Source organism: Squalius cephalus, assembly GCF_949319135.1.
Source record: "Squalius cephalus genome assembly, chromosome: 9".
Classification (NCBI taxonomy): Eukaryota; Metazoa; Chordata; class Actinopteri; order Cypriniformes; family Leuciscidae; genus Squalius; species Squalius cephalus.
Window position 1 is genome coordinate 39,659,195 of NC_137130.1, and position 72,089 is coordinate 39,731,283.

The window sequence follows — 72,089 nt, forward strand, 5'->3', positions numbered from 1 at the left end:
TACACATAGGCCTTGATTTACCAAACGTTGCAAATGTCATGTAGTCTACTGAAGATTGTATCTTTTAGATGCACACAATAGCATGTCCTGTCATTAATCTGCAGGTTTTTATTGATGTAAAATACAGGGCAATGCCAATATGATCATTTTATCAGCAGGGAGCTTTGGGTTGGGATCAGTGTTGGTGTAATGCATTACTAAGTAAATAATTACTGTAATTGAATTACTTTTTCTGTCATTTTATTAGTTATAATGTAAGTGAATTAAATACTGTATAGACTACAGAACAATTATAAAACAAAAGTGGATTCAACATCAATATTTAACGTTTAATGTTGAAATGTATGTTTTTAACGTAACCTTCTCTGTTTAAATACTTTGTACAATTCAAGAATGAATCATGCAGTTTTATATTATGTATTTGAAAGGAATAAAATAGCAACTTCCAGTCAATCCTTGTATTGTTCAACTGGTCGAGGGTGATAAGGGATTTAGAAAGTAATTAGTAATGCAGTACTTTCTAGAGAGAGTAAATAGTTCAGTAATCAAATTACACTGTTGAAAATTAAGGATTAAAGGGAAAACTAAATATAGACTTTTTTTATATAATTTTTTAACAGTTTCTACTTCGGTCTCCAGCTGCAGGGAGACATTTAAAGCTTCTCTTTAGCTGACAACATTTTTCTAAACGATTCTAGTTACAAATTTAGGAAGATGACAATTAGTTATAGAAATATGTGTGATTGATTAAATGTGTTTTTCTTTTTTTATTGACTGAAAGCACTAGTAATTATCCTTCAATATTGAAAGACACCCAGAGCAGGAACTGAACACACGCCCCTCCCTTGTGAACGGTGTTCTTTTGAAGCAGCTTTAGAGGAAACACTCGCACAGAAACACTCACTTTCCCTTCAGACACCAGGCTGTGCTGTATGTTTTGAGGTACGTTCTTACAATTTCAGATCAAATATGAATAAGAAAGTGTTTATTAAGTAATTTTGTTTCATATACAAACTTTTTTTTTTCATGTTGGATATAAATATAAACATACCAAACATAAACTTGTTGAAACTTGTTGAAGCTCAACTGGTAGAATGGAATGCCAAGGTCTGGAGTTTGATTGGCAAGAAATATACAAGCTTGTCAAATGTCAAACTTAAAACCACAGTTAGTCACTTCAGATAAAAGCATCTTCCCAAATGATAAATATAAATGTGCTGTCTTTATTTGAAATCGCTGCTTTCTTCTCTGCTGTGCAACTCAAAAGCTGCAAGACTGTAAAAGATTCTGAGGGATGAAGGGTTTTTATACACAGATCAAACTGAAGCATCCAGAGCTCAGCAGATTACTGTTCACATCGTCAGAGAGTGAAGATACAGATTACTGTTCACATCGCCAGAGAGTGAAGATACAGATTACTGTTCACATCGCCAGAGAGTGAAGATACAGATTACTGTTCACACCGTCAGAGAGTGAAGATACAGATTACTGTTTACACCGTCAGAGAGTGAAGATACAGATTACTGTTCACATCGCCAGAGAGAGTGAAGATACAGATTACTGTTTACACCGTCAGAGAGTGAAGATACAGATTACTGTTCACATCGTCAGAGAGTGAAGATACAGATTACTGTTTACACCGTCAGAGAGTGAAGATACAGATTACTGTTCACATCGCCAGAGAGAGTGAAGATACAGATTACTGTTTACACCGTCAGAGAGTGAAGATACAGATTACTGTTTACACCGTCAGAGAGTGAAGATACAGATTACTGTTCACATCGTCAGAGAGTGAAGATACAGATTACTGTTCACACCGTCAGAGAGTGAAGATACAGATTACTGTTTACACCGTCAGAGAGTGAAGATACAGATTACTGTTCACATCGTCAGAGAGTGAAGATACAGATTACTGTTCACATCGTCAGAGAGTGAAGATACAGATTACTGTTCACACCGTCAGAGAGTGAAGATACAGATTACTGTTCACATCGCCAGAGAGAGTGAAGATACAGATTACTGTTTACACCGTCAGAGAGTGAAGATACAGATTACTGTTTACACCGTCAGAGAGTGAAGATACAGATTACTGTTCACATCGCCAGAGAGAGTGAAGATACAGATTACTGTTTACACCGTCAGAGAGTGAAGATACAGATTACTGTTTACACCGTCAGAGAGTGAAGATACAGATTACTGTTTACACCGTCAGAGAGTGAAGATACAGATTACTGTTTACACCGTCAGAGAGTGAAGATACAGATTACTGTTCACATCGTCAGAGAGTGAAGATACAGATTACTGTTCACATCGTCAGAGAGTGAAGATACAGATTACTGTTCACATCGCCAGAGAGTGAAGATACAGATTACTGTTCACATCGTCAGAGAGTGAAGATACAGATTACTGTTCACATCGTCAGAGAGTGAAGATACAGATTACTGTTCACATCGTCAGAGTCAGAGAGTGAAGATACAGATTACTGTTCACATCGTCAGAGAGTGAAGATACAGATTACTGTTCACATCGTCAGAGAGTGAAGATACAGATTACTGTTCACATCGTCAGAGAGTGAAGATACAGATTACTGTTCACATCGTCAGAGAGTGAAGATACAGATTACTGTTCACATCGTCAGAGTCAGAGAGTGAAGATACAGATTACTGTTCACATCGCCAGAGAGTGAAGATACAGATTACTGTTCACATCGCCAGAGTGAAGATACAGATTACTGTTCACATCGTCAGAGAGTGAAGATACAGATTACTGTTCACATCGTCAGAGTCAGAGAGTGAAGATACAGATTACTGTTCACATCGTCAGAGTCAGAGAGTGAAGATACAGATTACTGTTCACATCGTCAGAGTCAGAGAGTGAAGATACAGATTACTGTTCACATCGTCAGAGTCAGAGAGTGAAGATACAGATTACTGTTCACATCGTCAGAGTCAGAGAGTGAAGATACAGATTACTGTTCACATCGCCAGAGAGAGTGAAGATACAGATTACTGTTCACATCGTCAGAGAGTGAAGATACAGATTACTGTTCACATCGTCAGAGTCAGAGAGTGAAGATACAGATTACTGTTCACATCGCCAGAGTGAAGATACAGATTACTGTTCACGTCGTCAGAGAGTGAAGATACAGATTACTGTTCACATCGTCAGAGAGTGAAGATACAGATTACTGTTCACATCGTCAGAGAGTGAAGATACAGATTACTGTTCACATCGCCAGAGAGTGAAGATACAGATTACTGTTCACATCGTCAGAGAGTGAAGATACAGATTACTGTTCACATCGCCAGAGAGTGAAGATACAGATTACTGTTCACATCGTCAGAGAGTGAAGATACAGATTACTGTTCACATCGTCAGAGTGAAGATACAGATTACTGTTCACATCGTCAGAGAGTGAAGATACAGATTACTGTTCACATCGCCAGAGAGTGAAGATACAGATTACTGTTCACATCGTCAGAGAGTGAAGATACAGATTACTGTTCACATCGTCAGAGAGTGAAGATACAGATTACTGTTCACATCATCAGAGAGTGAAGATACAGATTACTGTTCACATCATCAGAGAGTGAAGATACAGATTACTGTTCACATCGTCAGAGAGTGAAGATACAGATTACTGTTCACATCGTCAGAGAGTGAAGATACAGATTACTGTTCACATCGTCAGAGAGTGAAGATACAGATTACTGTTCACATCGTCAGAGTCAGATAGTGAAGATACAGATTACTGTTCACATCGCCAGATAGTGAAGATACAGATTACTGTTCACATCGTCAGAGAGTGAAGATACAGATTACTGTTCACATCGTCAGAGAGTGAAGATACAGATTACTGTTCACATCGTCAGAGAGTGAAGATACAGATTACTGTTCACATCGTCAGAGAGTGAAGATACAGATTACTGTTCACATCGCCAGAGAGTGAAGATACAGATTACTGTTCACATCGTCAGAGTCAGAGAGTGAAGATACAGATTACTGTTCACATCGTCAGAGAGTGAAGATACAGATTACTGTTCACATCGTCAGAGTCAGATAGTGAAGATACAGATTACTGTTCACATCGCCAGATAGTGAAGATACAGATTACTGTTCACATCGCCAGAGAGTGAAGATACAGATTACTGTTCACATTGTCAGAGAGTGAAGATACAGATTACTGTTCACATCGCCAGAGAGTGAAGATACAGATTACTGTTCATGTCGCCAGAGAGTGAAGATACAGATTACTGTTCACATCGTCAGAGAGTGAAGATACAGATTACTGTTCACACCGTTAGAGAGTGAAGATACAGATTACTGTTTACACCGTCAGAGCCAGAGAGTGAAGATACAGATTACTGTTCACATCGTCAGAGAGTGAAGATACAGATTACTGTTCACATCGTCAGAGAGTGAAGATACAGATTACTGTTCACATCGTCAGAGAGTGAAGATACAGATTACTGTTCACACCGTCAGAGAGTGAAGATACAGATTACTGTTCACATCGTCAGAGAGTGAAGATACAGATTACTGTTCACATCGTCAGAGTCAGAGAGTGAAGATACAGATTACTGTTCACATCGCCAGAGTCAGAGAGTGAAGATACAGATTACTGTTCACATCGTCAGAGAGTGAAGATACAGATTACTGTTCACGCCGTCAGAGAGTGAAGATACAGATTACTGTTCACATCGTCAGAGAGTGAAGATACAGATTACTGTTCACATCGCCAGAGAGTGAAGATACAGATTACTGTTCACATCGTCAGAGAGTGAAGATACAGATTACTGTTCACATCGCCAGAGAGTGAAGATACAGATTACTGTTCACATCGCCAGAGAGTGAAGATACAGATTACTGTTCACATCGTCAGAGAGTGAAGATACAGATTACTGTTCACATCGTCAGAGAGTGAAGATACAGATTACTGTTCACATCGTCAGAGAGTGAAGATACAGATTACTGTTCACATCGTCAGAGAGTGAAGATACAGATTACTGTTCACATCGTCAGAGTCAGAGAGTGAAGATACAGATTACTGTTCACATCGTCAGAGAGTGAAGATACAGATTACTGTTCACATCGTCAGAGAGTGAAGATACAGATTACTGTTCACATCGTCAGAGTCAGAGAGTGAAGATACAGATTACTGTTCACATCGTCAGAGAGTGAAGATACAGATTACTGTTCACATCGTCAGAGAGTGGAGATACAGATTACTGTTCACATCATCAGAGAGTGAAGATACAGATTACTGTTCACATCATCAGAGTCAGATAGTGAAGATACAGATTACTGTTCACATCGCCAGATAGTGAAGATACAGATTACTGTTCACATCGTCAGAGAGTGAAGATACAGATTACTGTTCACATCGTCAGAGAGTGAAGATACAGATTACTGTTCACATCGTCAGAGAGTGAAGATACAGATTACTGTTCACATCGCCAGAGAGTGAAGATACAGATTACTGTTCACATCGTCAGAGTCAGAGAGTGAAGATACAGATTACTGTTCACATCGTCAGAGAGTGAAGATACAGATTACTGTTCACATCGTCAGAGTCAGATAGTGAAGATACAGATTACTGTTCACATCGCCAGATAGTGAAGATACAGATTACTGTTCACATCGCCAGAGAGTGAAGATACAGATTACTGTTCACATTGTCAGAGAGTGAAGATACAGATTACTGTTCACATCGCCAGAGAGTGAAGATACAGATTACTGTTCATGTCGCCAGAGAGTGAAGATACAGATTACTGTTCACATCGTCAGAGTCAGAGAGTGAAGATACAGATTACTGTTCACATCGTCAGAGTCAGAGAGTGAAGATACAGATTACTGTTCACATCGTCAGAGTCAGAGAGTGAAGATACAGATTACTGTTCACATCGTCAGAGAGTGAAGATACAGATTACTGTTCACGCCGTCAGAGAGTGAAGATACAGATTACTGTTCACGCCGTCAGAGAGTGAAGATACAGATTACTGTTCACATCGTCAGAGAGTGAAGATACAGATTACTGTTCACATTGTCAGAGAGTGAAGATACAGATTACTGTTCACATTGTCAGAGAGTGGAGATACAGATTACTGTTCATGTCGTCAGAGAGTGAAGATACAGATTACTGTTCACATTGTCAGAGAGTGAAGATACAGATTACTGTTCACATTGTCAGAGAGTGGAGATACAGATTACTGTTCACATCGTCAGAGTCAGAGAGTGAAGATACAGATTACTGTTCACGTCGCCAGAGAATGAAGATATCAAACCCCTGCCATGCATGCCTATGCATTGACTTGGTTAAAATTGATTAGCAGTGTTAAAGGCAATAACTGTTATAGCTTTAGGATAAAAATATGGTAAGCTGTGGTCATAAACACTGCTATATGTGTGTCTGAGCAGAGTTCTCTAAGCAAATGTGTTTTGGTCTTAGTATCAGTTCTCTATCATTTAAGGAAGTGACTGATGCAGCTGAACTGAGGGATCATGACATTTAATATAAACTTCTGCTAAAGCAGATCATTTGTGGAATGCAAAACTAAAATATACACTCTTTTAGCAATACAAAGGTCAAAGGCTCCATTTACACACATACTGATAAATGTCCATTGAAAGCAGTGTCGGTTCAAATCATCCTAAGAGGCGTTTGGATGCAGAGAAAGTCAAACACATATACAGTCTAAAGACATCTAAGATTTGTTTTCTGCTTCTGCTTCAACTTGAATGAAGATTAAAAAGTGAATACACTACACCAATGAGTTTAATACACAGCAAGCATTAAAAAAAAAAGTACATCAGATTTTTTTTTATCATAATACAATTGATGTGATGTCTGGTTAAATTAGATTTTCATCTTGACCAAAAATAAACAAATAAATAAATAAATAAATAAAAACGGTGTGTGTGCGTGTGTGTGTGTGTGTGTGTGTGTGTGTGAGAGAGAGAGAGAGAGAGAGAATTAACACCAACATTATAACTAAATGTACATTCAGTAATTGCAATAATACATTGATGTAACAAATGTGATACTTTTTTAGCTTTGCAGTGTAAATGTCAAAAGTTAAAAGACAGGTTAATCTCATGAGTAATACATTTTGTCTTACACAGCAGGAGTTGAAGGATGCAGCTGGTCATTTATTTCCTGATGATAGTAACATACACACATGCAGATTATCCTGCATTAAAAACTCTTCTGTCAGAGAAGGGTCTCAGAGATGGTAAGTTTTCACTGTATTGATCTAAAATGATATCTAACAACATTCTTAATTGTGAGTTAGACATGATAGCTACTGTCATCAGGGAAATGCTCAGTGGTTGTTTTCTTTAATATATTATACACTTATCCACTGATTCCTTTCATATATGACCTTTTTCCTCTAAAATCTCAATTTTTAGTAAGAGGAAAACTTATTTCATGTCACCAAAACAGGATGACATCCGTGAATGTTAATCATAAATGTTTCTAGGCTGGCAGTAGTAGGACATAAACACCAGCCACTGGCACATGCAGTGATAAAAGTGTTAAAAACTGGGCTTAAAGGCACAATATGTAATATTTTTGGATTAATATATCCAAAAACCACTAGAACAATCTTATATATTTTGTTGACTTGTGTGCTTGCATTATCCCAAATGTTTCCAACAATGTTTAAATCCAGAGAAATCATTGTTATATAGCTCAACAGGGTTAGTCTTATTGTTTGAATCTCTTTTTTTATTAAGAAATCAGAAAAATACTTTTTTTTTTTTTTTTAAATGGCAAACATAGCATTATCAGAAATAGCTTTATTTGTAGTAACAGTAAAAACGTCTCAGTTATGTGTGTAACCCTCATTCCCTGAGTAGGGAACGGAGACGTTACGTTAGTGACGACGAAATGGGGTTTCGTATAGAAAGGCAATGGAAATGCCTTGCGTCTGCGGGTTTTGCATGCGGGACTTACAGAATACACAAATGATCCGGGAGGGGGCTGCATATGGAGAATCTCTGGGGTGTCCAGCCCGCAGGTGAAATATTTCAACCCCCGGGGTGGCAAGGTGGCTTGCCGAGGGAAAGACACATGCTCAGAGAGGCTTACAGTGGAAATACACATGTGGGGGTCGCCCAGAAGGGGAACCATGCAAATGGAGGCACTTAGCCAAGCGTGAAAGCTGCCGGTGACATAACTCTGGCGCTGACATCAACAGTGCTGGAGGAACTCAGGGCTTATCAGACTCACCTGAGGAGAATATCGAACGTATCCCATCCGTGGAGAGGAATGGCGAGCAAGTGAAGACACCTGAGCAGAATCTAGTACCGGCTGGTTGAAGCGAGTACATGAGAAGAAACTGGCTCCACTTGGAGATTGTAGAATCTCGTGAATGTGTTAGGTGTTGCCCAGCCTGCAGCTCTGCAGATGTCTGTTAGCGAGGCGCCATGCGCTAGAGCCCAAGAGGATGCCACACTCCAGGGGCATGGTCGACCTTGCTGCTGGTATGCCAAAGCAATGGTGTCCACTATCCAGTGAGACAACCTTTGCTTGGAGAGAGCCTTTCCCTTCAGCTTCCCACCATAACAGACAAAGAGCTGGTCTGAGGTCCTGAAACACTGCATTCTGTCTACGTAAGTACGGAGGGCGCGTACTGGACAGAGCAGTGCCAAGGCTGGGTCTGCCTCCTCCGAGGGCAGAGCTTCACCACCTGATCTCGGAAGGGAGTGTTGGGAGCCTTGGGCACATATCCAGGCCGGGGTCTCAGGAGAATTAGCCGGCCCGAATTCCTGGCACGCTTCGTCAACGGAGAATGCCTGCAGGTCCCCTACCCTCTTAATGGAGGCCAGTGCAACCAGGAGCGCTGTCTTCATTGACAGGAACTTAATCTCCACTGATTGCAGAGGCTCAAAGGGAGCACTCCGCAGGGCAGTTAGTACTAGGGATGTCCCGATCCGATCACATGATCGGAAATCGGGCCCGATCACGTGTTTTCAGACTCGATCGGAATCGGACGTTACCTCCCGATCAGGACTCGGATATATATATATTCTCATTATTTTTTAACACATCAATATTTATGCGGTGGCACAGAGTTACGCCGGTTTCACATTGCACGCGTTAGTAAGCAGCGCAGGAGCAGTGTGGTGAGCAGGAGCAGGACACGTGCGTTTTGCTTTCACACTGGCAGCGTTTGACACGCGCGGCTGAACCGCGGGTTGTGTACAGACAGAGTACTCCATAATGGATAAGTTGGCATTGCTTTTTTTCGTTTTCAAATACATTTAAGAGAAAAGACTTGTCAAGAAGCTTATTTTATTAATAATTTCATTTATATAACTTTTGTTTCATCTTTGATTTTATTGTTATGGCAACAAGTTTGATTTTGGACATTTGTTTTCTTTTTAAATTGCTGTTGGTCATTTGATTGACTGTTTAAAACACAATAGATATCATCAATGCACTTTTTGGATAAAACTGCGGTGTATTTTGGCCATGATCAATGTATTGTCACTTTAATTCAGCAAAAGCGGCGCAGCAAAAATAGACTCGGCGCCGAAACGATTGCGGCACTCCTGCTCTGCTCTGCTACGCACTGCCGCGCCGCCTCTGCGCGCGGTGTGAATGCTCTAAAGCCTGGTTTAATCTGGTAACATGGGCGGCGAAAAAAAATACGCACTGCACGCTCTGCTAACAGTGCAGTGTGAAACCGGCGTAAGAGTTAGGAGTGCAGTTCCTAAAAGCACATAACTGGCTTTGCAAACACTGTAGCACTTTTATTTTTTATTTGTTTACATGCCTGCCGGGTATTTTAAGTTGAGGTGCTATTTGTTTATATATTAGACTTTTTTTTATATTTACTGTTGCACTAAAGTCCAAAAGTGAAGAATTTATGTATTACTTGATTGTTCAAGCTACCTCACAGAAGTGCTCTGTTTGTTAACAGAGTTGTTGAATGTTAAAATAAGGTGAATTAAATAAAAAATAAGGAACATCCTGGATCTGTTTTTTCGCTCTTCTTTATTCTTTTTTTATGTATTAAGTATCGGATCGGGACTCGGTATCGGCAGATACTCAAAATCAAATGACTCGGACTCGGACTCGAGGGCAAAAAAACCTGATCGGGACATCCCTAGTTAGTACCACTGAGAGGTCCCAAGAGGGAACGAGAGGAGGGCGAGGAGGATTTAGTCTGCTTGCTCCTCTCAGGAACCTGATGATCAGGTCGTGTTTTCCAACGGACTTACCATCAACTGCGTTGTGATGTGCGGCGACAGCGGCAACATACACTTTCAGGGTGGAGGGAGACAGCCTTCGCTCCAACCCATCTTGCAGGAAGGAAAGCACGTCACTGATCGGGCATCTCCGGGGGTTATCTCGGTGAGAAGAACACCAGTTGACGAAGAGGTTCCATTTCAACGCATAGGCATGTCTCATGGACGATGCTCTAGCGGAAGTGATGGTATCCACAACCGTTGGTGGTAGGGTACTCAAACCTGCCTCGTCCCATCCAGGAGCAACATGGGAGGTTCCAGAGATCAGGACGAGGGTGCCATAGGGTGCCCCGTCCCTGAGAAAGAAGGTCCTTCCTCAGGGGAATTGGCCAGGGAGGTGCTGTCGCAAAGAGTACAAGTTTGGAGAACCAGGTCCGGGTGGGCCAGTGTGGCGCAACCAAAATGACCTGCTCCTCGTCCTCCCTGATCTTGCACAGGGTCTGTGCAAGAAGGCTCATACTTGCGTAGGCCCCGCGGCCAGCTGTGCGCCAGTGCATTCATGTAGAGCGCGCCCTCGGTCAGGGAATAAAACAGGTCGCAGTGGGACGAGTCGTGGGAGGCAAACAGGTCTACCTGTGCGTCCCCGAACTGATCCCAAATCAGCTGAACCGTCTGGGGATGGAGTCTCCATTCTCCAGCGAGAGGCCGAAGCCGAGACAGCTCGTCGGCCGCCTGGTTCAGGTCTCCCGGAATATAAATGGCTCAAAGCGACCTCAGATGCTTCTGACTCCATAGGAGGAGGTGGCGGGCAAGTTGCGACATACGGCGGGAGCGTAGACCACCTTATCGGTTGATGTACGCTACTGTCGCGGTATTGTCTGATCGGACTAGTACGTGCTGACCCTTGAGCAACGCATGGAATTGGTGCAGGGCGAGACGTACTGCCTGCAACTCGAGGTAATTGACATGCCAAAGGCGCTGGGGTCCTGTCCAGGAGCCCGCGGCAGCATGTCCATTGCACATGGCGCCCCACTCTGTGGTGGAGGCATCTTTCGATACAACAACATGCCTGGAAACTCGTTTTAAGGGCACTCCGCCCCGTAGAAAGCTGAGGTTCGTCCACGTGGTGAAGGTCTGATGGCAGGCCGGAGTCACTGGTACTCAGACCGTGCCGTGTTACCATGCCCACCTCGGGACTCGATCGCGAAGCCAGTGCTGAAGCGGTCTCATATGAAGCAATCTAGGCGGCGTTGCTGCGGCTGTGGATGCCATATACCCCAGGAGCCTTTGAAATAGTTTCAGTGGAACCGCACTCTTGCCCTCGAATTGACGGAGGCATGTCAGCAGTGACTGCGCGTGCTCGCTCGTAAGCTGCGCGCACATGGCAATCGAGTTGATTTCCATACCAAGAAAAGCGATCCTCTGCACGGGGCAAAGTTTGCTCTTCTCCCAGTTGACCCGAAGGCCCAGACGAGCTAGGTGCACTAGGTCTCTGTGTTCGCAAACCTGGTCTCGAGAGTGAGCTAGGATCAGCCAGTCATCGTGATAGTTCAGGATGCGAACCCCGTGTTCCCGTAGAGGAACAAGGGCTGCCTCGACGACCTTTGTGAAGACGTGAGGAGACAGGGCTAGCCCGAATGGGAGAACCACATACTGGTATGCCCGCCCCTTGAAAGCAAACCATAGGAACGGTCTGAGTCGAGGTAGAATGGAGACATGGAAGTAGGCGTCCTTCAGGTCGATCGCTGCAAAACAATCATGTGGCTGCACACATTCGAAAATGCATTTAGCCGTTAGCATCTTGAACGGCAGCCTGTGAAGGGAACGGTCCAAGACTCGCAGGTCCAGGAATGGCCGTAACCCACCGGATTTCTTCGGGACAGTCTCGATCGCACCCTTCACCAGTAGGGTGGCAACCTCCGCTCTCATGATAGGGGCATTGCCACCGACCATAGTGAAGCGGACTCCCCTGAAGCGGGGAGGAGACCGTGCGAACTGAATCGCATAGCCAAGCCTGATCGTCCGGGCGACCCAGTGCTCACCCGGGGGTTGAGCAGCGGGGAGTGGAGAACAAAAGATTCTTCCCTGGCCCTCCACCGGGGGAAGGAGTGGTCCTGCTACCACCTCCTGTAAAGAACTGTCAGCCATCCCTGTGTGGCCCGTCTCAGGAGCGCCGCTTAGTGACGCGGCCCAGGTGGAGACTGCTGCTGGGGCTGTGCAGGAGGGGCGGGAGGGCGCCCCTGGCGGTGAGCAGGCTGAGGATTCTGTGCTGACGGCTGGGTGGAGGCAGGAGCGGGCCGTCGTGGCAGAATGTGTTTGATCGTCTCAGTCTGCTTCTGATCGGTTGAGAACTGTTGGACGAAGTCCTCAACCACGCCACCGAAATGGCCGGCCTGGGATATGGGGGTGTCGAGGAACCGGGTCCGCTCGGCTTCCCGCATATCGGCCAGGTTCAGCCACAGATGTCTCTCCTGGACCACGTTGGTGGCCATCACCTGGCCCAGGGAGCATGTGGTCCCGAGCGAGGTCAGTGGCGGCACGCAGCTCATCGAATAGCCCTGGATCAGTCCTACCCTCGTGCATATCCTTGAGCATCTGGGCCTGGTAGACCTGCAGAATGGCCATGGCATGCAGTGAGGCGGCTGCCTGTCCTGCGGCTCTGTAGGACTTCGCCACCAGAGTAGACGAAAACCTACAGGCTTTGGATGGGTGCTTAGGGTCGCCCCGAGAAGAAGCACACTGAGGACACATTTGCATCACAACAGAATGTTCAACCAGGGGAACCCCAGTGTACCCCTTGGCAGCGGCCCCGTTGAGGGGAGGAAAGGCGGAGAAGGCCATCGAGCAGAAGACAGTGGTCCTTTCCAGGACCTCAAGACCTCCTCATGCACATCTAGGAAGAAAGGTATTGGGGTTGGATGCTGACGTTGATCAGCGGCTGCACCCAAAAAACAATCATCCAACCGCGAACGCTGAGGACAGGGTGGAGGGTTCCACTCTAACCCAATGCTCGCGGCGGCCCAGGAAAGCATGGCCGTCAGCTCGAGATCTGACTCGGGCAATGCTGGCATTTATTAAAAACTCACACTGCCAGTGGTGAATAACCCTTTAAAATACAATCTTGTATATTTTAATCATGATGATGCTAAAGAGGTGATATGTGTTTCTGTATCTGTTTCTGTGCATGTGTTCAGTGTCTCAGATGTTGTCTGTCCAAATACAAAGCAAACTGAAGAGTACTGAAATCCCAGAGGTCCGGGGTGGGGTGGACATCAAGATCGGCACTGTACATTATGTCTTATCAAAGTCAGTTTGTTAACAAACAATCAAACCAAATTAACTAATTAAAATGTTCTTAATTTTCACAGATACTAAATGCATTTAATCAAACACAAATACATGAAATTCAGTCAGTAGTTCTTATATTCATCACATGTAATAAACAGTTATTTTAACTTCGAAAATATGACTGCGTCTACATGAATATATTCCATAAATGGTGAACCGGTGTGTTTTTGTCTTTCCAGCATGCGGGTTGTGCAGTGCAGCATGCCAGACCCATCACTGGTGTTTGTAGAGGGAACTGGTGTATCTTTGGAAGTCAGTCAACTCACACTAGCCATCACCGGCAACTGGGCAACACAGTTTGGCATAATGTAAGTGTACCAGTGAATCATGTGAATCAATGGGAAGGGGACAGCAATCAAATCAGTTTCACCTGACGTGACCTTGAAATAAATAACATTTTCTATAAACCTTACTACACAATCTCATGATCTTAGTTGATCAGAAGGACCATACACACAGACATAAGTCAAATAAACCCCAACAAGGGGGATCAAGAACCCAACATAAAGTGGTAATAACCGTTGGTTTATTTATATCCCACTTATTCCACAGCTATTTGACTTATAAGTAAATAATTGGGCAAGAACTACTGATTTGAGTAGAACATTTTTTATTATTTCACTTGTAATAAACTAATAGCTTCCACAAAGAAAATTTCCACACTCTAGCAAACAGCTTTTATCCAAGACGAGAAAACCAGTTAAAACAAGTCGAACATGTAATGAAAAGATAATGTACAGTCATCCTGTGTATTAACCCTTTTCCACACAGTAACCATTTTGGCAAATGAGCATATATGACATTCCCAAAATAAAAATTGCTGCTCATTAGTCATTCTGAATAGACACATAACCAACATATGTGACCCGTGCTGGCAAAATGAGTCTGAATGAGCAAAAAAACAAAGAAAAAAATAAACAAAAAAACATTAGTTATTGTTATTTTCACAAAAACCTTCAAAATGATTGAATCAGACAAATAATTACTGAGCTACACCTGTTTGAAGTCGATAGAGTCAGCAAAGTCCATTTTGAGAAACATCGGGTTTTCTGAAGGTTTCAAAACAAAATCACCCAGCAACCATACCTTAAAATCCCTGGTAATAACACCAAATTTGGCACAAACCCAGTCAAAACCAATATCTATGGGTGCTGGAATGTCTCACAGTGTTGGTAAATTCTTAAAAATATATATTATTTTGGTTTAAAATGCATTGTTGTAATGTGCATTACTGAGATTGTAATGTGTGTAATATTACCAAAATTTGATCAGAAATGCATTATATTACTGCGTTACAGCAAAAAGTAATACTTTTGTAATGCACTGACCCCAAGCTTCTCAGGGTCCTTCAGGGCACGGTTGTGATGACACATACCAAGATTCGGAACAATACGTTGCTATATTCATAAATAATTGCATTTTATTGCAAAAAAAATATCAACAGGCAAAACGGCCAAATTTGATCAACACTGGGTCTTCCAGCAAGACAACAACCCAAAGCACATCCAAGTTGGTCCAGATTTTGTTGAGGGACAAGTGGCCCCTGAAAGCCCAGATCTAAATCCCATTAAGAATCTATGGCAGGAACTCAAGCTTAAGGTCCATGCTCGAAAGTCATGTAATTTGGAAGAGCTGGAGTAATTTGCCAAAGAGGAATGGGAAAGATCCCTCAAGATAGCTGGCAAGTTAAACATATCAAAGTAAAATGTTTTAAATAAGACATTTGGGTAACACTTTAGCTGGCAAGTTAAACATATCAAAGTAAAATGTTTTAAATAAGACATTTGGGTAACACTTTATAATAACGTTCAGTTGTAAGGCATTTATAAGTGGTTAGTTAATGATGAACTAATCATTTACAGAACATTCATAGATGATTAGCAAGTGATATACTAACATTTTATGTATGTTTTGTAAATTCCGTTACAAGTCATTTACTAGTGATTAGTTAATAATTAACTAATATTTTATGAAACATGACTATGCGTTCATAAATGATTAATAAGTGATATGTTCATTATTGTGTGTATATTTTGTAGATTCAGTTAGAAGTCATTTACAATTGATTAGTAAATGATTAACTAATCATATACAAATGTTTAATAAATAATGTATTTTTTGTATGTATGTAGCAATTAGATGGTGCAGAAAGTGCTGTAAATGCCTTGAATACATGTACAGATAATTTGTAACATATTTACGAGTGATGAATAGTTTACACTTTAGATTAGGGGATGCAGAAAGTGTTGTAAATGATTTGTAACACATTCTGCATCCCCTAATCTAAAGTGTAAACTATTCATCACTTGTAAATGTGTTACATATACATTCGTAGATTCGATTCGTTGATCTTATGCCATATTGATTCTTGAAGTGGTAATCTATGAATGATGTGTAAGACATTTACAAGTGATGAATAGTGTACACTTTAGATTAGGGGATGCAGAAAGGGTTGTAAATGATTTATTCATGCGTTTACACATCTATAACAGGTGTTGAACACTGTAGTGTGTAGTGTAGTGTAGTGTGTACTGCAGTGTAAGTGCTGACTGGTGAGAGTATAGACAGCTGTCTTCTGTAGTGTAGTGTGTAGTGTGCACTGCAGTGTAAGTGCTGACTGGTGAGGGTATAGACAGCTGTCTTCTGTAGTGTAGTGTGTAGTGTGCACTGCAGTGTAAGTGCTGACTGGTGAGGGTATAGACAGCTGTCTTCTGTAGTGTGTAGTGTAGTGTAGTGTGGTGTAGTGTGTAGTGTAGTGTGTACTGCAGTGTAAGTGCTGACTGGTGAGAGTATAGACAGCTGTCTTCTGTAGTGTAGTGTGTAGTGTGCACTGCAGTGTAAGTGCTGACTGGTGAGGGTATAAACAGCTGTCTTCTGTAGTGTAGTGTACTGTAGTGTGTAGTGTAGTGTGCACTGCAGTGTAAGTGCTGACTGGTGAGGGTATAGACAGCCGTCTTCTATAGTGTGTAGTGTAGTGTGTAGTGTAGTGTGCACTGCAGTGTAAGTGCTGACTGGTGAGGGTATAGACAGCTGTCTTCTCTGAAACACATGGAGTCTTTAACCACTGTGCACCTGATGTGAGCAAAACATAAAAAAAAAAAGTAACATAATTTATTAAACATTTATGAAACGCATAGTCATGTTTTGTAAATGATCAGTTAATTATTAACTAATCAAATGTAAATGACTTCTAACTGAATCTACAAAACATACATAAAATAATGAACATATCACTAATTAATCATTTATGAATGCATAGTCATGTTTTGTAAATGATTAGTTAATTATTAACTAATCACTTGTAAATGACTTGTTACAGAATTTACAAAACATACATAAAATATTAGTATATCATTTGCTAATCATTTATGAATGTTCTGTAAATGATTAGTTCATCATTAACCAACCACTTATAAATGACTTACAACTGAACGTTATTATAAAGTGTTACCCATTTGGAATGTAAAGGAGTTGATTGTTTATAAGATATGTCACATGATTGTCTTTTGTTCTATGATTGCAGCCATGATGGCGGCTCATTTGATCTGGCTGTGTACAATATCCACATCTACACCCTCCTGCAGTTAGCGGATGATGCTGGCCGTCTCTCCATCACCACTGTTCAGTGCAGTGCTAATATAGGAGGTGTGAATATTCAGTTCCATGGAGGAGCTAGGTAAGTATTAACAAAACATAAAAGACTGATGATACCTGAAGATACACACAACAATTGTAAATATCTCTTAAGACTAACACTAATAGAGCATTTCTATTCTGCAGCATTTTTTTCAAGCCATTTGTAAGTGGTTTCAGTGGAAAAATATCAGAAATGATACATGAGAAGGTTTGTCATTTTATCAAAACAAATTAACACTATTATCTGCTGCTGATGATATTTCTCATTATGTCTTGTATTGTCATTGTCATTATTATTATTTATTTATTTTTTTAGATTTGCCCGGCAATTCAACAAGCAATAAATGGATTAGAGACAACTCTACAGTTAATACCTGGTACTGGCACAAAAATATCTGAAAATGATATATTATATATATAGATCACATAGATTTATAGTTAAAAGAAGACATATTATGCATAAAGAAAACTATTTTTAAGACCAATAATTTTTTTTTTTTTTGCATCGTGGCATTATTTTCCATAATCATTAAGATAAATGTGATTAATTGTTATTAAAAAATCATTAAAAAGGCCTAATTTTCTTGAATTTCTGTGAACATTTTTGTGAGATTCACCCTACTGTGGGTTACTTCGGCCGTATTATTGAGCTATTGCTACTCAATGACATTAATGTTGTTGACGTGATTGTAAATACAAAATCCTTGGAAAACTACTTAGAAAACTACAGCATGCATTACATTCCTCTTCATTAGATGACTACAGTAATCACGCTCAAATTAATTCTTTCTAGTTAACATACCTGTGGGTCAGTACATATCTCTGAGCATCCCTCTCACATCCTCCCCGGCTGTGACAGCACAAAGCTTTGAGTTAGATATTAAGGTAAGGATTTTTAATTCAGCATTTATAATAATAATTAAAGCCAGGCATACAAATGATTTCAGCATTTCTTTCGTTAAATACCAACTCTCACTGTACGAGTAAATCGCATTAGATGTAAAGCCAAAGCTCACGATCTATACGGTCCAATTGTGGAGCTGAGACTTAAAATATCTATTTCGTGTCGCCATGGTTTAACTTCTGTTTTCAGGCAGGCGCAGTGAAGGGAAAAGGCAGGAGTTTAGGGCAATCGGTTCGTAGCTCTGCTTCAACTGTGCGATACCCTCACAAGAGGAGACCAAAAGTTCTAACATCAGTAATTATCCCGAGCATCTGATTGCTGGTTGGGAGAGGTTAATCGCCTCTTGTTTCCCGCTGTACACTGCACGACAAAGCTGAAATTCGGCCAGACTCAAAAAAAGAGTCATACAACTCAGGAATCGGCTCAGATTCAGACGAAAATTGCAGTGTTTGCCCAGCTTAACATTTTATTGCCATAAATTAAATGCATACAGTTACAACAGGGGTGTCCAATCCTGCTCATGGAGGGCCACTTTCCAGCTGATCAAGGTCTGCAGAGTCACTAGAGACTTCCAGGCATGAGTGTTGAGCTAAACTCTCCAGGAGCAGGATTGGCTTCTCTGAGCTGTCCAACCATCCCTGAGCCCCAACTATTATTAGGTTTCTCTTTCTGAATATATTTAGAATTCAAATAGATTTCTCGATTTGTAAACAGTGTTGTGGATTTTATTTATTCGCTTTGGAATTTTTACCGTAACCTGCCAATGACGTTTGGTTGTTGTTCCTGTGACAGGGTGAGTTTTACAGCCGCAGTTCTCCGTCTGAACCGCCTTTCTCTGCACTGGAGTTTGACGTGCCGTATGCAGAAAACTACATGCTTTCAGTGGCTGCCTCTAAGTTCTTAGTGAATTCAGCAGCGTATGCATTACTCAGCTCTGGGGCTCTTCAAATCAACATCACAGATGACATGGTGAGGAAGTACAAAAAAATAAATACTTTTACCATCTCCAATGAATGAAACTATACAGCATTTGTGTTGGAAGAGTTCTGTATCTTACACTCATTATAGACTTACAAGGAATCATGCCCTCTTAAAATAGATTTAAAATATAGATTTAGCTATTAAGTCACTCATTCTTCTCATTTAATGTAGATACCAAAGATTTCTCCAATCCATCTGAACACCAGTCAGTTTGGTGACTTCATTCCACAGGTCAGTGTATGTACAGGTCGTGACTTTGTAAGGGAAAAAAAAAAATATTTAGAAAATATCTTATGTTTAATGTCAACCAGTAAATAACTAGAGAATATGACTAAGTTTGCATATACTGATGTACAGTAACACCAGTCACGAATCTCATGTGTATTTACAGGTCTAAAATGTGTCTGCTCCATGTTCTATAGTTTTCAAGTAAAATCAAGTTGTTATCAAGATGAATAATGTGCTCTGTTTACAAATTATTTGTTCAGCTACGCACATTGTATCCCAACATGGAGATGCAGGTGCTGTTATACGCCAGCGAGACGCCACTATTCTCCTTCAGTTCAGGGGTGATAGACATTCATGTGCCGGCTGCAGCAAAGTTCTCCGCTGTTAAACCTGATGGTACGCTGGTGCCTCTCTTCAGACTGGATGTGGTGAGTTTGGATACACAAATTATGCACAAAAACATTGTATAAAAAAGGGAAGAGGAACTCTCACACTTTAACAGGAAAAGGCTAATATCAAAATTGCACAAAACATGTTGGCAAGACCAGGGTCGTCACTAGTGGGGTGAAAGGTGGTGACAGGGGCCCCACAAAATTCAGCAGTTATACTATATAGGCCCCTGTTGTATGAATAATTCTAATTTATATTAGTTGAATGCCTGAGATTTAAATGAAAACCACAAAAACATGCAATTTGGTTAAATATTTTTCCCAAATATCTGCTTCTCTTACCTCCCTAAAAATGGTTTAGTCTGATCTAAAGTATTTATTAATTATTCAGTCAGTGACAAACATCAGATGGACACAATAAAATTGTAAGTCCCACCCCAGCTCGTGAACAGAACCAATCAGAGTTGAAGCGGCAGTGCCTGAAGTTAAAGATGAACTTGGTGGAAGAGCAGGAGACTGACTGACTGAATGAAAGATGTCGGGGAAAAGAAAACATAAATCAGCTTTACTAGAAACACCATGAAAGAAGGAGAGGGAGGCCAGGAGTGTTGTTGTATCCCAGTCGATCAAGACGTTCTTAAAGACAGGTTGTATTGTTATTTTGCTGGGAATAAGAAAATTGTCGTCTATAGCCTGCCGAGTACTGTCACTCTTCATTATCGGTGCGCACCACAATCCACCGAATGATTACGTGGTCAAAATGTTGTCTACAGATCCAGGTTCTTCAACCCAGCAAATGCATGAAAGTAGGCCAACATCAGTTAGTGAAGGTCAAAGTGAAGAAGCTGAAAGTAGCGCCAGTCAGGACAGTCACAGACAGCCCAAACTCAGCAAGCGCAGGCAGAAATGAAGGCGAGAGTGAAGGAGATTGTTTGACAGCTGATCCAGGATTATGGCCAGAGAGGTTCACAGATCATGAGCGTGAGGTGATCGTTAGAAAGCTAGCCACTGCCAGTCAGACAGACCTGAAAGCTATTATGCCCAAGGATTCAGAAGGAAAGAAATTTCCAGAGTATCTCCAGTCTAGTAAGTCAGCAAATGGACGAGAAAAACAGAAGAGAGACTGGCTGACGTACAGTCCAAGCATGGATTCATTATATTGTGTGCAATGCATGCTCTTTTCACAGGATAACCTCAAAAATCTGACATTTTCTATGATAGAAGCAAAAGGAATAGATAGCAGCTTGCACAACAAATACAACTGGGAGTTGAAAAAAAACAACAAAGCAATTCTTGAAAGATGTCACACTTTTTTTGCATCAAGAAACTTAGCATTCAGAGGAACCAGAGACAATTTAGTTGATGTTCGCAATGGTAACTTTCTTGGCACATTAGAGCTGTGTGCTCGTTATGATCCTCTGCTCAGTGATCATTTGCAAAAAGTGTCAGAGAGGAGGACAGTTACAAGAATGACACATTACCTTAGCCCAGAATCACAAAATTAATTCATTGAGATCTGTGGAGAAAAGGTCTCGAAAGAAATATTGAAGGAAAGAGAGCATGCAATTTATTATTCTGTGATCTGTGATGCAACTCCTGACATTTCTCATATGGAGCAGAATGTGATTCTGGTAAGATATGTAGCAAAGAAAGAGAAAGAGAACGATCAGTTGGAGATAATTGAGCGTTTTTTTACACCTCAAGGCTTTCAATGGTAAGATTGGCCGGGAAATATCAGAAATGAAATTGAAGACTTTGGAGGAGCATTGCATTGATATTTCAGATTGCAGGGGACAAAGATTTGACAATGGGGCAAATATGTCCGGCAAAGTTGAAGGGGTTCAGGCTGAAATGAAGAAAATAAACCCTATTGCCACATATTCACCCTGTGCCACACACTCTCTGAATCCTGTAGGTGTACAAGCAGAGTCATGTCCTGAGGTGTCCACATTTTTTGGCTGTTTGAACCGCTTATACAATCTCTTTAGTGCAAGTCCAGAGCGGTGGGCAATCCTTAAAAGTCAGACTGGCTGCTCCCTTCAGTGCTTGTCAGAGACCAGGAGTGCACATATAGCTGCAGTTAAACCTGTTGCAAACCACTTGCCATCAATTATAGAAGTCTGGACACCATCTGTGCTAAGTGCAGTTTAACAAATGAAGCTAGGTCAGAGGCCAGTGGTCTAAAACAGTACTTCATGTCCTTCAAAGCTACAGTTCTTCTCACGGTATGGAAGAAAATCCTGCAGTCCATTGAAGACAGAAACCCAATTCTACAATCAGGGAAAATTTCAATGGAAGTTGGAAGTACAACATACAGGCACTGAAAGAAGAGATGGGAGTTTTGCAAAACTCATGGGATAATCTTTTTGCAGAAGCCTCCCTCATTGCAGAAGCTATGGATGTGCCCAGGGGGTTTCCAGTCCGCCACAAGAGAAGGAGAAAGAAGTTTGGAGATGAGAGTCAGAGTTCAGAGGATGCAAACCAACAGGAGACAGAACAAATTTGGTTTCGGAACAATGTGTTCCTTGTCACATTGGATAATATAATCTCTGCCTTGGATACCCACTTCCAAACCACTGCAAAGATAATATGAAGAGTTTTCTGCAATCTTAAAGTTAAAAGATTTAGAAGATGATCAGATTCACCCAGCTTGCCACTCATTAGTGAGCGAATATACAGAGGATCTTACAGCAGGCTTTGAGAATGAAGTGAGGCATCTTAAGTCTGTGTATAATGCCAGTCAGTCAGTCTCCTCTCGACCTGCTGAATTCAGTCTACATGATGAAAAAAAGAGCATTTATGGGGCCACATCAATATTTTTTCAGGGGGCCCCGAATCCTCTAGCTACGGCCCTGGGCAAGACCTTCTATAAGCTGTAAAGTCGAAACTGCAAACAGTGATATAGAACCATGTGTTCACCAAATTGATCAATTAATCAAAAAGGAAACAGCAATTCAGCTTAGCATTAACTTCAGTGTTCTTCTCTCACTCCACCTGCAGGACGGCAGCTTCAGTGGAAGTGCTCGGATTGACAAAAACCTGATTGGAGCTTTCCAAATGAAAAAGTGAGTTTCACTGATATTTGTCCAGTTAAAGACACAGTTAAATGAGCTCCATTTTTAGTTGTGTTTTCATTTCAATCATGCATTGCAGTGTTTGGTAACGCTTTAGATTATAGCCCGAAAAGGAAAGTACTGTATAAGTAAAACGAATTTACAACGTACCTTTCTGTAATTATAACGTCTCTATAAAGTACGTAAGTGTAGGTATAAGGGAACAATGTGTAAAGTTTGTGGAATAAAGGGGTAACAACCTGGAAAATTAACAAATTATTTCTACTGTAATTATTTTAGAACTAAGGGGCACTTGTTCTTCTATTATGGTACAACAACCTTACATTTGGGAGCAATTTATTAAGAACATACTGCGTAGCTTTTTGTTATAATAGTGTACTGATAGATAAAGGCTTTTTTTATAGCAAAAGTGCACATATTAAGTTTTGGCTTCTGTGTTTCAAGGCAAGTAAAACTAAACCTATTTCAACTTTTGCTTAAATACTGGGTAAATATACTCTTGTTTCATGTAGTTACAGGATAAGTGTGACATTGCGGGCTGTAAATTAAAGTGGTGTTTGTTACCCTCTTGTTCCATGTAGTTACTGGGTAAGTACAATAAAAACACGTACAGTACTTTCCGGGCTGTAATCTAAAGCGTTACCCAGTTTTGTTTGTTTTTTGTTTTTTATTAAGTTCCCTGAGGTCCACTTATAATGTTACTAGTATCAAACACACTTACATTTTAGAAATAATTGGCCATTTTCTACCCTATTTTTGTATGAAATAAATATTATACATCATCTTTTGCCCTGAATGCTGCATGAAGTTTAACGCTGACTCTCGGATCATCTGAGATTGGTGATTTTAAGGTGAGACCAGACAGTGATGATTCATGTCAAATATTCACTTTAGAAGATCAGCATAATAAGATGTTTTATCTTTTGTCTAATCGTTCAATGTACAGATTGACACACTCGAGCAAATGTCAGTGATGGCAGTGAAGATGTTTGTACTTCCAAAACTAAATGGTAAAAAATCTCTTAATGATATATATTGCATTTATTACAAACTTGTAACCAAAAAATCAACTTCTGAAAACTATATACTTTGCAAAACTGTTTTTTAGAAAGTCTGGTAACTGATAATTAACGCCTTTTTCCACTTTGCATTTTAGCGGTCCTGAAGGCTGGTTTTCCCTTACCCACACTGAAAGGCTTTAGTTTGACCAATTCTCAATTGCTTATAAAAAATGTGAGTTCTATTAAATGTTAAACTATTGAATGTTTGTATTCTGAAATGTATGGGGTTTGGATTTTGTTTGATATTGCAAAATAGGAAAACACAGTGAGACAGTCTGAATCTGTTTGTGGCTTTTTCAGGGCTTTGTGGCCATTTTTACTGATGTCCAGGACTCCCTGACGGGCCTCTGAGCTCCACACATGACCTGCACAAAATAACTAATAACTGTACAACTGCAGAATTGTTTTCATTGTAAGAATTATATAATCATTACTTGAAATGTCCATTTATACACGTTGATAAAATTTGACCATGTTATTTTTCCACATAATATTATGTACAAACTTTTTTGCCACCCATCCATGCAAAATACTCTACAGGCTATTTTCTACAGTTTACAGTGGAAAAAGAAAGAAACAAATACATAGTTCCTTCATTGGAGTTAATTTGCGTAAATAATCTGGCTTGCATGGAAGGCTGGCTGATGTCTTTTAGCTATGAGCTAGAGTTTGTGTGAAAGCTTATTAAAAAATATATAATCATAAGCAATCCAACATTCATGTTATTTCAAAGATTTCGGAGCCTTTTAGATATGACCAAGGCGCTATATATATATAGTTTGTACATCAGTCCGATAATGATATATATACTGTGTGTGTGTGTAGTGCTCCTGAAAAGAAGTATATAAAGTTATAGAAAGAACAACGCTAATGAGTATTTCCCATGAGTGAAGCACATCACGGGTGCGCCCCCTAACAAAGCGTGAGATGACGTCAGCACGCAGGTAGGCCTAACTTTAAGGTGAGTCAGCGAAAGTGGCCCTCCAAAAGCAGAATTGGACACCTCTGTTTTAACAAGAGCCTGGAAGAGAGCCGGCGTGTTGGACAGGCCAAAGGGCAGTCCTTGGTATTCAAAGTGCCTTGTGGGAGTGTAAAAGGGCCGCTATTATGCTCATTTAGAGGGTCATAATTTTGTTCAGGGGTCTACTAGAATACATTTACATGATTTAACGTTAACAAAACAAAATTTTATTGCAATATACATTGTTGCAGTACCTGTTTTCACTTTGAGTTTCGGTTTCTTAAAAAAACCCGCCTTCCAAAAAGCCCAGTCTGCTCTCATTGGTCAGCCAGCTCCAGTCTGTTGTCGTTGGTCCCTGCTTAGAGCGTGTTTCGGAAATGTAACGTCCCTTACCATAACCTTAGAGTCCAGAGGTGCTCAAATACTGCTCATGCTAATTATGGTATATAAGTTTGAGTCTGATAATGACAGAAGAACAAACTGATCGACCCAAACCACCTTCCCAAGCATGACTTGTGCAGGACATTTGAGTGACCATACTCTGCTTCTGGCCCTTTCTCCAGCTGTCTTTCGACGACTATCTCAATAGAAGTGCCAGCATGTCCTGAGGGTTAGACCGTGGCATCAAGAAGGAAAGTCCTTGGTTTAGTGAGGTCCACAAGCTGTAGTCTCATGAAACACAGAAATGTAAGGATGCTGCAAGTAATTCTAGTCATTTTGGCCATCCACATCCATTCAACCACACACTCTCTCTCAGAAACTCTGCTCTCTAAAGACTGTCAAAAAATTCAAACATGCAAAATGATCCATATAAATTTTGAATAAAATATGTGTATATAGATTGCACTGACAATGGCTTCAAAAAGGGAACTCATTCATCAGTAGATCAATGTTACACATGGTTATTCATGTCTCAATGGTTTGTAGTGCATCAATAACCTTCTGATGGTGGTGTTGCAAATCACACAGTTCCTCTCTACTAGAAGTGTCCTCAAATGTCATCTCTCTGAAAAAGAACAAGCCACACAACTCTTCATAGAGTTTCTTCACAACCTCGCAGCTGACTCAACTTCTGATGATAACACCTGTCAAACATTCATTATCCCCAGTGGAATATCCGTCTGATACCGTATCTACACCATTCACATCAGAAAAAAAATATCATCAGACACAATATACATATCTAATGTCTACAGTGGATATTTGCTGGACCTCATGCTGTAGTTTATCAGGGTTTCTGTCAGAAATAATGTAAAGTTAATAACACATCATCTTTACAATCAGAGATTAGAAACTCGATGAGATCAGTGAATCAGACCACATATTATCAGAAGCCAATATCAACATTTTCTTAACCATAGTAAATGTGCCTGATAAACATAGTTATGGCAGCCAGAAGAAATCATACAAAAAAAGTCAAGGGTCAAAAGCTCAACTGAAGGACACAATGCACAAACTTTTTTGAAGCCTCTTCAATAGGCTCGAAGGGAGCCAAAGTCAGGCCTTCAAGCACAAAGGCCAAATCCCAAGCCAATGCTCTAGTGCGCAGTGAAGGCCTCAGTCTCAGAGTGCCATGAAGAAAACGAGAAATGAGAGGATCTCTCCCTAATGATGCCCTCAGGGGCCAGGCCCACAGTTTCCACAACTACGGGCGAGGGTGATAAATTGTGCACCCTGCATGGGACAATAGGTCCCTCCTGATCGGAATCTCCATCGGAGAGCCATCTAGAAGGGACACCAGGTCTGAGAACCAAACTCGGGCCGGCCAGTACAGGGCTACTAATAGTAGACGGGCCCCGTACCCGGTGAACCCTCTCCAGAACTCCCGGGAGCAGAGATATCGGAGGAAAAGCATACAAGTGTAGCCAGGGGAGCTGGATGCGTGAGGGAGAACCACATGGGACAGTGAGTCGTCTCTGAAGATGCAAATAGATCTACTTGTACTTGACCGAATTTCTCCCATAGGAGCTTCACTGCCTTGGGGTGAAGGCTCCATTCCCCAGGCCTCAGCCTCAACTTTATATATACTGCCCTGAGAGACATTAATTACAGCCATCTGCTCAGACTGAGCTAAAATCAACCAGTCTTCGATATAATTCAACATGCAAATGCCCTGGAGTCTCAGTGGAGCCAGAGCTGCATCCACGCATTTCGTGAAAGTGCAGGATGATAAACCTAGGCTGAAGTGAAGCACCCGATATTGGTAGGCTTCGCCCCTGAAAGCGAACCTAAGGAACTTCCTGTGATGAGGATGGATGGCTACATGAAAGTACGCATCCTTCAACTGAATCTGTGACACGATCTGTTTGATTGTAAGCATTTTGAACTTAAGTTTCTGAACCCTGCGGTTTAGTTGATGCAGGTCTAGAATAGGACACAGCCCTCCATCCTTCTTTGGAACAATGAAGTAACGGCTGTAAAACCCTGACTCCCTGCTGGGAAGAGGAAGCCTTCCTATAGCCTCCTTTCACAGAAGATTCTGTACTTTTTGCTCCATAACCAGAGCCTGCTCGGGGTCCACCACCGTAGGGAGGACCACTAGAAATCTGTGCGGTCGAGAACCAAACTTTATTCTGTAACTCTTTTCTATTGTGAGCAGGACCCAATGAGATATATTTGGCAATATTTTCCAAACTGCCAGAAAATCTGCTAAGAGGACCAGCCTCTCAAGACTGGCCTCTGGTATTGGTCGAACAGCCACCTCAGTGCCCTGAAGCGGCGAACCGGCAGGGAACAACCGAACTGGCAGCACAGCAGACCTAGAGGGCGGCGAAGAGAAACGGGCACCGTGTAATGAGGTGGAATCTGTTTCTGCCCGGAGGGGACTGCCCTCAGAAGTCTGATGACCTCTGCGTCAAGACTACTTCTTAGTCAAAGCCTTCTTCGAGATGATGACAGTCCCCAGATCTTGTCTATCTTTTGAAGGTTTCAACTGCGACCGCCAACCAGACCTCCCTGATTGTGGAGGAGTCCAAGTCGCTTTGCTTTTGTTGCACTCTGTGGGACCATCAGCGAGGACGAAATTTTTTAAATGTCGCTGCTTGTTTCTCCGCCTCCTGAAACCTCTCGACAACATTATTTACTGAATTGCTGAAGAGGGCAGAAGGCGAGAGCGGAGCGTCCATACGAGACAAATCTGTAGCGTGACGGAATTCTCGAATTGCATCACCGGTTACTTCCTCACTTTCATCTAGGTCCCTTAGCATGTCAGCCTGATATGCTTGCAATATAGACACTGTATGCAAGCATGCTGCGGCCAAATACGTTTTACCCACCAGCGTCAATGTAGCTTTGAGAGGCTTGGTGGGTAGGGACTTTAGTGATAATACAGACTCAGGAGAGAGATAGCTCGCAAGCATCTCTTCAGCCCGAGGCATCGTCACATAAACATTCTGTTTCAGAACTGTGATATTACTATAGTTTGAGGTTTGAGGGCTGAAAACACGATATGAGACTGGTTTCTTCTACGATTTCAACACCTCAGTGTAGAGATCGGGAAAAAACGTCAGTCCCCATTGAGGAGGCTGTGATCTGGATGGTAAGAAACGTTTATCCAGCAGGTTTTTCTTTTGTTCTTCCTGTTTTTTGGCTGGCCAATCGATATTTAGCTACAGCACGAGTCACAACCTCCATAAGCTCCTCATAAGCAGGAGTATGAGGTGGTAAATCCTCAATATCCCCTGCATCAATGCTTACAACATCCAGATCCTCAGAACTGGATAATTGTAGCACTGGTGCCGAGACCCGGGACCCGAACCATGAGGAACGAGAGCCGAAGCGTCCTCCTCAAAGAATGATTGGCGGGAGTGGAGAGTCCTCACGGACAGCTTCTCACAATGGCAATGCTCACTGTCAGCCCCCTCGAGAACTGACTGGGCATGATCCATTTCCAAACAAGCAACACAAAGATTGTGTGTATCTCCACCCGTAAGGAAACAAGGGCAGGGAAAGCACACTTCTTAAACTGCTGCTTGTTCACCATAATATATATATATATATATATATATATATTGTTTATTGTTTATTATTTAGATCCCCATTAGCTACTCCATTAAGCAGCAGCTATTCTTCCTGGGGTCTTAACAATTCTTAACAAAATATTAACATCAAAGCTGTACAACAATGAAGACAAAATACAGAAGTGCACACAACATCATCTAAATCGTCTAACTCGCACACGCACACACACACACACACACACACACACACACAGCACACACACACACACACAGCACAACACATAAAGACTAAACATAACAACATAACAATATAACAATATAAGCTCTTCTATGTACAAAATATTACCACTCTCTGGGTATAATATAAAATATAAAAATCACATTTCAATTGCCATAGCTCATTATACAGTCATTATTAATTACATAATTACAGTTACTAAATTAAAGTAAATTAAAATTAAAGTAAATAAATACAGTCTCAATCTTTTGGAAAAACTAACATTGTGACTCTCTGAGACCAAAAACAACGGGAGCGAGTTCCATGCCACCATTGCTCTATAACATGATGTTCTTTGAAATTGATTTGTTCGACAGGCAGGTAACAAGAAACGCCCTTCACTTGATTGGCGAGTGGAATAAGTATGAATGTCACTGAAGAAAGTCAATCTTTTATAAATAATTTCAGGTGCTTTTGTAATAATTATATTTTTTTAAGAATTTAATAAGAGAATAATTAATTATGCTTCTTACATGAAGCCATGCTAACTGATTGTGCATGTCCCTAATACTTGTTCTGAAAGAACAGTTTAGAACAAGCCGAGATGCTTTATTTTGTGCAATCTGTAATCTGTTTACAGTTTTTCTCAATTGTTACACACAGATGCTGGTACTTGAGACACAGTAACCACAACATGTAACTCATTCACCAACCCCCTGAACCAATTCTGCTAAACTACAAGCACAATTCCTGCTTTACACTCAAATTGCAGTTCTAAAACACACCTTTTTCAAAACACTACACACAATTCTCTGCTTTTGGCACAATTTTCATGCAGAAAATCTCTTGTTTTCACAAGGAACACACTGCCATTCAAATATGCACACTGACTCTTCACATGGGCAAACACCCGTCACACAGTTTTACAATTAGCAATCAGAGCTTTAGCATAAAAGGTGACTGGTGAGCTCTTCAACAGGTGAGCTCTTCAACAGGTGAGCTCTTCAATGAGCAATGGATGCCAACATTTTTTTTTTTTTTTTTTTTTACTGTAACTGTATACAGTCAATTCTTCTGTTGTTTTGTATGTAGACCACTGTATGTACAACTTTGTGTTGGTTGGGATGTACACTGTGTACATTGTTTTTGTGAGAAAAATAAAATATATTTGTTACCGTGTATTTGTGTTCTGAGTATAAAAACAATATTCTCAAATATTTTACAACACACTTATGTATGTACTGTCTGTAGTAAGTGTAACACTGAACAAAAAAAGGCCTAAGTCATTATGATGACTGGAGAAGAAGTGTTTTCCATTCATCATAGTGTTTTACACTGAGCACATCAGTGTTCAACTGGTTCTTATAAATGTCTATTCATATGATGGTTTGTGTGTGTCATTTGAAAACAAAATACCATTTTGAGAAGAAATAACATTGTTTTGAATGTAAAGTTTCATTTTGCTGGAGAATTGAGGGGTTTTGCCCATTGTGTGTGTGTTTTTTTGGATTTGTGTGTAGAGTTTTGAGAATATGAGGCATGCTTTCAGAAAATGTGTGTAAACAATCGAGAAAAACTGTAAATTATTCTAAAAATCTTATTCTTATTCTATAAATTATATATATATATATATATATATATATATATAATGAAATGGCAATGCCAATACAACACTAAATAGACAGAAACAGTATCACAGACAGAGCTTGCTGAGGACACAGAAGCTAGTGCGGGGCCGTTCCCACAGGGTCTTGATGCAGTTTGAAAGGGAACTCAAAATGAGGTAATCGGTCACATAAAAAATGTTAAGTTAAGAAATTAAAAGTTTAAGTTAGCAGAACTGGCAGATTTTTTTTTTTAGCATATCAATTGTTGAATGAGTACAACAATATATAACATATAACTGTATATCTGTTCTCAAACCAAACTCATGCTCCACTGATAGAAACCCCCTAAAAAACACCACATAACAGAAACTCTTCTAAATTAGCATAGCAAATCATTAAACACTACTACATCTCCCACTTAACATTAATCTTGCACAATTCTGAGTAATAGAAATCCCAGCCCAGTTTCAGTTATATATAAGTTTGTCTAAATTCAAAGAAACAAGTTCATAAAACTTTAAACAATTAAACAATTCAGATTACTTACAGTGTGTTACTTACAAGTTTTGTAAACTCAGAAGAAAAATAAAGTTCTAAATACATATAAAATATAACTAATTTGTTTAATTTAAATTTTACCCTTCTCAAATCAATTAATTATTTTGAGCATTAGGGTTTACAGTGAAACTTTTTGCATTTACTGTTGTAGAATCAGCAGGAATGAGTCTTTATGAGGGTTTATAGACTTGATAAATCTGTTTTGCACACGTCACTCAAACACAGAACCAGGAAGCAGGAAGAGTTCGTGAAAGAGAAACTAAAGTGCAGTTGAGCTGTTGTGTGTTTGTGTCTCAGTATTCATGCAGTAAAATGGCAGAAGCCAGAATTTCTCAGGATGAGTTCCTGTGTTCAGTGTGTCTGGATCTCCTGAAGGATCCAGTGGCCATTCCCTGTGGACACAGTTACTGTAAGATCTGTATTACAGGCTGCTGGGATCAGGAGGATCAGATGAGAGTCTACAGCTGCCCTCAGTGCAGACAGACCTTCAGTCCAAGACCTGCTTTAGCTAAAAACACCATGCTGGCTGAACTGGTGGAGAAACTGAAGAAGACTAAACTTCCTGCTGACTGTTACGCTGGAGCTGGAGATGTGCAGTGTGACATCTGTACTGGAAGAAAATACAAAGCCGTCAAGTCCTGTCTGGTGTGTCTGGAGTCTTACTGTCAAACTCATTTTGACCGTCATGAGGAATATTTCTCCCGTAAGCCACATAAAGTGACGGATGCCACTGGACGACTGCAGGAGATGATCTGCCAAACACATGATAAACTCCTTGAGGTTTTCTGTCGCACTGACCAGAAGTTTATATGTGTGCTGTGTACGATGGACGATCATAAAAACCACGACACTGTATCAGCTGCAGCACAGAGGACAGAGAAACAGGTATGAAACTACACACCAATTAAATAATGCTGACACTATTTATATTGGCACCATATGATCAGAAAACATCATTCACACTGCAGACGTCACAGAAGTGAACAGAAGCTGCAAGTGGACTTTCCCTGCTGAGTGTATTTGTGCTCCACATTTAACTTAACAGAAAATATGGTGATAATAAACATTTATCAACACAAACTTTTGTAAAACAAGCTTTAAATAAGCAACATAAAATAATGGAAAAATGTTTAACCGTTGTTTGACAAAATACATCTCTGTCAAGAATAACGCAAGTTAAATGCAGCGACAGGCGAAAAGAGTTTCTGTTCAGTAAATCTGACTCAGTCCATTTGAACTATATAGAGCCGCAGGTCTGTTATTCAGCAGAAACACTGTCATTGTGAATCTTTACATCTGAGTCAGTTTCACTTATATGATACTTATGCTTGCTGTGTTAAACAGGCCTCATGCTTCATGTAAATTCATACAATGGTGGTAAAACTGATCAATCATCCCTTCAGGAGTTTGAACCTCCAGCCATTGGTTATTACAGTTTTTCTCGATTGCTTAAACACATTTCTTGAAACTATGCCTCGTATTCTCAAAACTATAAACACAAATCCATAACGTCTCACCCAATTCCCCAAACATCATATTTTCAGGTCAAAATGAAGCTCTACACTCAAAACCATTCACTCTTGCTGGAAAACCAAACTTTGCCCTCAGACAGGACACACAAGCCCTCAAAATCACACACACTACAACATAGTCTAACACACTGGTGCAATAATTTCAAAACAACATTTCCAAAACTGGTAAGTTATGTTGCTTGTGGTCCCCCCCCCTCACAAACCTTTTCACATGATGAACACAAAAGACACAACCAGTGGATACATTGGCACATTTTTATTCATACACAGAAAACACACACACACACAAAAACATTTTTTTTTCCTGTTTTACTATTTTTTTTTACTTTTTTTTTTTTACTCTCTCCTCTAATTTTTTTTTTATATTTACTTACAGTAAGATGTGTGTGACCAACATATGACAGTAAAAGAGCACACACAAACCATATTCTAATATGGAATTCGAATTGTATTGGAATGGTAAAGAGTGTTGGGATGTAACCGGAGGGCCTCCATTCAAGGATACAATATGATGAACACGTCTAAGAATGTTCCACATATGGTTGAAATACCATCATCGGCCTAGAAAGATAACATTCTGGGAGTCAAGACTATAAAGGAGAAAGGATGCCCTCCTTCACTGTCACACTCTGCAGCCACACAGTGTGACTGTACGACTGCTGGCCTTTTCTTGCAAGAAAATAAACCTCATCAAAGACTATTGGAAATGTTTGTCTCTTATTCAGTGATAGAATTTTGTTTGCCATCACACCTCCCTGAAGGTTCTCGAGGCGACGGTAAAGTGACTCAAATTTGGCCTTACTCGTAGCCAAGCCTCCCTCATAGTCATACCATTGATAAAGACATGGGCAACTAGAGTGGCTTGAATTTCATCTGAGACTGCTTGTCTTCTTGTCCTTGCCCTTCCTCCTCCTCATTCTTATCCCTCCTCCTTCATGTCTTTCTGGATCCATTGTTCCAAAACGCAATAAACTGATTTGGGCCCTTTTACAGATGGTACCCAACCAGAATGCCTATTACCGCCGCGCCAGCCGCCGCGGCGAAATCACCGCGGCGAAAATAAACCAGCCGCATTTCAAAGTCGTTCCCGAAATGACCGCCAGGTGGCGCAAAGGGACATTGTGCAAAACAGCAGCAATAGCCGTATTTTAAAATGTAAGTGGGTTAAATATAAAACCCTAAGCCTGATAGGCATATTTTTCATATATATAAATAGGCCTATTATGCTACAACAGAATAGAACCAAAGATAGAATCAATTTTAGAACTGAAAAAAATAGAATCAAAAGTTAAAAATAGAGACGATATTAGGAGCAATGACGCTGAATATTTTTACTATTCTATTGAGGAATTAGATAAATGAAGAGCTCTCGTGAGCGATACAATTGCATAGTAATTTATAGTGATTTCAAAAGCAGTCCTTAAAAAAATAATACATGGAGTAGTGTGGTATAATTTTTCAGAGATTACGCGGAACGGGTTTTAGTTAAGATCCTGGTTCCAATGCCCTTAATGTATAGGCTAGGCTACTGCTTTAAAAAAATGTCACAACGCGTTTTGAGATTGTTTTGAATTAAACATTGAAGTTTAAAATGTAGTGTTTTGGCACACCAGGCCGAGTGGCGTTACGCATTGTTCAAAAATCACGTTTTATTCTGACATGTTGAATTGGCGTTAGAATTTTTTTTTAGATTTATTAGATTTAGATTTTAGATTTCGTTAGATTTATTTTTCTCATAACAGCTAAAATAACTTAATATATGCCTTGTCTTAATATGACCTACTTAATATAGGCAATAGGCATATACTAGCCTATATAATAGCCTAAATTAGCAAAACTTGGCCACTAAATATTTAATTTTCAATTATTTTAATTATCACAATTAAAGTTTTAATTTTATTAAATTGAACAAGCGCAACAATCAGCATTTAATCAAATATTCTAAAAGATGTATTATTAATAATAATGTTATTTCAACATAATATTTTGTTTTTTTGACATAATATGTGTGCGTGCAACAAGCAGGATGTGTATTTGTAAAACAAATATGATACTAAATGAGATTATTTAATGGCTACAACAGTATAGTAGGCCTATAGACTCTATTTGTACAAATTGCTGCACATTAATTTAATTAAATAAAACCTTGTAACGAATTCACACTGTATGGTAGACTGTGTACAGTTGAGACACCTTAAATAACTTGCGTTCGCAGCAAGCACAAGTTGTGATTTTTTGTGTCAGCTGGGAAGGAAATATATACCAGACCTCTTGGAACTTTAATTGAATACATAGCGTTGGTGAAGCATACTCAAATTACATCCCTACAAATTTATTAGGCCCTACTGAAAATAAATGTATCGAATTTAAGCAAAGTAGCCTAAATATTAAGACTGTAAGCCCTTTGCTTTTTACTTAGCCTATAAAGGACTCTTGTAGCCGACTTTGTGTTAATTTAATTTGTAGAGGATTTTTTTAACTCAAACATTAACACTGAAATAAATTAAACTAAATTATTGTAAATTTTTTGGCACACGACGACGAGTGGCGCTATGCATTGTTCCAAAGCCAGGTTTTTTTCTGGCATGTTGAATTAGTGTTCGACAAACGCGGCGGCGCGTTCATTTGAATGAAGAGCGCTTCTCGCTCGTGTGAGCGAACACACTCTGGAACGTTAGGCCATGTCGCAACGAGTGAATCGTGGCCGAGTGGTTGAACTTACGTTACGATCATTTAGATGACACGGTTTCGAATCCCGAACTAACTTGAATTACTGATATTTTTATATTAGCCTATTAATGCATTTTATAGTCTATTGTTGATGCAGAGAGATTTGTCTAGTTCTAAAACATAGTTTTTTGCTTATAGCCTATTTACAAAATAAAATCACCATGCATTTCCATTTTACACTAAGGAACAAATAGCCTATTATACAATGACTTTACTTCTGTAACCTATAATGATTCCAATCGTAATTTCAAAAGCAGTTCTGTTGGAAAAAAAAAAAAAAAAAAAAATATATATATATATATATATATATATATATATGTTGAGCATCCGAGTGCGCAATTCACCCTCACTCGCGTGCAGGAAAAACAAACGAAAACTGTTCAGTGCTGTTTATCCTCTTGGCAGGATTTTTATTTAGCAAGCTTCACTTGAACATAACATCAGTTCAGTTTTCTCAACTTAGAAGCATGTGACGTAAAACGTAACGTCATCACGTACATAACCATATACCTCCAAATAAAACAATACAGGTAGTCAATACCGTAATACAATGTATAAGGGTGCAATACGTTTAACACCCCCACTCACTCTTAGCTCATTGTATTTTCAGAACAACAAATTAGACATCAAAAAAAAAAATTTCTCCTTTACATAAATTTAGTGTATATACAAAACATTTTTTACACTTTTATGTTCCAAACATGTCCCGACTAAACCGCTTTAACTTCTGCTTGGTGGCTGGCTTTGTCATTATGTCAGCAACCATTGTCTCTGTAGGACAATATTCCAAGATAACCTTGCCATCATTTACAATTTCTCTTATGAAATGGTATTTGATATCAATGTGCTTGCACCTTTGCCTACAAATTGGGTTTCTGGCTAGTGCGATGGTACCTTGGTTGTCTTCGTACACCTTTGTTTGTGCATATTTGTATGTGTCCATACCCTTAAGCAACTGCTCTAGGTAGATACATTCCTGCATGGCTGATGCTAAAGACATGTATTCTGCTTCACAAGTAGATAATGCTACTGTCGGTTGTTTTCTGGTTTTCCATGAGATCAAAGAACTTTCTTCACTCAGATTAACACAGTACCCTGAAGTACTACGTCTGTCTTTCGTATCAGATGCCCAGTCAGCGTCACTATACACTCTCAGACCTAGCCTCTCTGTCTCATTTCTCCTGAAGCATAATTGCTGTTCTGCTGTACCTTTAAGGTACCTGAACACATGTTTTACTGTGTTCCAGTGCTGTTCTGTTGGTTCAGCAAAATACTGAGATAGTTTACTGACGACAAAACTCAAATCTGGTCTTGTGCAAGTGGACAAGTATATCAAACTTCCTACTGCCTCCCTGAACTTCTTTGGTTCTTTCATTTTTTCAGCATTTTCTGTAAAATCAAGCTTTGGTTCACATGGAGTTTCCCTAGATTTACAGTTCTGCATGTCGAAACGATCTAGTATTCTTCTCACATATCTTTCCTGTGACATTTTGACTAGACCCTCTGCTTGTTCAAAATCTATGCCCAGGAAATGTTTCAACCTTCCCATGTCTTTCATTTTGAACCTTTGTGTAAGCATTTCTTTTACACTTTCCAGAACACTTTCACTGTTAGCAGCTAGGATTAAATCATCAACCCATACTATCAGGATTACTTTGTCATCTGGCTTTTCTTTAGTGTACACGCAATTGTCAGCTGGGTTCTGTGTAAAACCGTTCTCTGTCAAACATACATGTAACACAGCATTCCAGTTTCTGCCAGATTGCTTAAGGCCATAGAGAGATTTCTTTAGCATGCATACTAATTTTCCATCTTTTTCAGATTTTTGCTCATAACCCTCCGGTTGTTCCATATAGATTTCATGATCTATAGGTGCATGCAAGTAAGCGGTCTCAACGTCCATTTGGTGCAAGATCAGGTTCTCTTGTGCTGCTTTCTGCAAAACTACTCGCACACTTGTCATGTCAGCTGTGGGTGAGAATGTCTCATCATAGTCAGTCCCTTGTTTCTGACTGTATCCTTTCGCCACAAATCTTGCCTTGTATTTTTCAGATCCGTCAATGTCTCTTTTAAGTGCGTAAACCCATCTTCCTCCGACTGGTTGTTTTCCTGGTGGTAATTTAGTGAGGGTGAAGGTCTTGTTCTCCTCCAATGATCGCATTTCTTTGTCCATAGCATCCTTCCATTGCTTGGATTTCGTTGATGTTATGGCATCCTGATAGGTTTGAGGTATATCACATACTGCTCTGTAGCAAAAATCTATGCATGTTTGCAGTTTGTCTTCAGCATCCTCAGTTTCAAAATCCTGTAGATAAGCTGGCTTCTTCCTTGTTCTTGGGGGGTTCTTTCTGGTCTCGGATTCTGTAGCTCTACCTGACTGATTGGGAGCAGCCTGTTCAGGCAAAGTCTCTGAAACATCATTTTGAACACCATTATCTGGTTCATCCTCCACATTATCGGCAGCACTGACTTCACTGCTGAAGATATTTGGATCCATGTTTTCATATCTTGTGTGTGTCTCAGATGTTTGTTTTTCTCTTTCACTGGTTGTCTGTGTTGTGAACTTCACCAATCTGTGTTTTTGGACTTTTCCGGTGTTAGGATAGTACACTAGATAGGCTGGGCTGTTCTTGTCGTAGCCTATAAAAACACCTTGTTCGCATCTTGAGTCCAGTTTGCTTTTCTCTTGTTTGTACGCAAAACAGATTGATCCGAATTTCTGCATTTTTGAAACATCTGGCTTTTTGCCTGTGAATAACTCGTATGGTGTTTTCTTTGTACGTCTACTGTAACACCTATTTCTCACGTAGGCTGATGTTTGCATTGCGTAGTTCCACAACTCGTCTGGTAGCTCACTCTCAATCAGCAAGCATCTGCTCATATCAAAGAGTGTTCTCCATCCTCTCTCCGCTGTGCCATTCTGATGTGGCGAATAAGGTGCAGATGTTTCATGTCTAATCTTATTCCTTGTCAACAGCGTTTGGAAATCTCGACTCATGAATTCAGTGCCGTTATCTGAACGAATGCACTTGATTTCTCCAAAAGGTGCAATGTCAGCTAAAAACTTTTCAGTAGCTTGTATTGTGTCACCTTTAGTTTTCAAGAAGTACACAAACATAGTACCTGAATAGTCATCGGTGAACGACTGTGCATATCTGTGTCCTTCTTTGCTCTGTGTTGGCATGGGACCTGCCAGATCCGTGTGAATCAGTTCAAGAGGTTTCTTTGCCTTTCTGTCTGGCTCCCTGTTTCTTGTCTGCGTGAATTTTCCTTTTGTACACACTTCACATAACTGTTCCTGTCTCATTTTGTATCCTTTTATCTCCATGCCTCTTACTACACCTTGTAGCTTCTGTACATCTTCATGGTTACAATGTCCCAAAATTTCATGCCAGGTTTGTAAATCATGACACACTTTGCACTGGTCAACGCCCTCTTCTAGTGTTGGCAAATAGTACAAGTTTCCACTTTCATGGATATCAAACCTGCTTCCGTTTTTGGTAATCAAGTGGCTGTCTCCTCTTTTGAAAATGACTGTTGCTCTTCCATTTGTTGCTCTAGCTACCGAGAAAATGTCATGTGGGTATGAAGGCATGTATAGTGCGTCCCGAAGCTGTGCAGTGTGCTGTTTTCCAGCGTCATCTATTAGATAAATCACTGCCGTCCCTCTTTGTTGCGCCATTCCACTGCACTTCGTTCCGTCGGCTAATTCCACTGAATGGTTCTCTGGTTGAAATGAGCTATCAAAACTTCTGAATTTTGTGATGTCGCTCACAATATGAGATGTCGCTCCAGCGTCTACCATGATGCCTTTCATCTTCACTTTGTTCTGTGGTTTTTCTGAGTGTTCAGCTTTGAAGAGATGATCTTGGTCATTATCGTGTTTGTCTGTAACCTTTCTGACGCCATCTTGGTCGCCCTTTTTCTTGCACAGGAACTCTGCGTGTGTACTATTTTTACAATGATTGCACCACACTCTCTTGTAACATTTTCTTGCTTTGTGTCCCTTTATTCCACATTTGTAACATGTCACATTTGTGTCTTCCTCTTTTCTTTCTTTAGTGTGGTACCTGACAGGACCTTTTCCTTGTCTTGTCTGTGTCTTCATCACATTATCTGTGGATTCAGTTCCTTTCATTTTTTCCGCCTCTTCATAAATCCGCAGTCTTCTCTTAAAATCTGTGAACGTAACGTCGTCCTCATTCTGTGTTATGTGGATGGCTAGCGGCTTGAAAAAATCTGGTAATCCACGGAGAATCATTGCTATGGTTAATCCATCACTCATGGCTTCACCTGCATCTCTCAGTGCTGTGATGATGTTTTCTGCTCTTATCAAGTAGTCAGTAACACTCTCGTTGTCTGCCATGCGTAGCTGAGTTAAGGATGTGTACATATTTATAATCCGTGGCTTGCTTTTCCCTGAATAATGCTCTTTCAGTATTTTAAGGGCTTTCCTGCCATCGTCAGCAGCTTCATGTCTTATCAGTGATAGGCTTTTATCATCTATCAGTCTTACAAGTTCAGCATAACAATCAGCATTCTTCCGTCTGTCTTCGGCTAGTTGTTCTGCGTTAGCATCAGTGGGCTCGTGCAAAATAGTCTCTTTTAACTTTAGAGTGTGTAGACAGCTTAAGAATCTCGTTTCCCAAAGATCATATTTATCTTCGGATCCATCAAACAAAGATTGTGTTGCTAGGACTCCTACCGCTCTGTTTACCACTCTGTTTGCCATTTTCGCCGACTTTTCTTCTTATGTCACTTCAGTTTTAGCTTCATCGCTAGCTTCATAGAACGCGTAATACGTCGCGTCTGTCTTACTCACGCTCGTTTGTTTCCGTGCCTGGGCCCATAACCTGTTGAGCATCCGAGTGCGCAATTCACCCTCACTCGCGTGCAGGAAAAACAAACGAAAACTGTTCAGTGCTGTTTATCCTCTTGGCAGGATTTTTATTTAGCAAGCTTCACTTGAACATAACATCAGTTCAGTTTTCTCAACTTAGAAGCATGTGACGTAAAACGTAACGTCATCACGTACATAACCATATACCTCCAAATAAAACAATACAGGTAGTCAATACCGTAATACAATGTATAAGGGTGCAATACGTTTAACAATATATATATATATATATATATATATATATATATGACGTTTAAACGACAAACAATAAAATCAGAACCAGTATTTGCGTTCATGGTTCCAGTGGCAGTAATGCATCCACGGCTTTTCAAAATGTCACAAAGCGTATTGAGATTGTTTTGAATGAAATATTGAAGTTTATAATGAAGTGTTTTGGCAAACCACGACGAGTGGCAAACACTTTGTTTTGTTTTGCAAACTCAGCTAGCCTGTGGGGGGTTTGGAGAAGGCAATAGTTGCTTTATCGTGGGGGTGCAGGACAGAGGTGTTAATGTTCCGTCTTTCATATGGAGAGTGTCGGAGCCAGCCTGATGAGCAGGCAAAGGCAAAGTTATTTTAAGGATTCATCTCAAAATCTCCAAAAGTCCATAGCCTATGTACAGTAGGCCTTATATCTTATTAAATTATATATTGTAGTTTTATTGATTGTATTTAAAGGTTTTCCACACACAATTTCAATTTAGCAGATACAGAGCTCTTTAATTCGCGACCACCTCGTTTTATTGTGAGGTGAATTCAGCAAGGCATGTTGTATCTTTGAAGGAACAAAAGCTATTTGTTACAGTTTTTTCTTTCGTGATTTGTGTGGATGACACACAGCGACATATACAGTATTATCAGCTGTATGGTGTTTTTTTTACGCTGAAATGCTTAATTTCGAGAGAGACCCGCCGCGCGCAGTGAGGGAGACCAAACTTACTAAAAAACTATCCAGAGCGAGAGAGACAAAGAAAAACGCCTGTTCTTAATTTATGTTGCTTTGAACTTTTTTCGTTTTGTACCGTTTTAATTTTTTAATTTAGCTGCAATTTCTTTGACAATAGAAATTTTAAATGTTGCAAGAATAAGATTGTGTTTCTTATTTTGCATCACAAAGGGAATAAACTCTATCGATGCAACCCTGTTTAAATAAATAAACTGTTCGACACTTTATTCATACCTTGAAATGTGCGATGGGTTTTCAAACTTAATTAATTTTCTTTTTCTTTTACATTTTCATTGTTTATTTTTTAATTGAAAGCAATACTGTATTGAAAGTATTTTTCTGATTTGTTCGATCTGTTTTGAAAAATGTCTTCCGTTGCTATGGCCGGGTATCACTGTCAGTCATCTCAATCTCGTGAATGATTCACACACAAATTTCTTTTTAGCAGATTCAAGACGAGCTTCATCATCTTAATTTTCTGGTGCAATCGGCTGACAGTCTTCCTTCATCAGATATGTCGTCTTTGCAGCGGCTCAACTGGAATGTAGCAAATTTATGTTGTAAATTGATAATTAAACAAGATGATTGACTTTAATAAACAGATGCATATTTAAGCATCAAGAATGGAAAAACACAAACACTGTCGGCTACACTGAGATTCGATCTCAGATCGTTTGAAGCTCCGAGAGGCTATTGTTAATGCATTGACCACAGAGCTATCGTCTGAATAGCCTAGGTCTACTATTTTCTCTGTTTTAAAAGTTTGTTATATTCTTTTTTTATTTGCTTATGTTTTTTAACATTGGCAATTTACTGTCTCGAAAAAAATTATAAAAAAAGTGTTTTTACAAGAAAACACTTTTTTTTTTTGCTGTTTATTTATTATTATTATTATTATTATTATTATTATTATTATTATTATTATTATTATTATTATTATTATTATTATTATTATTATTATGCAGATGTTAATTCAGCCATTCTGTTGGATAAAAAATGTCCCTAATGTAAAATGGAAATTAATGGTAATTTTATTTTATAAATATAAAATATTTAATATAGGCTATAGGAGAAAAAAACAATATGGTGTAGCAATATTTTAGAACTATCAAATCTCTCTGCATTAATAATAAAAAAGTAGCCTATGTTTGTTCGGGATTAGAACCCGTGTCATCTGAATTATTGAAACGTAAGTTATAGCCTACCACTCGGCCACGAATTTGTTTTGTTTTAGTTTGTTTGAAATGTATTTTTACATATTTTGCTTTCCTTAATGTTAACCAATTCTGCTGTAGCATAATAGGCCTATATTTTTTCCCTAAAAGTTTGTTTTATTCTCTGCTTTGTTTGTTTATATTTTTACATATTCAATCAGTCTCATTTTTGTTCAAATAATGAAAAACGGTTTTTTTTTTTACAAGATCTTGCGCCATGTTTTTTTTTTTTTTTTTTAATAAACAGATAGGAAACTTACCTTTTAAAATGCCGCAGTTGCTGCTGTTTTGCCCTGTCACTTGCGGCACCCGGTATAGTAATTTCGCGAACGACTTTGAAATTCGACTGGTTTATTTTTGCTGCGGCAGTAATAGGCATTGTGGTTGATTATTTATTAAAGAATTCAATAATCATAACAACATGTAAGCCTATTTAATTCTGAATATAACAAAGAATGCTTAAACCGACTAACATCGGTTAGTAACTGCAAGTCCTGAAAATGTTTTAATTTTACGGTAAATTATTTTAATTTATTTCACTGTTATGTTTCAGTTAATAAATCTACAAACACATTAAAATAACACAAAGTAAATGACAAGTAACCTATTGACATAGCCTTTCTAAATTATAGAAAAACTGGGCACACAATGTTAACGTGTGTCTACTTTGTTTAAATTAAATGAATTTGAATTCGTTTAACCACAATATTTATCTTGAATTTATCTGTGGCCTCAGCTCAGATTACTGCCGCGGCAGATTACGTCATAAAGAGAATAAACTGACACTTTTCAAAGTCTGTGATTACAGCGCCACTCAGCGGTAAAAGGCAGCAAATACACATCCCAATTTTGCCGCCGCGGGAACGGCGGCGGTAAAAGTCTCATTCTGGTTGGGCACCATCTGTATATATCTATTGAAGGTTCTGATTGATGTGTGTTAAATTTTGACTCTTAGTGTTTCCACTTGGGTAATTGTGTGCTAACTGAGCTGAAGCTGTGCTGACTTGAGTGAACAATTTTGAATGCTTGTGCTTTCTAAATGACAACATGGTCTAAGCAATGAGAAATGAAGGGATTTGTGTGTAGAGTTTTGCAGTGACAGTTCAACAAATCTGACTCATGTGTCAAAACAGGGAATAGTGTTTATAGTTTAGTGAAATGGGTGTGCTTTTTGATAAATGGCGTTATGGTTTTGAAATTTTAGTTCAAAAGCCTGGTTATAGTGTTTAAGCAATCAAGAAAAACTGTAATTCTACTGTTACTGGATTCAACTCTTCACATGATGATATAGTGCCAGTATAAAGTGCCATCTGTGTTATTGGTTTGTGCTGCAGAAGCAGCTGAAGGAGACACAGAGGTCGTTCCAGCAGAGGATCCAGCAGAGAGAGAAAGATCTTCAGCAGCTGAGAGAGGCTGTAGAGTCTCATAAGGTGAGTCTGGAGAAGAAGAGAAGTTTGAGAAGTCTCAGTCAGGACTCACTGAAGCTCACTGTGTGATTGTGATGTGTGTCCTAACAGCGCTCTGCACACACAGCAGTGGAGGACAGTGAGAGGATCTTCACTGAGCTCATCCGCTCCATTGAGAGAAGCCGCTCTGAGGCGACACAGCGGATCAGAGATCAGGAAAAGACTGCAGTGAGTCGAGCTGAAGAACGACTGGAGCGACTGGAGCAGGAGATCAATGATCTGAGGAGGAGAGACGCTGAGCTGGAGCAGCTTTCACACACACCTGATCACATACATTTCCTGCAGGTAACAGAGATCCAGAAGAACAGGACAATATATTTTTTGTTATTTAAAGAGTGAGTTACTAATATGCGCCTATAGGCGGGTCCACAACGCGAGAACACTTTGTCCCGTAGATGGTTTGCTTGCGCACTTTAACCTCGCGCACGAGCAGATCCGATTCCTCGCTAGAGAAGCATTCAGTTTTTCCGCTTGCAAATTCCTCCATATAAACAGCGAATCTGCCATGGTGCGAATGCAAATGGCTTTTAAAGGGAATGAGAGATGAGACTGATTGGTTTATTACACATCAGGGGCGGTTCTAAGGTCAGTGGATATTTGGGGCTTTAGCCCAAACTAAAAGGCTTATTGTATTAGTAAAATAATTTAAACTGTTAGCAAATAATATTTTATTTTTAAGTATGCATACATTCTCTCTACAATGAATCAAGGAAATGATAGCATATTTTCATTCAAAAAGGTAAAATTTTATATAAAAAAAAGTAATTTTTTCACCGGATACTGACCGTAGTTGAACATTTCTATGGTAAAACAGTTGTCAAATATTAAATGTTTAAATACTTACATTTTACCAGGCATTCGTTCACTGTTAAGACCCTTCTGTGAACGGTAAGCCCTGCCTTCTTTAATCATTCTGACATTGATGAGCTAGACCGCTGAACTTTGTCATCCTGACAACAAACAGAGTGGTGCGTAACGGAGTGCATCAGACCAGCATCAAGAATATCAAATACATTGCAGTGAATCTCTTAGTTGCACCTTAAGTTTATTGCCAATAATAAATTACAGGTTTGCGAAAGTGTAGAGCTCATGCAAAACACATCTTCAGTACAGCGACTCTTGGCCGATGCGTTCAACAGACATGTCTGTGATTGGCTACAATGCTCAACGCTGCAAAAGCACGTTCTAAGTACCTTTAATGCAAAGGGAAAAATATAAATAAAACTGTAATCTTATGCACTTTTCATGATTAGGTAATCGCGGCAGCTGTAATCTTATTTAAATTTGTTTTTCTGATTGATTGTTTGCTCTATGAGAAAGACAAGGCAAGAAAATATTTGGGCCTTAAGCCCCCTTAGCCCCGCCCCTGTTGCACATTACGCCCAAAACACACCCATTACTCATTAAGAGAATAGGGACGACCCTTTTAGACCATGCACCGGGAGTGCCGACCATTTTTCCCGTCGTTAAACTAGGAAAAGTGGATTCAGACACGCTCTAAGTGCACTTGCGCCGTGTGCTTTAGACCATGAGCTTAGATCGTTAAAATAGGGCCCATAATGTATTGGAGTTAAATGATGACGGAGTTGATCAAACGATAAAAGCTTGATCATCAAGGTATTCTTTTTGTAACGGATCTTTAAGAAATGTAATAGCGTCTCCCACTCTACAAATCAATTCTCTAACTGCAGAAATTAAAGTAAGCAAAAGTAGCAGTGCACCGGTGATGACTTGAGCTCATCAATCCACAGTAACCAGGGTCTGAAATAGCACTATTGTGGCACTGACCACACAAAACATACAGTAGTGGCCAAAAGTGATGTGTGGAGTTTTTTTTTTTTAAATAATCCTACAAGTTTGCTTAAACCATCAAATTATGAGGATTTTTTTTTTATGAGGATTTATATATTTTTTAATATTTTAAAATATGAGGGATGATCAAAACACTAAACTTAGTGAAGGTGTTTATCTGACAAAATTATTTCAAGTCAATTCATCTTTATTTGTTATAGTGCTTTTTACAATACAGGTTGTTTCAAAGACGCTTTACATTGATTACAGGAAAATAATGCAACAAAGTTAGTTTTGGCTGTACAGCAGATCTAGAAGAAAATAGTGTCATTGTCCAGCTTAAGTGAGTTCAGTGTTGATTAATTTCCAGTGTAAAAATCATTAGTTATCTATTTAGTTAATTTATCTATACAGCCGCTCTGGAGAAAACAGTGATGTCATCGTCCAGCTCAGTTCAGTTCTCAGACAACGGTGTCAATGCAGGCAGATCAATAATATTGATGAATATTAAGTGACAAAAAAGGCAAACTACAGCTACAGGTTTTAGAAAAACTAAAAAGCTCAGAGGAAAAAAATAATCATACATTGACTGCAACATAGTCAGTTGTTAATACACTGAACAAAATTATAAAAGTAGCACTTTTGTGTTTGCCCCCATTTTTCATGAGCTGAACTCAAAGATCTAAGACTTTTTCTAAGTACACAAAAGGCCTATTTCTCTCAAATATTGTTCACAAATCTGTCTAAATCTGTGTTCTTCTTTGTCGAGATAATCCATCCACCTCACAGGAGTGGCATATCAAGATGCTGATTAGACAGCACGATTATTGCACAGGTGTGCCTTAGGGCTGGCCACAATAAAAGGCCTTCTGATTATTGCTTCTATTGAGATTTCTAGTTGATCATTTCTCTCTCCTCATCACTCGCTGCCCGATCACTAATAAAAAACCTCACTCTGTATTCACTCCATGTCAAAATTAATTCAGTGTGCTTTTAAATAAAGCCAATCTCTAGACACATGATGTATTCAACGAAAAATAAATGGATAATGTTTAGAATAAAATGAGGAATGTTATATTATTTCATTTTATAATACAACAGTATTGTTTCTTTACTTTCAATAATGCAACAGTAGCCTATTATTTTTTCAATAAACCTTAAAGGGCTTTATTAAAAGTTAAATTACCCCAAATCCAAGCATGTATAAAATTATTGTTTAGTATTTACATTTCATAGTAAATTAAATTAACAAAGACAAAAATATCACATATTAATGCCTTTTCATCACACAAATATGAATTTAGCAAACTTTGCCCTTAAATTATGTAAATAAAACAAAGGCTTTAATGACATTCCCATTAAAGAATGTCATTAAACTTTTTAGAGTCCAATTTACACAATATAATACAGTTAATATGGAGATTAATTATTTGTGACCCTGGACCACAAAACCAGTCACATGGGTCAATTTTTTTAAATTGAGATGTATACATCATCTGAAAGCTGAATAAATAAGCTTTCCTTTGATGCATGGGTTGTTAGGATAGGACAATATTTGACCGAGATACAATTATTTGAAAATCTGGAATAAAAAAAATCGAAACATTGAGAAAATCGCCTTTAAAGTTGCCCATGTATGTTCGCGATAGTGATGCATTCACTCACAAAAATAAATGTTATATATATTCATGGTCGGAAATTTACAAAATATCTTCATGGAACATGATCTTTACTTAATAGCCTAATGATTTTTGACATAAAAGAACGATAATCTGACGATAATTTTGACCCATACAAATATACCCGTGCGACTTGTGACTGGTTTTGTGATCCAGGGTCAATATAGCAATATAGCTAAGATGGAGATTGATGCATTTGATCAGGATAATAATATTATTATTTAACATATTTAATGTGAGAGAGATGTTGGTATATTACTGACCTCTCGATTTTATTTCCACATCTAAATGAATCAATTTCGTGTTTTCTGGAAAAAAAAAAATGTTTTAATTACATTTATTTTTTAAATATATAATTTCAAAACACACTAAATTTGGAATTATGATTTCAGTATTTCTAATTAAAATCATGTATTTCTCAAGCTAATATTGAGCTTAAATTGATTTCCTAGGAAGTTCACACATAGTGTAAAAGGCAAACGCTAGAACTTGTGTCTCTAATGTCACATAATGAACATGAGAAGAATGAAGCTGATGCTGTGAAAGTGCTGGATTGAGGAGAGTTACTAAAGATCAACAAGAGCCGCACAAATCTGACAGTAGAGCAGGTTATTGATGAAGTGTGGAGGTGATGAGCTTTGATTTCTGTTTTCTCTAGAGTTTCCAGTCTCTCTCAGCTCCTCCTGAATCTACAGACGTAAATGACAATCTCTTCAGTTCTCTCTCCTCTTTTGATGGCGTGAGAGAATCTGTCCGTCAGCTGAGAGACAAACTGGAGGATTTCTGCAAAGAGGAGCTGAAGAAGATCTCTGACAGAGGTAAAGTCCTGGAGATTCTGCTCTCAGAAATGATCCTCCATCATCTCAGATCATGTAGAAGATCATATTAGAAATGTCTTAGGAACGGATGCAGGGATCATTTTCTCTTGACATGATAATCACACTCTTCATGTCTGTTGATCTCCACAGTCACTTTCTCCAACATTGTTCCCAGGACCAGGAACGACTTCCTACAATGTAAGTCACTGAGAAAACAAACAGAAAAACTCACTGAGTGTGTTCATGTTCTTCCTGGAGAAGTGAAAGAAAACATGACAGAAGTGTTTTAGAGTTGATCATGTAAATGATGATTTGCTCAGGATATCTGGTAAACTGTACTGAGACACTGATGATATATTGAACATGAAGAGTTCAGATACATTAAAAGATCAGACAGATTCATAATTCCTGATTCTGATGTGTTTTATCTCCATCAGATTCCCATCAGCTCACTCTGGATCTGAACACAGTGAATAAATACCTCCGTCTGTCTGAGAAGAACAGAGTGATTACTTGCACTTACCCAAAGCTTCAGTCGTATCCTGATCATCCAGACAGATTTGATGGATATAATCCTCAGGTGTTGTGTAGAGAGAGTGTGTGTGGACGCTGTTACTGGGAGATTGAGTGGAGTGGGATTAATGTGTGTATATCAGTGTCATATAAGAGCATCAGCAGGAAGGGATCGGGTAATGAGTGTGTGTTTGGATGTAATGATCAGTCCTGGAGTTTGTCCTGCTCTTCCTCCAGTTACTCATTCAGACACAATAACATAGAGACTGAACTCCCTGTAAAGCCCATCAGCAGTAGAACAGGAGTGTGTGTGGATCACAGTACAACAGGAGTGTGTGTGGATCACAGTAGAACAGGAGTGTGTGTGGATCACAGTAGAATAGGAGTGTATGTGGATCACAGTGCAGGAACTCTGTCCTTCTACAGCGTCTCTGACACGATGAGCCTCATCCACACAGTCCAGACCACATTCACTCAACCGCTCTATCCTGGGTTTAGGGTTGGTATCCGATCATCAGTGAAACTGTGTTGAAGAATCAGGATAGATTGTAGAGAGATTCTACCCATAATGCTTTGAGCTGCATGATAAATCATAAACGCTGAGATGTTATATAGAGTCTCTTACTTTCTCTTTATTACATTAATACTACAGCTGAGCTTCTGTCAGTGAAATAACATGTTCAGATTATGGTTGAGTAAGTGCTGAGCTTGAAGATGATATAATATTCCCTGCTAAACTCAATAAAAATATTGTTTTGTCTCATCATCTCTTATGTGTGCCTTGTGTATATGTATGTGTGTGTGTATATGTATATGCGCTTATGTATTGTTTTATGGTGCATATTTTTAAACACCTTTTACCTATTTTTGATTATTATCAGGTTAGTAAGGTTAAAGTCAAATCTGTCCTAAATCATAAGCATCTTAATGTTCATACTTACAGTAAATAGGTCACAGAAGACTTCTCCGTGTTCAGTTCAGCTCAATCTCTGAGACTTTTGGCAGGTGAACTTTTTAGTTTCAATGAAATATATTTGTATTAACTACAGGTTAAATAGTTTACATACAAAGTGCTAATATATAAAAAGAAAAGAAAAGAAAGTCAAAGACAAATCGTTCACAAGCTTTGTCTGCAGGAAATTTCTTCTTTAAAGGTGCATACCGCAACCTACTGTACAAGAGTGTGTATCACCACGTCACTTTTATTATTCAGTCTAGTGCATTTTAAAAAGGTGAAATACCTCCTGGTCTCTCTTACCCCTTCTTCCTCCCCTTCTGTTCCCAAAACCCCTTTTAGATCCCACACCTGTCCTGTTTCTCTTACTTTGTCATGTAAGTTTCTTCTGTCAGATTCATATATGGAACAGTGCATGATGACATGATCTTTATCTCCACAGTTAGCACACTTATTACTATTTATTTCCCTAGAAACAGCCAACAAACTATGTAATCCTGTGTGATCTAACCTGAGTCTTGTTATTATTATTTCCTCTCTTCTGTTCTTTTCTTTATAGATCTTTATTTTAACTGATTTTTGAATTTTATAATATCTCCTTCCTTTCAAATCTTCATCCCACTTTTCCTGCCGAATCTCCATACCTTTATTCTTAACCAGGGCTTTCCCTTCTCCTTTTCCTAATGTAATTGATATTGTAATTTCTATTTTTGCAAGTCAGCACCCTCATTTCCTTTCAGTCCCTCATGAGCTGGCACCCAAAAAAACTGCACATCAATATCATATCTATGGATCCTAAACCATTTTTGAAAGAGTTCTATGATAAGATCATCTCTATCCCTTTTCCTCGACTGGATGCTTCCCAAAACAGCGACTGAATCAGAGCAAATTACCACCCTATCCGGTTGAACCTCTTCAACCCATTGTAACCCCACACTGAAAAAAGTGTCTCATTAGATCAAAGTAAAAATTTTGCGTCAACTTGTTACATCTAATTACTTTTTGTCAACTTAAAATTTTTACTTTGAAAAGAATTAACTATCCATTACTTAGCCAAAGCAAAAAGTATCTTTGAATCAAATAAAGTTTTTAAGTTTAATGAAATCTCAAATTATACTTGGTCTCAATGTTTTCTCTTTGTATTAACTTAAATTATTATACTTTACATCTAACCAAATATCCAACCAAATACAATTTAAAATATTAATGTAATATAAAGACATTTATTTACTTTCAGAATGTGTAATTTTATCATCTAAGATGAATGACTTCAAGCATCAAACTTTTGACAATTTATTTTGTCATAATACAATTTTTTTTTACAATGTGTACAGTATCATACAAATACACACTGTCCAACAATGTAAACACATAATACACTTGACAATTTTTGTCATAAAACATTTCTACAATGTATATAGTATTGTTTTAGTATCCATATACATATAGACACACTGGATACAATGTAAATTCACCATAAGAATCAGTTATGGTTTCGAAGAGAAACATGCAATCTTTCCATGAACAGTCACTTAGAACTGACTACACAATCAAACCTTAAGAATTCTTCTGAAGTTAAAACAAGTTTGACCCAAAAACTGGTTTAAAATGGGCAGTTTAAAACCAAACACTTTTAATAAAACACCTACCAAATTACCCAATGGTAGAAAGAAGAAAAAATATATTTTCACCTTCATGGAATAGTTTACCCAAAAATGAAACTTCTCTCATAATTGTCATAAAATGTCTCTGAACCAAATTTAATTAAAGTTAAATACTTGAATAGCTTAAGGATAAGTAAACAACGTAAGAATTTCCATTTTGGGGTAAACTATTTAACTAACCCTAGATAAAATCAGGTTTAGTAAACAGTAGTACAGTTAACTTTGTATAAAAGGCTTTATACAGTCCAACATCTTCAAAGAAATTTACCATCAGCAGAACATTGTAGCTGGTCAAAGGAAACAAATTTACTCCTGCAGCTTTGAAGAGAGTTTCTGCACCCTTCGGCTCTTCTGCTTACTCTCTATGTCCATGATTATTTTCTGAAAGGCCTCAAAGGTATATTTGAGTCCTTCAGGATATTTTAAGTTCAGTGCATAAATGAGTCCAAACATCATGGCACAGGCACATGCAACAGAGGGCAACTCATTTAGTACTTCCACTCCGTCAATGACAATGGAAATGTCCAGTGCACGACTAAGAGCATCTCTTCAAAAAATGCCATAGTGGTCTTTTCAAATTCTCTCTCCGCTTCCTCCCTCTGGTCAGCCTAAAACCATACAAGAACAGAGAGTAATTGAGGGACTGTGGAAGAAAAAAAAAAACACCCCTTCATCTGAAAATTTATTACAAAATTTAGTTAGCTGTCCTACTATGTAGAGCCCAAACGTCTGTTGCTAACTTTCATTAAAATATCTATTTGTGTTCAGCGTAAAAATAAAATTTGTACGGTTTATTACAAGAGTAGAGTAAGTGATGACAACATTTTCATTTTTGGGTGAAGACGTACTTTTACACTCTCTTTGGCTTTGAAAATGCTTTTAAACACTTGTACAATCAAACGCTCCCATGTGTTGACCATTGTAGACAATCAGACATATTTGTTGAGTGCAGTACCACAATGGCCAATCAGAGGCATTTATCAATCTACTCAACAGTGTTCAAAATGCATTTTTGGGTGAACCAATCCCTATTAAAGGAGTAGTTCACAATCAAAATTCTGTCATCATTTACACGCCCTCTTGTCATTTCAAACCTGTATGAATTACTGTCCTCTGCAGAATTTTGAACAATGTTGGTAACAGAACAGCACAGCCCCCATTCACTATTATTGTATGGACACAAAACCAAAGCAAGTGAATGGGGGGCTCTTTACAACATTCTTCAAAATATATTCTTTTGTGTTCTGTGGAAGAAAGTCACACAGGCTGATGTGTAAATGATAACACAATTACTTGAACAACTTTAAAGCGATATGTCACGGTGTGACAAATGAGGGCGGAACTAAAGTTCGCCGCAATTGTGTCCCCTCCGGTATAATAACAAGGAAACACTACCCCCCGTGTAAGTGTATATCTGTTGCCCTGCCAACCGGGATGAGGAAATTGACACCAGGTGTGGGAAATTAATCTAGAGCCATGACGAAGCCATGTGGGCATTGAGAAGGATATAAAAAGCCAGTGAAGAGAGACTGTTGTGTGGTTCTCTCCCATGAGAAGTCGTTCTATTTGAGTGTTGCAGAGAAGAATTGTGGTGTGCAAAGGGAAGTGCTGCTGGAGGGGACTCGAGGAGTGTGGAAGAGTTGTGAAAACACACCGTTTGCCTGGAAGGGAGAGAGATAAGTAATCGACCATCGTATCTCGTACCTGCATGTTTGCAACACTGAATTTGAGGTGGATTGGAGTGCTTTGATTGTGCTATCTAAACGTCACTGAGTGAATTATACTGATTCATGTTCGATCTCTTACCCTCTTCCCCCGTGTTGGAACGGTGATGTGAATCCTGTCTATGTCTGTGGAGGAAAACCCTGAAACATCTTTTTCCCAACATTGAAGCTCGTTGCTTGTGGCACGGAGACCCCTGGGTGAGTGCTGGCCTTATCTGCACTTATTTGAAGTGGATTGCAGTGCCTAAATTGACGTTTCCCCCCTCACGTTGCATGTTTGGAGTGAAATTGCCGTGTGTGGAAGATTTATTCTCTCGCCGTGCACTCCCCTCGTGCCATGCTGGTCTACTGTCAGTAACTGGAGCTTAATAATGTCGATCGGTTCCATCTGTTGAGGACTAGAAGGAACAGCATCTGTAAGTCAAACTAACCTTTCTGTTTTGAAGTAGTGGTTCTGACTGTCTTAGAAGAAGCTCCGCTCAGCCTGTTGACTTGGAGTCTGCTGCAGCCCTAAGCCCACCTGTACGGTGTGAAGTTATCTGCCCCCTGCAACACACGTGAGAATTGTATACTGCTGTTGAAGTTGATTCTGTTTGTCTTCGTAGAAGCTCCACTCAGCCTGTTGATTTTGAGTCTGCTGCAGCCCTAAGCCCACCTGCACGGTGTGAAGTTATCTGTCTCCCGCAACACATATGAGAACTGTATACTGCTGTTGAAGTTGATTCTGTCTGTTCTAGAGAAGCTCCGCTCAGCCTGCGACTTTGAGTCTGCTACGGCCCCAAGTCCATCTGCATGGTGTGAAGTTATCTGTCCCCTGCAACACACGTGAGAACTGTATACTGCTGTCGAAGTTGATTCTGTCTGTCCAGGAGAAGCTCCGCTCGGCCTGCGACTTTGAGTCTGCTATAGCCCCAGGCCCATCTGTATGGTGTGAAGTTATCTGTTCCCGGCAACACACGTGAGAACTGTATACTGCTGTTGAAGTTGATTCTGTCTGTTCTAGAGAAGCTCCACTCAGCCTGCGACTTGAATCTGCTATAGCCCCAGGCCCATCTGCATGGTGTGGAGTTATCTGTCCCCTGCAACACATGTAAGAACTGTATACTGTGGTGAAGTTGATTTTGTCTGTCTTAGAGCAGCTCTGCTCAGCTGCGACTTTGAGTCTGCTACAACCCCAAGTCCATCTGCATGGTGTGACGTTAGCTGTCCCCTGCAAAGCACGTGAGTTGTATATTGCTGTTGAAGTATATTGCTGTTGAAGTTGATTCTGTCTGTCCAGGAGAAGCTCCGCTCGGCCTGCGCCTTTGAGTCTGCTATAGCCCCCGGCCCATCTGCATGGTGTGAAGTCCCCGGCAACACACGTGAGGCCTATATACTGCTGTTGAAGCTGACTCTGTCTGTCCTAACTGTCTGTCCTAGAGAAGCTCCGTTCAGCCCGCTGACTCGAGTCTGCTGCAGCCCCAGAGTCCCAACTGTCTACTCGCCTGTGGAAACTCACCTGTCCGTCGTAGGCCTCTGTGAACCTTGCATCAGTGTGGGAAGAGGACCAGCCCCGACTGTATACCCACCTGTGGAAACTCACCTGTCCGTCGTTGGTCCCTGTGAACTCTGCATCGGTGTGAGAAGAGGAAGAGCCCTGACCATCTACTCACTGGTGGAAACTCTCCTGCCCATCGCATCCCATTGTGAACCCTGCATCAGTGTGGGAAGAGGACCAGCCCTGACTATATACTCACCTGTGGAAACTCACCTGTCCGTCGTTGGTCCCTGTGAACTCTGCCTCGGTGTGAGAAGAGGAAGAGCCCTGACCATCTACTCACCTGTGGAAACTCACCTGCCTACCGCATCCCATTGTGAACCCTACAGCGGCGTGGGAAGAGGAAGGGCCCCGACTGTCTACTCACCTGTGGAAACTCACCTGTCTGTCGTAGGTCCCTGTGAACCCTGCATCAGTGTGGGAAGAGGAACAGCCCCGACCGCATACTCACCTGTGGAAACTCACCTGTCTGTCGTAGGTCCCTGTGAACCCTGCATCAGTGTGGGAAGAGGAACAGCCCCGACTGTCTACTCACCTGTGGAAACCCACCTGTCCGTCGTAGGTCCCTGCGGACCCTGCATCAGTGTGGGAAGAGGAACAGCCCCGACTGCATACTCATCTGTGGAAATCCATCGATCCATCACAGGCCATTGCGAACCTTGTACCGGCGTGGGAGTGGGCCCCGGAGACTGCTGCATTGCCTCGATTCCGGGGAAGAAGAGGAAAGGAAGATTTTAGCTTAGGTTATTCAAATTACTTTTAACTTTAATAAAAAGAACTGTTATTCCCTTGAATTCTGTTTCCGTCTCGTCTCTGACACGTTCCTCAGGGTGGTCCTGGTTCAGGGGTGGCGCAGTCCGGCTTGGCCCATCCCGACCTGTGACATATGTCACTACCAAATCAAAATTTCTCCACGTTTATGTCACAGGTCGGGGTGGACTTCCCTCCCCTTCACAACGTACCACCTCGAGGAGTTACCCAGAGACACGACAGACCAGACAAGATATGGATCAAAAACATAGGTAACACTTTATTTTGATAGTCCGTTTGTTGAGACTTTACTAGTTATTAGTAGCCATTCAGTAGCTTGTCAACAGTGCATCAGTTGACATTCAACAACACTGTTTCAACAGACAAGTAACATGTTCAACTGACTGCCTATAGACTAAGGTACAATTCACGTGTTAATCTACAGATTTTACAAAAAATTGCCTGTTGACTGTCAATATTATTTTGCAACAGGTTATTAACCAATTGGCGACTAACTTTCAATTGTCAACTAACTTTCTGTAGATTGAGTACCAACAACTCAAGATCAATCTGTCAGTTAAAAGTCAACAGTCATGTCAGCATATGAAGTATATGATACTGTATATCCTACTCAAGGGGTCTCATATGCATCAAATTTATGATTATTTAAGCTGATTTAAAAATATTTTAACCATTTGTAGATAATCTGTTGATAGTCAACTAAAGATTACATGTAGTTGCTTATTTGTTGCTTGTCAACAAAGAAATTGTTTATAATCCGTAGACTATTAATAGACATTCTCAACTATGCATTAGTAGATATATTTTAGGACTATCTAATTAAAGTGAAAAAGAGTGTATATCAGTAGAAAGTCTATAACCTATCAACAGATTAATAAATTGTTTATGATCAGTTGACTATTAATAGACATTATCCACTAAGTATTAGTAGATATATTTTAGGACTATCTAATTAAAGTGAAAGACAGTTGATATCAGTAGAAAGTCTATAACCTATCAACAGATTGCATACCTAACCTGACTGAAGAAGAACAAACACTATGGCCAGCACATCAGAGAGAAAAAAAAAATCACTTTTATTAAAAAAAAAATAAAAAAAATAGTACAACCCATTATTTAATAGGATATCACGATCACATCTGAACCATCTGATTATGTGAAAAAAATTATATTGAGCATTCCAAATGAGAAAACTCTCAATAGTCTACAATCTAGCAGCTACATCATTTCAAATGCCCGAGGCCAAGATAAAAAGTTATAAACAACAAATAAAAATAATTATTAATTAATACATTTAGCCTTTCATGACAGTAAGTTTTACAGAAAATCGCATTTATTAAATGCAGTTTAACGTTATAACAGTTACTCATTTAAGAAATAATCTCTGTTCCTGCTGCAAACTCGCTTCGGAGGATTAACAGACAAGACTATAGTTTAAACCCTTAACAAAACCTTCTTTAATCGTTTAACCATTTTGTAACATTTAGTTTATTTAACGTTACGGTGAGACACAAAAGGCGTTTTCTCCTATAGAACCATAATACACCAAAACACAATATAAATTAACAAAATACATAATTTTTATTAGCTAACGTAACGTTAGATGTAATCCAAATCTTTATAATCCATACGCAAGCAAGAAACAGATCCAAATTCAGCCCTTCATCCACATCCAGCGATCTTCATCTCATCAAATTCGTGATGAATTTAAATTAAAAAATTGCGCCCTCAAGAAGCGTTACGACATGTTTTACGGCAGTGATATCAAACGCTCATTGGCTCTCGCCTGCTTCGTCACAGATTGCAGCATGCCGTGTTTCAGTTGAAACAACATTGAAATGCAGAAGCGCGTGCGCGCGCGCCGTCTTCACGCAGAGGGAAGCTGGGTTAACATTTTCATGGATTAATAACTTAAATTCTGCTCTGTCCCTTATACAAAACTATTATATACTGCCAGAGAGGACTGCAACACATCGTCATTTGAGCGACTTTTGGTACCGATTTACATTTTCGCAATAAATTATTATGATTACACATCTGTTTTTCTTCATAATTTTAGCCTGCATAGTTTTAAGAAATGGTTGTGGGTAGGTTTAGGGGCAGGAGTAGGATTAATGTTAGTGGCTCAAAATATATTTTAATGCTATTAATATAACTGGCATTTCCCTACACATCTCTGTCCATAAAGTGTTTTATTCTTTTTATATTCTGTATAAAATGAGTAATTTATATTTAGGTTTGGGAGTAGGGTTAAGGGAACTTACATTTATCTATAAAACAGTATAAGGGAAATGATACAGATATCTTTATGATTCGTAAACGTTTTGTAGCTGTGAATTCGTAATAATTCTACGTTGCAGACATAAATTACAACAGAAATGTTTAACTCTCTCTTTTCCAGCACTTTAGACACAGTTGCGCTTAAAGAAGATTAAAGAAAATAGTCCAACGCCGTGGTACAACGAGCACACTCGGGCCCTTAAGAGAGCAGCCAGAAAAATGGAGCGCAACTGGAAGAAAACAAAACTAGAGGTATTTCGCATTTCATGGAAAGAGAGCTCAATTACTTACAGAGAGGCTTTAAAAGCTGCTAGATCTGCTTATTTTTCAACCCTATTAGAAGAAAATAAACATAATCCTAGGTATTTATTTGAAACGGTGGCTAAACTAACGAAAAATAAAGCTTCAAGCACCGAAGTTTCCAAGCAACACAGCAGTAATGACTTTATGAACTTCTTCACTTATAAGATTGATAATATCAGGGACAAAATTATAACTATGCAACCGTCTACTACAGTATCACATCAGGCAGTGCATTGTAGTCTCCCTGAGGAAAAATTTGATTCATTCGTTGCTATAGGAGAGGAAGAATTTACTAAACTCATTAAATCATCTAAATCTACAACATGTATGTTAGACCCTATACCGACTAAGCTACTGAAAGAAATACTTCCAGAGGTCATAGATCCTCTTCTTAATATCATTAATTCGTCTTTGTCTCTAGGATACGTACCAAAAAACTTTAAGCTGGCTATGATTAAACCGCTTGTTAAAAAAACGCAACTTGATCCTACAGAATTAGTCAATTACAGGCCGATCTCGAATCTACCTTTTCTGTCAAAGATATTAGAAAAGGCAGTGTCTTCACAACTGTGTTCCTTTCTTGAAAGAAATGATATCTGCGAGGATTTCCAGTCAGGATTTAGACCGTACCATAGTACCGAAACAGCTCTCGTTAGAGTCACAAATGATTTGCTCTTATCATCCGATCGTGGTTGTATCTCTCTATTAGTGTTACTCGATCTTAGTGCTGCATTTGACACCATTGACCACAACGTTCTTTTAAATAGATTAGAACATTATGTTGGCATTACGGGAAATGCACTAGCATGGTTTAAATCATACTTATCTGACCGTTATCAGTTTGTAGCAGTAAATGATGAGATGTCTCATCGATCACAAGTTCAGTATGGCGTACCACAAGGCTCAGTACTAGGACCGTTGCTGTTCACTCTGTACATGCTACCATTAGGAGATATCATTAGGAAACATGGCATTAGCTTTCACTGTTATGCCGATGATACTCAGCTCTATATTTCTTCAAAACCTAACGAAACTTATCAATTCACAAAATTAACGGAATGCATAGCGGATATAAAAAATTGGATGACTTGGAATTTCCTACTTCTAAATTCTGAAAATACAGAGTTTCTAATTATTGGACAAAAAACTTCCTCACGTAATAATCTAGAATACTGTCTAACACTTGATGGCTGCTCTGTTAAGTCTTCGTTGTCGGTTAGGAACCTGGGTGTGCTCTTTGATACCAATCTTTCATTTGAAAGTCACGTGTCTAGTATCTGTAAAACCGCATTTTTCCATCTTAAAAATATATCTAAATTACGCCAAATGCTCTCATTGACAAATGCGGAACAATTAGTTCATGCGTTCATGACCTCAAGGCTAGATTATTGTTATGCTCTACTGGGTGGTTGCCCTGCACGCTTAATAAACAAACTACAGCTGGTTCAAAACGCAGCAGCTCGAGTTCTTACCAGAACCAGGAAGTATGACCATATTAGCCCAGTTCTGTCAAAACTGCACTGGCTCCCTATTAAACATCGCATCAATTTTAAAATATTGCTGATCACTTACAAAGCACTAAATGGTTTAGCTCCGCAGTACTTGAGCGAGCTCTTAACGCATTATAGTCCGTCACGTCTATTGCGATCTCAAAATTCCGGCCAGTTGATAATACCTAGAATATCAAAATCGACTGCTGGCGGTAGATCCTTTTCCTGTTTAGCACCAAAACTCTGGAACAGTCTTCCTACCATTGTCCGGGAAGCAGACACACTCTGTCAGTTCAAAGCCAGATTAAAGACACATCTCTTTGACCTAGCTTTCACATAATACATTATAGACTTCTATAATTTAATGTTAGGCTGCATATATTAGGTCAGCCGGAACCGGGAACACTTCCCAAAAATCCTGATGTACTCGTTACATCATGAGAAGAATGGCATCTACGCTAATTTTAGTGTCTGTGTTTATCCCGAGGTTTTCCTGCAGCCTGCCGGATCCAGGCCGTATCCAGATCTGACGAAGGACCTGCGCCTGGACCGATGACAACGCAGTGCTAAAGTGCCAACTAGTCTCTCCCTATGGAGGATCCCACTACCACTCTACAGATAAGGCGTTGTCGGGAAATTTTGTTTCGCGTTCCTACCCCAAAGCAACAAAATAAAATAAAATTCTTTATCAAAATCTATAAGGAAAGACAAGTACTTTGTTTAGGCTTGGCTTGTAGGGAATTCCAACCCTGCGTATATTCAAACGCACATAACTATAGAACCCATTCTAAATGCGCATGTGAACGCCATCAGCGTTTCTCACATCTTCGCGTTTAAAGTCTGTGTAGAGAGAACGGTGTCGTCTTAGCGGCCCCTAATTTAATAACAAATGATCATTGCGACGGAAGCAAATAAATCAAAACTAACTTTAGATGGAAAAACTTAACTCTGCTGTAAAGCCGAAACAATCTCTGTTACCTTAAATTATACGCTTATCTCTGTAAAGCTGCTTTGGAACAATCTACATTGTTAAAAGCGCTATATAAATGAAGATGACTTGACTTGACTTGACATGTCTGTATCATGCGTTTCAGCATCAATCCAAACGTACAAAAAAAAGTATGTTTTCAATCTGTTGATAAGTTATAGACTTTCTACTGATATAAACTGTTTTTCACTTTAATTAGTCCTAAAATGTACCTACTAACACTTAGTGGATAATGTCTATTAATAGTCTACTGATTATAAACAATTTATTTGTTGACAAGCAACAGATCTAATCTTTAGTTGACTATCAACAGATTATCTACAAATGGTTAAAACATTTTTAAAAACATTTTTAAATAAGCTAAAATAATAATAAATTTGATGCATATGAGACCCCTTGAGTAGGATATACAGTATCATATACTTCATATGCTGACATGACTGTTGACATTTAACTGACAGATTGATCTTGAGTTGTTGGTACTCAATCTACAGAAAGTTAGTTGACAATTGAAAGTTAGTCGCCAATTGGTTAATAACCTGTTGCAAAATAATATTGACAGTCAACAGGCAATTTTTTTGTAAAATCTGTAGATTAACACGTGAATTGTACCTTATAGTCTATAGGCAGTCAGTTGAACGTATGTTACTTGTCTGTTGAAACAGTGTTGTTGAATGTTAACTGATGCACTGTTGACAAGCTACTGAATGGCTATTAATAACTAGTAAAGTCTCAACAAACAGACTATCAAAATAAAGTGTTACCAAAACATATTTTATTTAGTTAATAACAAGTCCAATCTCCACTTAAATCCAGCAAGTCGCGTGGGTAGTTCACCCAACAGTTCCTCTCGACCAGAGGTAAACGATGGAGCAAGCACTGATGGGGTTTCGCACAGTGGTTCCTCTCCAGCCGGACGTAAGTAATGGGGCGGATACTGGTAGGGGTTTCGCACAGCAACTCCTCTTCGGCTGGGGGTAAGTAATGGCTCGGACACTGGCAGGGGTTTGCACAGCAACTCCTCTTCGGCTGGAGGCAAGTAATGGCTCAGGCACTGGCAGGGATTTGCACAGCAACTCCTCTTCGACTGGGGGTAAGTAATGGCTCGGACACTGGCAGGGGTTTGCACAGCAACTCCTCTTCGGCTGGAGGCAAGTAATGGCTCAGGCACTGGCAAGGATTTGCACAGCAACTCCTCTTCGACTGGAGGTAAGTAATGGCTCAGGCACTGGCTGGGATTTGCACAGCAACTCCTCTTCGGCTGGAGGTAATGGCTCAGGCACTGGCAGGGATTTACACCGCGACTCCTCCTCGGCTGGGGGTAAGTACTGGAGCACGTGCTAGTGGGAAATTGACAGCAAAGGAAGGGGATTACTCATATCACAGGACAGCATCAATTATTTGAGCGTCGCCTCTCTTTGGGATAGAGGGGAGGATCGGGCAGGGGAAGCGTCAGCCGCGCTCCAGCACTTCGTCGCAGATGACCACCGAGGAACTCTCTCGTTCCCTCCACGGGACACACTCACTAGCTGGGGGCAGCTCCCCCTCCACAACCGTCGAGTCACAACAACAGTCGCTCTCTTCCCCACAGAACGGTGTTGGCCACTTCCACTAACAGGGCAATCCTCAGAGCAGCGATGGCAGTATTCAATAGCAGGGGGGCGGTTTCTCTGTGTTCACAGAACAATCATGGCAAATAGAAAGCTTGGCATTCAACAACAGAATCTTCTTACCCCAGAGCAGCGATGGCAGTTTTCAATAGCAGAGGGCAGTTTCTTTATGTTCACAGAACCACAGAGGTGAAGACAGGTTTCAATCGGCAACAGCTGTGTCACAGAGCAGCGATGGCAATATTCGATGACAGAGGGCAGTCTCTCTATGTTCACAGAACCACAGAAGTGGATGCAGATTTCAATCATCAACAGCTGAGCCTTCTCTCCACAGGACAACGACAACAGCATTCAATAGCAGAGGGCAGTTTCTCTATGTTCACAGAACAATCGTGATGAATAGAAGACTTGACATTCAGCAACTGAATCTTCTTACCACAGAGCAGCGATGGCAATATTCGATGACAGAGGGCAGTCTCTCTATGTTCACAGAACCACAGAAGTGAATACAGGTTTCAATCGTCAACAGCATTCATAGATCTCTCATAAATCCTCTTCCACTCAGACGGGTTCGAGTTGCATTCCTGCACAGCATATGCTCAACACACAACAGTTAGTTAATTTCAGTTTGGCCTTCAGAACCCACGAGTAGACGACTGGAGAACAGGCAGACATAAACTTCAGTTTCCACACCAGTGCACAATTCAGTCACTTCAAATGATCACACGTGTTCACTTCACATTAGGCACTGCAACTCACATCAACTCACAGTGAATGGGGTCTCCTGTCGTGGTCCCCAGCCGACTCTCTCCGCCCCACTGGCAAACTGTACATCCAAGCTGTGTAGACGGTTGACTATGGAAACACAACTGGCATTGAAAAGTTTCAGAATAGAACTCACCGGACGCCGGGGCAGTTTCACTACTTACTAGCAGGTGGCGAGCGCTACAGGCATAACCTCCAAATAGGACTGGCAGATAACACTTGTCTGTTCGTTGAATCCGCACAGTTCAATCATATCACTGCGTTCCAGCTCTTCCTTCTTTACTCACAGTCCTCTCCGTTCTTTATCGTTCTGCCCTCTCGTGTACTGCCCTATGTAATCAGTGAATCGACAACAACAGATTTCCTCCAGTCTGCGTCCGCCCAAAAGTCTTCTTACCCCAAAACTCCAGCACAAAACTTAGACTTCGCTGCCAACTGCACAAAATAACTTTTCAAAAGGACTCCCCTTCTGCCCATCAACCGGATCCTTTTATAATCCCCCTCGTGGCTCAATCTCTGCTCATCGCCCAGCTGTCACTCGTTTTCCTAATCAGCGAGCTCCGTCAGACTGTTTACACCGGAAGACCCGGACCCGTTCCGGTGTTACATCGAACTTGCTCCCCCTGGAAACAAGTATAGAGCGGGGCACTTCCACTTAATCGTCACTCCGTGACATCTAACTCACCCGCAAGGCTTGAGAAGACCTTTGTTAAGACCACAGAGCCGTGTGTCAAGCAGTTCTTTAATCGATGGATGCACTTTTTGAAGCTTCAAAAAGTCAACAATTGCCTCCCATTCTACCGCTTGGAAGTAAAATGATACGTAGGATTAAAACTTTGCCTGTTTTGTTCTTCAAGAATATACAGGTGCATCTTAATAAATTAGAATGTCATGAAAAAGTTATTTTTTTCTTGTAAGTTATTTCAAAAAGTGAAACTTTCATATATTTTAGATTCATTGCATGTAAAGTAAAACATTTCAAAAGTTTTTTTGTTTTAATTTTGATGATTAGAGCTTACAGCTCATGAAAGTCTCAAAATACTAGAATATTTACATTTGAGTTTCAATTAATGACCATCCCTACAGCATAAATTCTGGGTATCTCTTGTTCTTTGAAACCACAATAATGGAGAAGACTGCTGACTTGGCAATGATCCAGAAGTCGAACATTGACACCCTCCACAAAGAGGGTAAGTCACAGAGGGTCATTACTGAAAGGTGTGGCTGTTTACAGAGTGCTGTATCAAAACATATTAAATGCAAAGTTGACTGGAAGGAAGAATTTAAATAGGAAAAGGTGCACAAGCAACGGGTATGACTTCAAGCTTGAGAATACTGTCAAGCAAAGCTGATTCAAACACTTGTGAGAGCTTCACAAGGAGTGGACTGAAGCTGGAGTCAGTGTATCAAGAGTCACCACGCTCAGACGTCTTCAGGAAAAGGGCTACCAAGCCACTTCTGAACCAGAGACAACGTCAGAAGCGTCTTACCTGGGCTGTGGAGAAAAAGAAGTGGACTGTTGCTCAGTGGTCCAAAGTCCTCTTTTCAGATGAAAGTAAATTTTGCATTTCATTTGGAAATCAAGGTCCCAGAGTCAAGTCAAGTCAAGTCAAGTTTATTTATATAGCGCTTTTCACAACATAGGTTGTATCAAAGCAGCTTCACAGTAATAAACTAAAACAATACATCAATGTTTGTTTCTAATGGAACGTCCATGTTTGGTAATGCTGATCAATAGTATCGTTGATTGATTAGTTAAATTAAATATCCAAATATCCCCAACTGAGCAAGCCAAAGGCAACAGTGGCAAGGAACCGAAAAACTCCATCTGGTGACCTAATGGAGAAAAAAAAAAACCTTGGGAGAACCCGGGCTCAGTCGGGGGCCAGTTCTCCTCTGGCGTTTATGAACTAGAGACCGGATTTAACTGTAAGATTAAAAGTATTATATGAATGCCTGGCTGAAGAGATGCGTCTTTAATCTAGTTTTAAACTGGGAGAGCGAGTCTGAGCAACGAAGAGTATCCGGAAGACTATTCCAGAGTTTTGGAGCTAAATGTGAAAATGCTCTCCCTCCTTTGGTGGATCTGGATTCTGGTGTCTGGAGGAAGAGTGGAGAGGCACAGAATCCATGTTGCTTGAAGTCGAGTTTGAAGTTTCCACAGTCAGTGATGATTTCGGCTGCCATGTCATCTGCTGGTGTTGGTCCACTGTGTTTTCTGAAGTCCACAGTCAACGCAGTTGTCTACCAGGACATTTTAGAGCACTTCATGCTTCCTTCTGCTAACAAGCTTTATGGAGATGCTGATTTCATTTTCCAGCAGAACTTGACACCTGCCCACACTGCCAAAGGTACCAAAAGCTGGTTTAATGACCATGGTGTTACTGTGCTTGATTGGCCAGCAAACATGACGTGACCTGAACCCCATAGAGAATCTATGGGATATTGTCAAGAGAAAGATGAGAGACACCAGACCCAACAATGTAGATGACCTGAAGGCCGCTATCAAAGCAACCTGGGCTTCCATACCACCTCAGTAGTGCTACAAACTGATCACCTCCATGCCACGCCAAATTGAGGCAGTAATTAAAGCAAAAGGAGCTCCTACCAAGTATTGAGTACATATACAGTAAATGAACATACTTTCCAGAAGGCCAACAATTCACTAAAAATGTTTTTTTTATTGGTCTTATGGAGTATTCTAATTTGTTGAGATAGTGAATTGGTGGGTTTTTGTTAAATGTGAGCCTAAATCATCACACTTAAAAGAACCAAAGACTTAAACTACATCAGTCTGTGTGCATTGAATTTATTTAATACACGAGTTTCACAATCTGAGTTGAATTAATTGAGAGTCAGCGTCAGTTCTGGCAGGCCAGGTAGTCAAGATGCTGCTAATGCTATTTGCTAACAACACTGTCCCGTCAGCTGATCTGCTCCAGCTGAGCTGCATTAGCTCGTTAATTCCCCTCGCTGCTCAATGGCCAGGCTCAAACAAGGCGCCCTATTTAAAGCACATTCAGTTTAATCATACATGCTTGCTGCTCGCTTCTGCTGCCCGCCACCTCCCCAGCTCCTCCTTTATGTCATGTTGCCTGCTCTGTTCACAGGGGGATATTTTAGCTCTCACAGTCCTAAACTGTGAGCGTTCCCTAATGCTGCTGCTGCTGTCCTCTGACTCTCTGCTATTTCATGGTGCTCATGAAAGGTCAGAGGACTCCCTGAACAGAGCCATACCGCCAAATTTCAATTCAGGAACATCAACTTGTTTGCAATCTATTCAATAAAAATTCTTAAATTATTTTTATTGTCTGTGTGTTCTTGACTTAATGGACCTGACAGAACTGAAATAAATGAACTTTTACATGACATTCTAATTTATTGAGATGCACCTGTAACCATATTCAGTTAGGATGCCATGAGGGCGAGTAAAACATGGGGAAATGTTGACTTGGTAGTGAAATATAACTTTAAGGCAAACATGGTTGGAGAAAATTTCAGTAGTTTGCATTGTCTACATTACCTGGTATTCTTTGATCAGACAGCTTGTATCTTCACCATGATCAGGCACTCTCTTCTGATGTCTATGTCCAGACTCTACAAAATGTTTAAGATGTATTGTTTTTATTAGACCAAAGCACTACTAAATTGATTGCCACAAGCAATTTTGTTTGCATGCAACCAATACCTGATCCATAACTTTAATAGTATCCTTAGTTTTTTCGTGGAGGACTCCACCTTTGCTCCTAATAACCTGGAGAATCTGAGAGCTCTGTCTGTCCAAAGAGGCCATAAATCTCGATTGTAAAGGTAAGGTCGTGATGTGAAAAAAATCAGCATTAATCTGTAAGAAAGAGAAACAGAAAATAGACTTCTGAAAAAAATGATTTTACTTTGAGAACTAGTTATAAAAATACATAGACACACAAAGCATTAAACAACAAAAGGTATAATTAGGGCATCTAAGACATTTTCAAAAACACTACATACTAAAATACTATTGTAAAAACTATCGGTAAATTCAGGATTAGTCACTTACATTTTAGCAATTTTCAATACAAATAAATGCTTTTACCTCCTCTTGTTGAAACAGAGCTGGCCATCTTTCTTGCAGTTCTTGAACACTGGGTTGGTTTTCCACAATCTCTTGTCTGCGTAAGGCAAACGTCTTTGTCATTTTGTCTCTGATTGTCAATGCATTGTTTCTTTTCTTCACTTCCTTTACAAGTGTCAGGAGCTCAATTTCAAGGTTTGCTGATGTCTCTCCAGCAGGTAGGGATGGGATATGATTGGCCTCACCACGTTTAGGTCGTTTAACATTTTTTTTCCGGAAAAGCATGGTCTGAGGCTTTGGTTTTCAGAGAATTTACCAAATACTCAGGGCATCCAAGACCTTTCAACTGTGTGCGTAGGTTTCCCATCTTCATTTTAAGTCTCTGTGTCCACCCATAGCACCCATTGAAGGATCCTTTTTCTGCTAAGCAAGGGTGTTTCTTGATAAGTGCCTCTGAAACTTCACAGAAGTTTGCACTGCTGGGATAAGATTTATACTTGTATATCTCATCACAAACCTTCTCCAGAATATCAGACTTCATCTTTGGAGTGACAGTCAGCCTTGTTCCGTTAGCCCTAAAAAGAGAATTTCCTCTCTCTAATTGGAGTTCAGTGTCATAAGAAAAGCGTGGAATATTAAATTCTTTTGGCCACTGTTGATTTCTTGTAGAAGCTGTTTCTGAGCCAGGGGGTGAGAGGATGATTGTATCATCAGTGTCGCCAGAGCATCATCATTAATCTGGGTCCCATCATTTGTTTGAGCAGTGAATGAGTCTTCATCTGGCAACGGGATAATCTTTAGAGTGTATTTTAACTGCCACTAATTCTGCTGTGTAAACTGATAAATAATCAGAGAGTCTTTTAGCAATGGATATTTTAAACTCAGGAATGAATACACCGGTTCCCACACTCCCTTGCTTATTTGTTGACCCATCTGTGTAAATTTTAAGATAGTTGAAACACTTATTACATATAGACTAGCTTTGTTACCCACTTCATTCATTTGCCATTATCTTTTTTTTATATTATATTAATATCTACTTCTGTTGCTGGATAAAGCCATGGTGGAATATTACTAATTGGGGAAGTCCTAGTGTCAGGGTTTGGGTAGGTGGAAGTAGCGAGGACTCACGTGCAGATCAAATGGGCTTTTATTAAGCATAAAATAAAACAAATACAAACAAAACTACCCCGAGGGGGAAAAACAAGACAGACTAGACTTGACTCGGCTTGACTTGACAGCAGGGAAACACACAGCATAGATACGCCGACGAACCAGCACAGGACTTCTTCTTCTTCTTCTTCTTTTATTGGCGGTTGGCATACCAATTTGTTGCATTACCGCCACCAACTGTTTGGGGTGTGGAGCTTCAATGCAGATTTCTACTAACACGTAATAATAATAACAAAAAAAAATAAAAAAATTATATATTCTTGATTATTCTTAAATTCGATCAAATAGCTCTGTTTCTTTAAGGTATCTCATGATAGCTGGCCATGCTGATGGCTTTGATGTAGAAAAGGAAAGTAAACCCTCTACTAATAAATGTGTGTAACCTAATTCTTTAAAGGAGTCATGACCTAGTATTACCTTGGATACCTACTGCTGTATTATAGTCTTTCAGGCCCTTCTAAAAAAGAAAAGTGGAAAAAAAATAAACACAGAGCTCCTCAGACCCTTATTTCTGAAGGCATTATTGTCTCGCGAGATCTGATGCGATATTTTGGCTGTCGTGGACAGTCATTTTAATAATGCAAATGAGGGGCGCGTTGATTGGTGGCAGGAAGGAGGGGGTTGACACCGCAGGTGACGCTTTAGCATATCATTACAAAATGACATCATGGCGCAAATTATGAATGAACCCGACCTGGCCGCGACCGGCTTCCCGGCCAGTGTATAAGTATGAGGCGCCGTTTAGGGCTTAAATCAAACTTCATTCACGCACACATATATGAAACACGCTTGCATACATACTAAGTAGTCACACATACATGTATATGAACTCTCCACGCACATACTCATATGAGACGCGAGCACACACACAAACTCGCGCACATACTCATATGAGACGCGAGCACACACACACACACACACAAACTAGACGGCGCCTCATATATAAGCGTTAGGCAATCAATATACAATAGCCGAATTCATGATGATCTCAGTCATTTGTTGTTTGCAAAGTAACGTTAGCAGCCATTCCCCATGTTTACCTCGAAGCTAATACTCCCGCTAGCATACAATAGCCGCATTAGCAGTTGGCTGCTGTTTGTTACACAGAGTAGAGCAATAAAAACACATTCTTACTGTTTCAATTGCAGGCAAGTGTCTGATTGTTGAAAATGGCCCCTTTTTCCCGAGCTTCGATGCCAACTTCGCCTGATATTGCCTCAAATTTGTGAAGGATTCCGGCGTAAAATGTTTAGTTAGCACAGACACATAACGTTAAGCCAGTGGGAAGGGTTGTAGGAACCGCGTCATTAAAAATGAATTTAATCCACTGGTCCCTGACAGCTTGGTCCGTTCTTGGGAGAGAAAACACATTTACATGTTGATTCTGGCAGTCAACAACAGAGCAACTCAGTGTGCACTACGTTTCTGCTTCTTTCTCGACTGAATATGAGGGGAGGAGGGGCGCCACCCAGCCAACATTTGTATGTGGGGCCCATATGGGTATGAAATGGGCTGAAAAATGGGCCCCATGTAGGATTGTCCGCGGGTTCCATAATGGCCCCATGTTAATTGCCCAGATGGATTTCATGTAGGATTGCACTTGGTACTAGGCGGGACCAAAGTGGGCAACATGCACAAGACCCATCTCGGTCCCATCTTTAACCCAGTAGACATTTGTATATGGGGCCCATGTGGGTTTGAAATGGGCTGAAAAATGGGCTCTGTGTGGGATTGTCCACGGGTTCCATAATGGCCCCATGTGAATTGCCCAGATGGATTTCATGTAGGATTGCACTTGGTACTAGGTGGGACCCAAGTGGGCAAAATGCACAAGACCCACCTCGATCCCAGCTTAGCCCCGCCGACATTTGTATGTGGGGCCCATGTGGGTTCGAAATGGGCTGAAAATGGGCTCTGTATGGGATTGTCCGCGGGTTCCATAATGGCCCCATGTGAACTGCCCAGATGGATTTCATGTAGGATTGCACTTGGTACTAGGTGGGACCCAAGTGGGCAAAATGCACAAGACCCACCTCGGTCCCAGCTTTAACCCAGTAGACATTTGTATATGGGGCCCATGTGGGTTTGAAATGGGCTAAAAAATGGGCTCTGTGTGGGATTGTTCACGGGTTCCATAATGGCCCCATGTTAATTGCCCAGATGGATTTCATATAGGATTGCACTTGGTACTAGGTGGGACCCAAGTGGGCAAAATGCACAAGACCCAACTCGGTCCCAGCTTAACCCCGCCGACATTTGTATATGGGGCCCATGTGGGTTTGAAATAGGCTGAAAAATGGGCTCTGTATGGGATTGTCCGCGGGTTCCATAATGGCCCCATACCAACTGCCCACATGGATTTCATATAGGATGGCACTTACAAAAAGGTGGGCCCCAACTGGGCTACATGCACAAGACCCTTCTTGGTCCCAGCTTTAGTTTTTTTGTGGGTACTACAAGGTTACTACATGGGCCGAAATACAGGCTGTAAGTGGGTTTGTCTATGGGTTCCATGTTGGCCCCAGCAACTTACCCATTTAGGTTTTATGCAGGATTTCACAGGGCTTTAGGTGGGGCCCAACTAGGAATCATATGCATGTGGCCCAACTAGGGATCATCTGGGTTCCATCTAAATGAGTAGCAACACCACACAAACAAGTTTTAAAGCATTAGAGCACACAGTGAGATTGAAATCTTTTCAAATTAAAATTTTATTGAAATTACCCATCATATTATGCTATATTCTGAAATTCCAGAGACAATATTTAAAGAAGCAGATTTATGTCAGATTAAAGAGTATCTCTTTAAAGTTATATACCTAATTGTTAAAATACATACTTTTAACCTGTATTTGACCCAGTCTATACTGAACGCTTTGAACATTTGAACAGGAAATAAATTGGGGAGTTAGAAGAAGCAGCAACTACACATGTATCAGTACAGCTTACACTGCAGACAGTCATTTGTGCATTCTGGACACTGTCCTCCATCTCTTGTCTCAGACTTTTTTTAAAGTTCCCTCTCAGTTTCTTGCCAGTTGATCTGAGCAGTCTTCTTAAGAGCCTCTGCAAAACAAATTAGTTTTTTTTAGAGATTATGATTTTAGAGAAATCATGTTACTTACACATACTTACACAATACCTTATGAAAGAATAACAACTTTTACTCAGGATAAAAAAACAAAAACAGCATTAAACTTCAATTGGAGTAGTCATGGTATTGGAATGTCACTGGAAGGGCATTTGGGAAATTTAACAGAGAATTACTGTTTATTTATTCAGACTATTCCGATTTAATTTTGTATTAATAAAACCAGTTTATAAAGTATGAATATGCGATGTGTTTGAAAGCATCAAATCATTCATTGATACAAGTTAACCATTAAAAACTCAGTCCATGATAGAATGGGCCAACGAAATTATGCATAATTAAAGTATTTTAATTATTTTTTTATTGCTAATGATTTACGATTGCTTTTAAAGTAGAAATACAAAAATATTATTCTTTGTGTCTTTGGAAAATAATTGAGGTGATCACAGGTGTGGATGATTCTTAAATTTCCAGGATGGCTCAACTTAAGAGTCATAGTTTTAATAAACAAGTTAGAATTAAGTCAAAATGAGAATCCTGATTCTTTTAGTGTTTCAGACAGAGATCACGATTCTGAACAGATAAAATAACAACATAACATGTAATTTACTAGAGGTTCTGACAAATGTTAATTCCTGCAGTCGATTTAAAATGTTTAATCTGAATGAAAAAAAAGGTTTGAATGAATAATTAAATGACTAAAATACGTGTTTCATTACTGGATGAATCAGTGTTTTTGAACGAATCTCTAGAATGAATGATTAAAGATTCAAGTGTAAAGTTTCTTGCAAAAGTTGATTTACTCTATTTTGATTGCTACTGTAGACAGTGTTTATATCTGAACTATAAACTTATCTCAGTACTTGAATTACGAGCTGATGTTGTTGTAATATTATTTAAGAATATAATAAATTACTGTTGTGTCAATCTAAAATGATCTTCCCACTCATCATTCTGTGAAGTGGTGCAGGACAAC

General features: G+C 39.8%; 2 protein-coding genes across 8 annotated transcripts; both read left to right on the forward strand.

Annotated features, from left to right (window-relative positions):
- The first annotated feature begins 767 nt into the window (after positions 1 to 767).
- On the forward strand, positions 768 to 24,203 carry LOC307164964 (bactericidal permeability-increasing protein-like). Of its 6 annotated transcripts, none has more exons than XM_079882205.1 (16): positions 770 to 942; positions 7,123 to 7,232; positions 13,392 to 13,503; positions 13,725 to 13,853; positions 17,069 to 17,221; positions 17,326 to 17,389; positions 17,498 to 17,558; positions 17,975 to 18,066; positions 18,878 to 19,054; positions 19,238 to 19,297; positions 19,555 to 19,722; positions 22,684 to 22,748; positions 23,566 to 23,608; positions 23,704 to 23,767; positions 23,914 to 23,990; positions 24,119 to 24,203. In XM_079882205.1, the coding sequence occupies exons 2-16, from the start codon at positions 7,136 to 7,138 to the stop codon at positions 24,167 to 24,169; spliced, it is 1,413 nt and encodes a 470-aa protein (XP_079738331.1). In that variant the 5' UTR covers positions 770 to 942; positions 7,123 to 7,135; the 3' UTR covers positions 24,170 to 24,203. The 6 variants fall into 6 exon arrangements, with proteins under 6 accessions (XP_079738334.1, XP_079738331.1, XP_079738332.1 ...); XM_079882206.1 differs by having other exon boundaries at positions 7,126 to 7,232; XM_079882207.1 differs by lacking the exons at positions 770 to 942; positions 7,123 to 7,232 and adding an exon at positions 10,382 to 13,293.
- Positions 24,204 to 31,347: 7,144 nt separating this feature from the next.
- Positions 31,348 to 49,784, forward strand: LOC307164952 (tripartite motif-containing protein 16-like). Of its 2 annotated transcripts, XM_079882188.1 has the most exons (7): positions 31,348 to 32,005; positions 43,777 to 43,872; positions 43,960 to 44,193; positions 48,037 to 48,196; positions 48,347 to 48,394; positions 48,634 to 49,002; positions 49,058 to 49,784. In XM_079882188.1, the coding sequence occupies exons 1-7, from the start codon at positions 31,433 to 31,435 to the stop codon at positions 49,090 to 49,092; spliced, it is 1,515 nt and encodes a 504-aa protein (XP_079738314.1). In that variant the 5' UTR covers positions 31,348 to 31,432; the 3' UTR covers positions 49,093 to 49,784. The 2 variants fall into 2 exon arrangements, with proteins under 2 accessions (XP_079738314.1, XP_079738313.1); XM_079882187.1 differs by having other exon boundaries at positions 48,634 to 49,471.
- Positions 49,785 to 72,089: the final 22,305 nt, after the last annotated feature.

Coding starts and splice junctions, on each gene's coding strand:
- LOC307164964 (XM_079882205.1), top strand. CDS start 7,136: ATGCAGCTGGTCATTTATTTCCTGATGATAGTAACATACACACATGCA. Junction 7,233..13,391: donor AGAGAAGGGTCTCAGAGATG/GTAAGTTTTCAC, acceptor GCATGTGTTCAG/TGTCTCAGATGTTGTCTGTC. Junction 23,991..24,118: donor CTCAATTGCTTATAAAAAAT/GTGAGTTCTATT, acceptor TGGCTTTTTCAG/GGCTTTGTGGCCATTTTTAC.
- LOC307164952 (XM_079882187.1), top strand. CDS start 31,433: ATGGCAGAAGCCAGAATTTCTCAGGATGAGTTCCTGTGTTCAGTGTGT. Junction 32,006..43,776: donor CACAGAGGACAGAGAAACAG/GTATGAAACTAC, acceptor TTTGTGCTGCAG/AAGCAGCTGAAGGAGACACA. Junction 44,194..48,036: donor ATCACATACATTTCCTGCAG/GTAACAGAGATC, acceptor TGTTTTCTCTAG/AGTTTCCAGTCTCTCTCAGC.